Here is a 72,089-nt window from a genome sequence, read left to right as displayed (position 1 = left end):
CAGCTCAGTCATTCAGGGATCTGGAATTCCTGCAGTTTGAGCCCGCTGTAACCCCAGCCCACTTCTGATTGGTCACCTTCTTCTCATAAAGTCAGTGACAGCACATGAGGAGGCCATTCGCCTCATTTAGTCCATGTCGGGTTTCCAATCTGTTCAGTCACCGACTCGATCCCCAAAGCCCTGCATAATCCCTTTGGGTCAAAATGACCGTGGCAAGACTCAAACCTGCAATCTTCTGATAACATCATGGAATATACCAAAGTCAGACGCCTTACCCATTAGGCCACACGGCCATTAGCTCACATGAATGATTCAATTAGAGAACCTCGAAGCACAAAATACAAAAAATCATTGGCTGAACCTGTCAACCTGGCACAATATTTGAATTTGTGAAAGCCGCCAATTTCACTGTGGAAAAGAAGTGATCGACTGGAAAAGTACATAAAAATCTATTTTCCCGTAGCGGTTTAAATAAACTTTTAAAACACAATTTTGCTTTTACCGACTCAAATTGCTGGTGCTATTTTATGAACAGCTTTATTTTGCCAATTTTTGTCAACTTCTCATCCGTAACTGACAGTAAAAGACTCCGTTCAGCAATCTTTCACGTGACAAATAACTCAAACTCGGTGTGGAAGTAATAAATTACAGACTTTTGGTAATTCCACTTCACACAGGCTTCAGGGGGACAGTGAGAAGCCACTGAAATAGTTGCTTCATCCTTTTAAAAGGTTCCCATTCTGTCCTGTTACTGACATGTTGGAATCAGATTTATATTTAACAAGATATTTCTGTGAAAACAAAATCCTCAACGGACCAGCTGGGAATCTGGGAATCACTGTAGTAAAATAAAAGTCTTTTGATTGAGAAGACGGGACCTTCTCACCAGCAGCCGCGTTACATTCCCCTCACATCCTGACACAGTGAGCAGCTCTTTCCCTCGAGAAATAGACAACAGCAGTTGGAAGTTCAGTAAAAGGATCGGTTCATTGAGAGAAGTTTCTGAGTGACAGGTGGTGCTGAATATTAATACAAGAAGGTCCTGGAATGGGAAACAAGTGTCCAGAGTGGGGTCTGAAATCAGGACAGGGAAATGGCCAGCACTGACACAGATCATTTCATTATTACATTGATATCTGACTGTCTATCAGGAGAAGCGAGTTAAACACATGATGGTGAAAGGAATGGAAGATGACGCTGGTTGTTCTAGATGAAGAGGGATAGACAGAGGTGTGGATACAGCAGACTTCAGACAGTAATCAGCCCTTTCAGATACTGTGGGTGGATCTGAAAAGAGCCTTTGGGATAGGGAAAAAAGCTCTTTGTTTAAAAACCCGCAAATAGCTACCTTGTAATTGGTCAGGTTACTAATGTTTTAGTTCGTGTAATTTATGAATAATTACTAATTAGAAAGTGCTGTTTGGACAAAGTGTAAAGCTGTGAGTTGATGTGTGAGGGACCTCACTGACTCGGGGAAGGAGGTGCTCTTTGGTCTCTCTTTTCTGTTCTGCCTTATCAGCCTCCATGGTACAGGGGAAGAAGCTGATCGGTGAGTAACTGGTAAATTATTCTACTTATTACACGAGCAATAATGAGTTTGTAAAGCTACGTAATGGCAGGGCAGCTCTAAAAGTAAAAGTTCGAAATTGGGGGAAGGCAAAGTTTACAAAACTGATAGGTGATTCGGTGGATGTGGACTGGATACAACTATTTGAAGGAACCCCAAAGATGTTTTATCAGTCCATTAAGAGCAAGAGGATAACTAAGGAAAAGGTATGGCCTATCAGAGATGTACAAGGGAACTTCTGTGTGGATCCAGAAGATGTGGGCGGGGTTCTTAATGAGTTTTTTGTCTCTGCCTTCACAAAGGAGAGGGATGATGCAGACATTGTAGTAAAAGAAGAGGAGTGTGAAATATTAGATACGATAAGCATAATGAGAGTGGAAGTACTAGAGAGTCTGACATCCTTGAAAATGAATAAATCACCAGAGCCAGATGGTTTGCATCGAAGGTTGTTAAAGGAAGCCAGGGAGGAAATAGTAGATGCGCTGAGGATCATCTTCAAATCCTCACTGGATTTGGGCGAGGTGCCAGAGGATTGGAGGTCTGTGAACGTTGTACTATTATTTTAAAAGGATGTGAGGGATAGGCCAAATAATTATAGACCGGTCAGTCTGACCTCGGTGGTGGGTAAATTATTCGAATCAATTCTGAGGGACAGGATAAACTACCACTTGGAAAGACATGGATTAATCAGGGATAGTCAGCATGGATTTGTTAAGGGAAGGTCATGTCTCACTAACTTGATTGAGTTTTTTGAGGAAGTAACAAGGAGCATTGATGAGGATAGTGCGGTGGCTGTGGTTCACATGGATTTTAGTAAGGCATTTGATAAGGTCCCACATGGCAGTCTGGTCAATAAAATGAAAGCCCATGGGATACAGGGGAATGTGGCAGGTTGGATCCAAAATTGACTCAGTGGCAGGAAACAAAGGATAGTAGTCAACGGATGTTTTTGCGAATGGAAAGCGGTTTTCATTGGCGTTCCACAGGGCTCAGTGTTGGGTCTCTTGCTGTTTGTGGTGTATATTACCACACGGGCGGCACACTGGTGCAGCGGTTAGCACCGCAGCCTCACAACTCCAGCGACTCGGGTTCAATTCTGGGTACTGCCTGTGTGGAGTATGCAAGTTCTCCCTGTGTCTGCGTGTGTTTCCTCCGGGTGCTCCAGTTTCCTCCCACATGCCAAAGACTTGCTGGTTGATCGGTTAATTGGCCATTATAAATTGTCCCCAGTATAGGTAGGTGGTAGGGAAATTTCGGGACAGGTGGGGATGTGGTCGGAATATGGAATTATTGTAGGATTAGTATAACATGGATGGTTGATGGTCGGCACAGACTCGGTGGGCCGAAGGGCCTGTTTCAGTGCTGTATCTCTTAAAAAAAGTTAATTATTTGGAATGAAATGTGGGAGCTATGATTGGGAAATTTGCTGATGACACAAAAATTGGCCGTGTAATTCATGGTGAGGAGGATAGCTGTAGACTTAAGAATGATATGAATGGATTAGTTGAGTGGGCGGAAAAGTGGCAAATGGAATTCAATCTGGAGAAGTGTGAGGTAATGCATTTGGGCAGGGCAAACAAAGCAAGGGAATACACAATAAACGGGAAGATATTGAGATGTGTAGAAGAAGTGAGAGACTCTGGAGTGCATGTCCACAGGTCCCTGAAAGTGACAGGATAGGTAGATGGAGTGGTGAAGAAGGCATATGGAATGCTTTCCTTTTTTGGTCGATAAAAGCAGAGAACTGTTTAAAACGGTGGTTTGGCCACAGCTGGAGTATTGCGTACAGTTCTGGTCATCACATTACAGAAAGGACATAATTGCTGTGGAGAGAGTACAGAGGAGATTTACAAGAATGATACTGTGGGTGGCTCTGAAAAGAACCTTTGGGTATTTGATAAATTCCTGGCAGATTGCCTTGGTTTTGGTGCACGGAGCGCTGATTTTCTTGGGCAGCAGCATGGCCTAGATATTAGGCAGCACCCAGCTCTGAGTGATGGTCACCCCTCCCAGCAGCTTGGTGAGCTCCTCGTCATTCTGGACAGCCAGCTGTAGGTGTCTGAGGATGTTGCGGGTCTTCTTGTTGCCCTGGGCCGCGTTACTGGCCAGCTCGAGGATTTCAGCGGTCAGATACTCGAGCACAGCAGCCAGATAGACCGGGGCTCCGGCACGCACACGCTCAGCATAGTTGCCCTTTCTCAGGAGCCTGTGAAGACGGCCCACGGGGAACTGCAGTCCAGCCCGGGAGAAGCGAGACTTGGCCTTGGACCGAGCTTTCCCGCCGGTCTTTCCTCTTCCAGACTTTTCTTTTCCAAAAATATACTTGAGGACATTCCGTGCAGACCACTGCCTGATGGATTGGTGGTCAAAGGTGTTTTTCCACACAAACAGTTCCACGAACGCACAGTCCAACTGGATGTAGTGTTCCGTGGCAATGTGACCAGATCCATCCTTCGCAACACCGGGGTCAGATAGAACCTCAGCACGGAGTGACACTTGGTGTTTGAATACTGGGGCTCTACGCACAGCTTGATGCAGCCACATACTAAGGTGGCCATCAGGTTGAGGGCGATGTAGAGTACATTTTTTCGCCTTTATCAAGAGGTTTGAACATCGTGTCCCTCCGGACCCTGTCCATTTTGCGTCTTCAGATAAAGCGGGAAATGGCTCGGGTGATCGCCACAGCAGAGGAGTAGGGTATGGGCCAGACCTGTGCCACTTACAGCAACAACGTGAGCACCTTGCACCTGATGACCAGGTTCTTACCCATAATAGAGAGAGATCGCTGCTCCCACTTGCTCAGTTTATGTTGTACCCTGGCTACTCGCTCCTCCCAGGTTTTGGTGCACGTCCCGGTCCTTACAATCCATATCCCCAGCACCTTCAGGTAGTCTGACCTGACGGTGAAAGGGACAAAGGATCAGTCAGCCCAGTTCCCAAGGAACATGGCCTCGCTCTTGCCATGGTTAACATTGGCTCCCGAATCCAGTTCGAACTGGTCGCAGATGCTCATCAGTCTGGAAAGGACAGCGGATCCGAGCAGAATACAGCAACATCATCCATGTACAGGGAGGCTTTGACCTGAGTGACTCCACTGCCTGGGATTGTCACCCCTCTTATGCCCGCATCCTTCCAAATAGACTCAGCAAAGGGTTCGATACAGCAAGCACACAAGGCAGGGGAAAGAGGACAGCCCTGTCTGACTCCAGATTTGATTGGGAACTTTCTGATTCCCACCCAATTTTTGGACTGTACTACTGATGTTTGTGTAGAGCAGTTTGATCCAATTGCAGATTCCCTCCCCAAACCCCATTTTGGAGAGCATATCCATCATGTATGTGTGCGATATCCTGTCAAAAGCCTTCTCCTGGTCCAGGCTGATGAGGCAGGTGTCCACACTCCTGACCCGTACATAGGCGATGGTATCCCTGAGTCGCACGACACTATCAGAGATCTTCCTGCTGGGTACAGTACAGGTCTGGTCAGGGTGAATCACCAACGTCAGAGCAGACTTGACTCGATTGGCAATGACTTTGGACAGAATCTTGTAGTCTCCATTCAGCAGTGAGGTGGTCCGCCAATTTCTGTTTTCTGCCCTCTCCCCCTTCTGCTTGTAGATGAGGGTGATGATGCCTTTCCTCATGGATTCTGACATGCTGCCGGCCAGGAGCATACTCTCGTACACTTCCAGCAGGTCTGGGCTGACCCAGTACCACAGGGCCGAATGCAACTCAACTGGTAAGCCGTCGCTTCCGGGAGTTTTCTTCGACTCAAAAGACTTGATGGCCTTTGTCAGCTTGTGCAGAGTTAGCGGTTTGTCCAGATTCTCCTGTATGCTGTCATCTAAGACCTCTGTGATAGATGACAGGAAGGACTGGGAGGACATGCTGTCCATAGACTTCACGTCTTACAGCCCAGCATTCAAGGATTTGCTAATCCTTAGTATGTCGGAGTGTGAAGTTGTGACCGAGCCATCCTCTTCCTTCAGGCTGCTGATCACAGAGCTCTCTCTGTGTACCTTTTGGAAGAAGAAACGCGAGCACGTCTCATCCTGCTCAATGGAGCGGACTCTGGACCGGAAGATGATCTTGGATGCCTCCGTGGCAAAGAGCGAGGCCTGCTGGCTCTTCACCTCTTGACGATCCTCCTTGACCTCGACCCCCATCGACTGCAGCCGGAGCAGATTTTGCATTCTTTCTGGAGTTGGGACATTTCCCTCTGTCTCTCTCACCCTCTGAACACCTTTGGAGATAAAGAATCTCTTGATATTCACCTTGATCGCTTCCCACCAGTGCACCGGATACTGAAAGATGGTCTCACTGTTCTCCAACTTTTTCAATCTCTTTTGAGTTGCTCAATGTTCTCTGGGTTTAGCAGTGTAGCATTGAGCTTCCATGTCCCCCTGCTAACCCGCTGGTCATCCTGTAAGTGACAGTCAACCAGTAAGAGGCAGTGGTCGGAGAAGAACACCGGCTTGACGTCGGTGGATCTGACCGTGAAAGCAAGGGGACACATACAGGAAGTCAATCCTGGAACGGGCAGACCCGTCCGATCTTGACCAGGTGTATCTATGCTGCTCTCTGTCTGCAGGTTTGCTGAAGACATTGTGCAGTTTGGCATTTTTTCTGTTTCATTTAAGAATCTGGGCGTAGCGTCCAGTTTTCTGTCGTCACTGCCAGATTGTCCAGCTGCATCAATGATGCAGTTGAAGTCACCTCCAAGAATGACCGGCCTGGATGTCGCCAGCAGCAGTGGGAGCTGCTGGAGGATGGTCAGCCACTCGCTGCATTGGACCGGGGCATACACGTTGCTTAAATGGAGCGGAGCATTGTTGTACATTACATCTGCTATGAGAAGGCGATCGTCCACCAGCATCTTAACTTCAGAGATGGTAAAATTGCTTCCCCGCAGCAGAATCCCCAGGCCGGAGGAACAGGAATCATTTCCCCTGGACCAGATCGATGTCCCATGGGATCACCATCGTGACCATTGCCTGTAAGTGCTGCGGTGCAGGATTCCACACTCCTCACAAAACAGTACGCCGGCTTTGACCTTTGCGAAGTCATCCAAGGTTGAAACACATCACGTGGTGGATTTAACACAATGCATGTTAATCAAAGCATTCTTTATATCCACTATAAAGTTGGGTGTTGCTTACCACACCAGGTGTCCTTGCTAGTCCCAGTCCTTGAGTATGTTCCTGCATACCCATCGTGTACGCAAGCTGTTTCACATTCGTTGAGCCCAGAAACCCCTCATGGTTATTCATGAGGGTTTTGTTCCACTGGGGTGACATCGGCGGGTGGGGGGGCGGGTCTTGAAGGCAGCAAGGCTTGGGTTGTCCTCTGCTGTTGGTGTCTTTCCCCTCGGTCCCTCCTCGAAGACATCACTGTTCCTGACTTCCGGAGCTGGAGCTGGAGTGCGCAGGACACTTTGCTGCTCTCGGTCCACTGGAGCTGGGGTGCACTGAGCATCTCCTTGGGTTCCATACTTTTGGTTTGGGGTGCGCTGGGCGTGTCACAGCTTCCAATGCCCCGGAGCTGGTGGGCTTTATCTTCCAGCTCCTTTGAGTTCTGCTGCTTCTTTTGGAGGTGCCATCGTTCCGGCCCTTCCTCGTCCAGTGAGGAGGAGCTGCTGTAGTCTGTCTCAGACGGTAGCCTCCTCTTGCCATTGGTTTGGGTGGTGACCTGTTCTTTTTTTGGAGCTTTTTTCTTTGTGGTCTTCCTTTGTACCACCTGCCACTGACCTGTTTGTCCATCTGCTGCCTCCCCCTCCATTAATTCTGTCTGTGGAGGAGGAGTTTCCAGGCACAGAGTAGGTGTTGGGTCACTGGTTGCAGCTGCCTCCCCTTTCTTTACTTTCTCAGATAGACTTTCATCGCTGTGGGGAGGATTGCTTGTTTCCCTCCCAGCACCAGACATGTTCACCGTTCCTTAACCCGGTCTTTCCTTGGTCCTTGCTGCCTGAGCATAACTGAGGCAGCGTTTGGGCAGGTTTTGTAGAGGTGACCTGCCCCACCTCACAGATTGCAGCACTTACTCTGTTTACAGTCCATGGTCTGATGGCCTTCCTTCTTGCAGTTCTTGCAGACAACTGTGCTGCAGTTAGCTGCCACATGACCAGATTTGCCGCAGGTACGACAAACTCTGGGCTGCTCCGCATTGACCATGAAGCCTCGACTTCCCCCGAAAGCGAAGCTGGAGGGAGGATGGATGATGGCTCCGTTGGCATCGACCTTCAAGGTCACCTTGACCTGCCGCTAGCTGGTCCAAATCCAAATGGGTCCTTGACATCAATGCTGCCACCGGCCACCTCAACATACCTGGTGAGGAAGGTGAGTTCATCCACGACAGGAACATGGGGGTTCTAGAGGTGGCTTCTCACCACCCGGTCACGTTGCGATGGCAGTGTGAAGAGCGGCTCCATTGTGAGGATTGACAGCGGCGCCTGGTTTCCCTTCTCCTTGAACACCTTCAGGAACTTGATGTATCTGCCACGTTCTTGGACGTCACGTCACAATATTCACAGCTGGGGAACTCCTGCAGGCAGAAGATGTTCGCAGCTTGGAATCCACAGCAATCAATAAGGATTTTCTTAATGAAGAATGTACGATCAACCGGTGCATCTCCTTCCTTAACCTTCACTACCACCCGAACGGTGTTACACACTCCCTGGCCTGAAGTTGCAGAATTGGTTACAGCCATTTTACTCAAAAACTTACCTGAGACAGGATCATGGTCTCTCCCCTGCCCCTCTTCCAGACATTTCCACAATCTCACAAATACTTTCACAAAGAGTGAGGAATTCCTCCTGCACTTCCCTGCTTTACCTTCTGGAGGAATACAGTCCGGCTACTTCTGATTGGTTACTGTCTGCTGAATCTCATTGGCTGGTTCCTGTCACCAATCAGGTAGCTGCTATTTCGCCGATCATCAAAGAGCAATGAGAAAATGGGGCGGAGATTGACAGCGGCAAATTGTCAGAGCTGAAACCCATTCACAAATTTGAAAAGCCCACCAAAATATTTGTGAAGCAAGAAACAGCTGAAATATAATGAATAATATCGTCTAAAGAGTAAAATGTATTTCACTCTCTCCTTATATTGTGTTTCTCCTCATTGTCCGTCACAGATACCAGACTTACTTTCCTTCCGGGAGTGGAGCAGAGAGGAGTGGACCTGTGGGGAGAACGCCAAGAGCAGAACCAATAAATTGAGCACTAGGATCGCGGCCCAGTCACTCACCTTCCGGGAGAGGACTGGACCTGAGGGGAGAACACCGAGAGCGGAGCCGATAAATTGAGCCCGAGAATTGTGGCCCAGTCACTCACATTCCGGGAGAGGAGCAGACCTGTGGGGAGAACACCGAGAGTGGAGCCGATAAATTGAGCCTGAGGATCGCGGCCAGGTCACTCACCTTCCGGGAGAGGAGCGGACCTGTGGGGAGAACACCAAGAGTGGAGCCGATAAATTGAGCCTGAGGATCGCGGCCAAGTCACTCACCTACCGGGAGAGGAACGGAGAGCAGTCCAGGCACGCCGGGGTTTGAAAACAAAGTGAGCAGTGATGTCATAGGAAGGCTGCAAGGTGATTGCTTGGTGACTATCTGCTGTTAGGGAGCTACTCTAAATAGCTGGGTCAGTAACTAAAAGTAAAGGGAAAGGTCAACAGTTTTTTCAATAAAGGAGGTCGTGTTTTTTGGGGGAGAATCAAGGTCCCTAGTGTAATCAATTTAATTTTTGGGTAATTTAAGGGGATAAATTAAGGGTAAATCATGGCAGGGCAGCTCAGCAATGTGGATTGATCCTCCTGTGCAATGTGGGAAGTCAGGGAAACTTACAGTGTCCAGGGCGAACACGTGTGCAGGAAGTGTCTCCAGCTGCAGCTACTCGAAATCCACGTTTCGGATCTGGAGCGGCGGCTGGAGATACTGTGGAGCATCCGCGAGCCTGAGATCATCGTGGATAGCACGTATAGGGAGGTGGTCACACCGCAGGTAAAGACTGCTCAGGTAGAAAGGGAATGGGTGACCACCAGGCAGAGTAGAAGAACTAGGCAGGTAATGAAGGAGTCCCCTGGATCCATCTCGCTTTCTAACAGATTTTCTACTTTGAATACAGTTGGGGGATATAGCTTCTCAGGGGAATGCAGCAAGAACCAAGTCTGTGGCACCACAGGTGGACCAGCTGCACGGGAGGGGAGGAAAAGGAGTAGAAGAGCTATAGTGATAGGGTTTTCTATCGTAAGAGGTACAGATAAGCATTTCTGTGGCTGCAAACGTGACTCCAGGATGGTGTTTTGCCTCCCTGGTGCTAGGGTCAAGGATGTCACAGAGTGGCTGCAGGACAAGGGGGAGAATGAACAGTCAGAGGTCATGGTACACATTGGCACCAATGACATAGGTAGAAAGAGGGATGAGGTCCTGCAACCAGAATTTAGGGAGCTAGATAGCAGATTAAAAAGCAGGACCTCAAAGGTTGTAATCTCTGGATTACTCCCAATGCCACATGCTAAGAACTATAGGAATAAGAGGGTAGAGCAGATGAATGCATGGCTGAGGATATTGTGCATGAGGGAGGGCCTTAGTTTCCTCGAACACTGGGTCTGTTTCTGGCAAAGGTGGGACCTACCTGTGCAAGTTGGACGGGTTGCACCTGAACTCGAACGGGACCAACATACTTGCTGAGAGGTTTGCTAGTGCTATTTTGGGGGGTAGGGGGGGGGGGGTTTAAACTAATTTGACAGGGGGATCGGATACAGAGTGGAGGTACAGTAGGGGGTTAAACACAGTCAGATTTAAAAGAGAAACTGAGTCAGTCTGGAAGGCAGAGCAAATATAGACCTGTTGCGGCACAAGTGAAAAATGCAAAGCTGGATTGCATCTATTTTAATGCAAGGAGTCTTACTAATAAGGCAGATGAATTGAGGGCGATGATTAGCACATGGGATTATGATCTTATTCCAATCACAGAGACATGGTTGAGGGAGGGGCTGGACTGGCAGCTCAGTATTCCAAGGTACAGAATCTACAGGCAAGACAAGTGAGGGGGTAAAAGAGGAGGTGGCATTGCACTGTTGATCAAGGAGTCAATTACTGCAGTAAGGAAGGATGATATCCTCGAAATTCCTCAAATGAGGCCATATGGGTAGAACTTAAAAACAAAAAGAGGACAATCACTTGGCTGTGAGTGTACTACAGGCCTCTAAACAGATGATGTTCTTTTTCTTGAGGCTTATGGTTAGGCCATATTCGTTGCAGGCAGCCGCAAACCTGTCGATGAGTCTCTGCAGCCACTCTTCAGTGTGAGATGTTAAAGCAGCATCGTCAGCAAAGAGGAGTTACCTGATGAGGACTTTCCGTACTTTGGTCTTCGCTCTTAGACGGGCAAGGTTGAACAACCTGCCACCTGATCTTGTGTGGAGGAAAATTCCTTCTTCTGAAGGGTTGAATGAATGTGAGAGCAGCAGCGAGAAGAAGATCCCAAACAATGTAGGTGCGAGAACACAGCCCTGTTTGATGCCACTCAGGATAGGAAAGGGCTCTGATGAGGTGCTGTTATGCTAAATTGTGCCTTTCATATTGTCATGGAATGAGGTGATGATACTTAGTAGCTTTGGTGGACATCCAATCTTTTCTAGTAGTCTGAAGAGACCATGACTGCTGACGAGGTCAAAGGCTTTGGTGAGATCTATGAAAGCAACGTTGAGGGGCATCTGTTGTTCACGGCATTTCTCCTGTAGCTGGTAAAGGGCGAACAGCATGTCAATGTTGGATCTCTCTGCTCGAAAGCGACACTGTGCCTCAGGGTAGACACGCTCAGCCAGCTTCTGGAGCCTGTTTAAAGCGACTCGAGTGAAGACTTTCCCCACTATCCTGAACAGGGAGATTCCACGGTAATTGTTGCAGTCACCGCGGTCACCCTTGATCTTACAGAGGGTGATGATATTGCCATCGCGCATGTCCTGTAGTACTGCTCCCTCGTCCCAGCACAGGCAAAGCAGTTCGTAGAGTGCTGGATGTATAGCAGGCTTGGTACTCTTGATTATTTTAGGGTAATGCTGTGCTTCCCAGGTGCTTTTCTGCTGGCGAGAGAATGAATGGCATCACTGAGTTCCGATTTTGCTGGCTGTACGTCCAGCTCATCCATGACTGGCAGAGACTGGGCTGCATTGAGGGCGGTCTCAGTGACAACATTTTCCCTGGAGTACAGTTCTCGGTAGTGCTCCACCCAGCAGTCCATTTACTTCCGTTGGTCAGTGATTGTGTCCCCTGATTTAGATTTGAGGGGCGCGATCTTCTTGATGGTTGGCCCAAAAGCTCTTTTAATGCCATCATACATTCCTCTGATGTTTCCGGTGTCAGAGGCCAGCTGAATATGACTGCATAGGTGTTGCCAGTAGTCATTTGCACAGTGCCTGGCTGTACTTTGTGCAGCGCTTCTGGCTGCTTTAAGAGCGACGGATGTTAACTCGCTGGGGGCTTTCTTGTAGTTCAACAGTGGAATGCGCTTAGCGGCTATGACAGGTTCCAGCTCTTCAAAGTGTGATTGAAACCAGTCTGCATTCTGCTTCACACGTTTGCCATAGGTGATCATAGCTGAGTCATAGACGGCATCTCTGATGTGGGCCCACTTGGTCTCTGCATCCCCTGCAGGAGTGTTTTGAAGGACTTTATCAAGTGAATTTAGAAACTTACGTAACAGCTGTGGATAAGAAATTCTGCTAGTGTTGATGCGCAGGCGGCCTTTCCGCTTGGAGTGATGCAGCTTCTTTGGTTTGAGTCTAAGCTTGCTGCATACCACACACTGCACACCACACACATCCTTGTCCACTCAACACAGTATTTGACTGGCAGTAAAGTAAGCTTGTCTGCAGCTTGCTGTGAAATGGCATAAGACTGACATCTCTTGGTGTGAAATAGAACTGCAAGAGGGAAATTGATTGATAATAAAAAGGTCGGTGGGAATGTAAGCTGTGAGGGGGATACAAAGGGCCTGATTTTGTTTGGTTCGCTCCCCCGTGATTCTGGCCCTGCTCCAATTCTTGTCTTTTGAGCATCGCTGATTTTTATCGCTCCACCGCTGGCAGCTGTGACATCAGCTGTCCAGGCCCGAAGCCTGAGATTTCCCTCCCTGAACTCTGAGGGCCGGGGGCTGGGGGGTGGTGGTGTGGCATTGTTAATCAAGGAGAGTATTACAGCGACAGAAAGGACGTTTGAGGACTCGTCTACTGAGGTAGTATGGGCCGAGGTTAGAAACGGGAGAGGTGAGGTTACCCTGTTGGGAGTCTTTTATAGACCTCCGAATAGTTCTAGAGATGTAGAGGAAAGGATAGCGAAGATGATTCTCGACAGGGGCGAGAGTAACAGGGTAGTTGTTATGGGGGACTTTAACTTTCCAAATATCGACTGGAAATACTATAGTTCGAGTACTTTAGATGGGTCAGTTTTTGTCCAGTGTGTGCAGGAAGGTTTTCTGACATAGTATGTAGACAGGCCAACCAGGGGCGATGCCATATTGGATTTGGTACTGGGAAATGAACCCGGCCAGGTGTTAGATTTAGATGTAGGTGAGCACTTTGGTGATAGTGATCACAATTCGGTTAGGTTTACCTTTGCGATGGGCAGGGACAGGTATATACCGCAGGGCAAAAATTATAGCTGGGGGAAAGGAAATTATGATGCGATTCGTCAAAATTTAGGATGCGTAGGATGGGGAAGGAAACTGCAGGGGATGGGAACAATCGAAATGTGGAGCTTATTCAAGGAGCAGCTACTGTGTGTCCTTGATAATTATGTACCTGTGAGGCAGGGAGGAAGTAGTCGAGCGAGGGAGCCATGGTTTACCAAAGAAGTTGAAGCGCTTGTCAAGAGGAAGAAGAAGGCTCATGTTAGAATGAGACGTGAAGGCTCAGTAAGGGCGCTTGAGAGCTACAAGCTAGCCAGGAAGGATCTAAAGGGAGAGCTAAGAAGAGCAAGGAGAGGACACGAGAAGTCATTGGCGGATAGGATCAGAGAAAACCCTAAGGCTTTCTATCGGTATATCAGGAATAAAAGAATGACTAGAGTTAGATTCGGGCCAATCAAGGATTGTAGTGGGAAGTTGTGTGTGGAATCAGAGGAGATAGGGGAAGTGTTAAATGAATATTTTGCGTCAGTATTTACAGTAGAGAAAGAAAATGTTGTTGAGGAGAATACTGAGATTCAGGCTACTAGACTAGATGGGATTGAGGTTCACAAGGAGGAGGTGTTATCAATTTTGGAAAGTGTGAAAATAGATAAGTCCCCTGGGCCTGATGGGATTTATCCTAGGATTCTCTGGGAAGCTAGGGAGGAGATTTCAGAGCCTTTGTCCTCGATCTTTATGTCATCATTGTCGACAGGAATAGTGCCGGAAGACTGGAGGATAGCAAATGTTGTCCCCTTGTTCAAGAAGAGGAGTAGAGACAGCCCTGGTAATTATAGACCTGTGAGCCTTACTTCGGTTGTGGGTAAAATGTTGGAAAAGGTTATAAGAGACAGGATTTATAATCATCTTGAAAATAATAAGTTCATTAGAGATAGTCAGCACGGTTTTGTGACGGGTAGGTCGTGCCTCACAAACCTTATTGAGTTTTCCGAGAAGGTGACCAAACAGGTGGATGAGGGTAAAGCAGTGGATGTGGTGTATATGGATTTCAGTAAGGCGTTTGATAAGGTTCCCCACGGTAGGCTATTGCAGAAAATACGGAAATATGGGGTTGAAGGTGATTTAGAGCTTTGGATCAGAAATTGGCTAGCTAAAGAAGACAGAGGGTGGTGGCTGATGGCATATGTTCATCCTGGAGTTTAATTACTAGTGGTGTACCGCAAGGATCTGTTTTGGGGCCACTGCTGTTTGTCGTTTTTATAAATGACCTGGAAGAGGGTGTAGAAGGGCTGGTTAGTAAATTTGCAGATGACACTAAGGTCGGTGGAGTTGTGGATAGTGCCGAAGGATGTTGTAGGGTACAGAGGGACGTAGATAGGCTGCAGAGCTTGGCTGAGAGATGGCAAATGGAGTTTAATGCGGAAAAGTGTGAGGTGATTCACTTTGGAAGGAGTAACAGGAATGCAGAGTACTGGGCTAATGGAAAGATTCTTGGTAGTGTTGATGAACAGAGAGATCTTGGTGTCCAGGTGCATAAATCCCTGAAAGTTGCTACCCAGGTTAATAGGGCTGTTAAGAAGGCATATGGTGTGTTAGCTTTTATTAGTAGGGGGATCGAGTTTCGGAGCCACGAGGTCATGCTGCAGCTGTACAAAACTCTGGTGAGACCGCACCTGGAGTATTGCGTGCAGTTCTGGTCACCGCATTATAGGAAGGATGTGGAAGCTATGGAAAGGGTGCAGAGGAGATTTACTAGGTTGTTGCCTGGTATGGAGGGAAGGTCTTACGAGGAAAGGCTGAGGGACTTGAGGTTGTTTTCGTTGGAGAGAAGGAGGAGGAGAGGTGACTTAATAGAGACATATAAGATAATCAGAGGGTTAGATAGGGTGGATAGTGAGCGTCTTTTTCCTCGGATGGTGATGGTAAACACGAGGGGACATAGCTTCAAGTTGAGGGGTGATAGATATAGGACAGATGTGAGAGGTAGTTTCTTTACTCAGAGAGTAGTAAGGGCGTGGAACGCCCTGCCTGCAGCAGTAGTAGATTCGCCAACTTTAAGGGCATTTAAGTGGTCATTGGATAGACATATGGATGAAAATGGAATAGTGTAGGTCAGATGGTTTCACAGGTCGGCGCAACATCGAGGGCCGAACGGCCTGTACTGCGCTGTAATGTTCTAATTCTAATTCTAATTCTAATTCTCCGCCTCTCGACCTCTCTTCCCTCCTTTAAAACACTCATGGAAGCCTACTTCTGTGACCAAGCTTTTGGCCATCTGCTCTAATACGGTCTTGTGTGGCTTGGGGTCCAATTTTGCTTTCCGACACTCCTGTGAAGTGCCATGGAACGCTGTATTACATTAAAGGTGCTCTATAAATTTACACACAAGTTGTTGTTGTTTTTGGTCTGGAATGTATTGCCTGAGAGAATGGCGGAAGGAGACTCAATCGTAAGGTTGAAAAGGGAATTTCGATAAATAGTTGAAAGGAAATGAAAGAGCTGCCACAGGCACGATGGGCCGCCCTGGTTGTAGATGTCGTCGTCGTCATCCTTCCTTCTCCGTGAGATGATGGACGTGCAGCAAATCCATTGGTGATGGGATAGTTTCCCATGGTGCACTTTGTCCGATAGCTGAAGAGGTCAATCTGTGAGAGGCAGGTTCTTCCACAAGTGTCACATATGAGGTGGGATTATCAGGTGTCGCTGTTTTCCATGTTGGCACCTGCTGTCAAACTGCTGTAGTCACTGATCGTCATGGTGACGCACACACCAGTCCAGTGGTAATATCACCATTTCCCTCTGTTGCTGGCCAGTGTCTCCCATGTGTGAAAATCGATGTTTCGGGCCTTCATGTCCTGCTTGCGGGCATCCTTGAAGTGGGGCTTTGGGCATCCAACTGGTCTTCTGTCTCCGGTGACCTCCCCATACAGAATACCCTTGGGAATGTGTCATCTTCCATCCTGCGCACGTGCCTGAGCCAGCAAAGTCACCTCTGCTTGACGAGTGTGAGCTTACTCGGGAGATTTGCTTTTGAAAGCATTGTTACATTTGTGATTTTGTCCAGTGTTTATTTGCGCAGTGTCTCACTGTCTTTTGCACAACTGCCTTGGCTAATTTCAAGTCATATAATGTTCTGGCTGCTGGTTTCATGTTGTGCATCAGGTCGGTTCTGCTTTTTGCTTCAATAACAGATGTCATCTCTGCTGAGTAGGTGGGGAAGAGACAGTTGCCCACCTCCTTCTGGAATATGCCTTTGCAAAGCAGTTGTGGAAAGAGATGCAGTGGTTTTTGTCGAGGTTCATCCCAAGCAGCTCTGTAATTCAGGAGTCTGTGCTCTACGGGCTGTTCCCAGGGACGCACACCGAGACAAACATCAACTGCTGCTGGAGGACCATCAATTCGGTGAAAGACACTCTTTGGTCTGCCCTAAACTTGCTGGTCTTCCAGCGCAAAAAGTTGTCCACGACCGAGTGTTGCAGACTGGCACATTCCAAGGTCCAGGACTACGTGCTGAGGGATGCACTAAAGCTTGGGGTAGCTGCTGCAAAGGCTTAATGGGGAAAGACCATTGTGTAAGGTCCTTCCGCCATAGTGAACTAAGGAACTTGACACATGGGAAACCCATCGGGCTGGATACACCAAATATGGTTTTGCTGTAAAATGTACATGGCAGGTAAAATGGAATGGAAGGGTTGCGAGGCAACTCACTCCTCTATTAAAGAAAACTGATTTTCTTTCACACTTTTTGGAATGTCATAGTGTCATGGAGAGATACAGCACTAAAACAGGCCCTTCGGCCCAACGAGTCTGTGCTGACCACCAACCACCCATTTACAGTAATCCTACATTAATCCCATATTCCCTACCACATCCCCAGCTTCCCTCAATTCTCCTACCACCTACCTACACTCGGGGCAATTTACAATGGCCAATTTACCTATCAACCGGCAAGTCTTTGGCTGTGGGAGGAAACCAGAGCACCCGGCGGAAACCCACGCGGTCACAGGGAGAACTTGCAAACTCCACACAGGCAGTACCCAGAACCGAACCCGGGTCGCTGGAGCTGTGAGGCTGCAGTGGTTTTTTTCCAGATTTTTATGAATAAAGTATATTTTGGAAAAACAAAATTCTTAATGAAGTAGGCACAGTCGATGGGTGCACCGCCTTCACTATCTTTCACCACCACCCTAACGGTGTTACGCACCCCCTGGCCTGGAGCTCTGGTGTTGGTTGCAGCCATTTTCACTTGACGTTTTCCTGGGACAAGTACTAAATCCTCAACTGACAGGGAAACCACCACCACGGTAGATCTATAATCCCAAAGGTCGGAATGCCCTAAATACGGTGCTGAAACCACCTCCCACCCCCAAAAAATCACAAAAACAGCACCTGCATTATCAAACGCCACTGATCACGGTCTCTCCCCTGCCAGCTAAGTCCACGCATTGAGGTGGAGAAGTGCGTACTTGGAGCTGCGAAGAAACGAGCACGAGTGTTTATAGCAAAAAATATTTGGGAGCAGAAAGACTGTCCAGCAACAGCTAGTAAATTCTATTTTTGATTCATATAACCAGGGGTGAGCGCAAAAGCAGACCCCCAACTATCACAAATTCTGCAGTTGAGTATCCCACATTTGAAGACATCGCAGGCATCAGCAAACCCACAGTACAATAGGTTAGCCTCAACCTGGGAGAACTTTTTTCTTTATTTCCAAAATATACTTTATTCATAAAAATCTGTAAAAATTACATTCCTCCCAAACAGTTTAAAACAGCATCAAGTCAAAAAATACAAACAGTGCAAAGGTGATCAGTTTCCTTCTATACAATCATGAGTTGCCTCACAACTCTTACATTTCATTGTCATGCCATATACATTTTTACATTTACAGCACACAGAATTTTCCCGATACAGTTCGAGGGGTTTCCCATGGATCCAGCCCCCCTGTTCAGCTTGGTGGGGGGACCTTACACTGTGGTCTTTCCCCATTGAGCCTTTGCTGCAGCTGCCCCAAGCTTAAGTGCGCCCCTCAGCACGTAGTCCTGGACCTTGAGCCAGTCTGCAACATTCTGTAACGGAAACAAGAAATGCTGGAATCACTCAGCAGGTCTGGCAGCATCTGTGGAAAGAGAAGCAGAGTTAACATTTCGGGTCAGTGACCCTTCTTCGCAACATTCTGTCACAGACAACTCCTTGCACTGGAAGACCAGCAAGTTTCCAGCAGACCAAAGAAGATCTGTTGCTGAATTAATAGTCCTCTGGAAGCAGTTGATGTTTGTATCAGTGTGCAACCCTTGGAACAGTCCATAGAGCACAGACTCCCGTGTTACTGAGCTGTTTAGAAGGAACCAAAACAAAAACCACTACATTACTTCAAACTTTTTTTTTCTTAATCACAGTTTTTCCCCTACCAAGGAAACATACTATAACCTGCCACACACTGACACCTGACATCACACACCACCTCTTACGGTTTCAATACACAGTTGTATAAATCATCTTGTCACGCTATTCAGAATCTGATGCTACGTTGACATGGTAATTCTTTGCAGCTATTGCACTGTATCATTTATTAGACCTTTCAAGAAAATACTGCATGTATCCAGGGCCTGCAATGCTCATGTGCATATTTCCCTTAAAAGGATATCAACACGCTCCACCCCACCGCTCAGTTGCCTTCCTTCAGGCCACCAGGAAGTCATTGTTTGCCTTCTCTTCCTTTGAAACACCATTCCGAATCTGATACCTTGGAAAAAGCAATGAAGCAGCTCTGTAACACAGGCTCTACGGGCTGTTCCCAGGGACACATACCAGAATAAACATCAACTGCTGCTGGAGGACTATCAATTCGGTGAAAGACGCCCTTTGGTCTGCCCTAAACCTGCTGGTCTTCCAAAGCAAAGAGTTGTCCACGACCGAATGTTGCAGACTGGCACATTCCAAGGTCCAGGACTACGTGCTGAGGGACGCACTAAAGCTTGGGGCAGCTGCAGCAAAGGCTCAATGGGGAAAGACCACTGTGTAAGGTCCCCCCACCAAGCTGAACGGAGGGGCTGGATCCATGGGAAATCCCTCGAACTGTACCGGGAAAATTTTCGTGTGCTGTAAAATGTACATGGCATGAAAAATGAAATGGAAGGGTTGTGAGGCAACTCACTCCTGTATTGAAGGAAACTGACCTCCTTTGCTCTGTTTGTATTTTTTGACTTGGTGCTGTTTGGAACAGTTTTGTCATGTATTTTTTCCAGATTTTTATGAATAAAGTATATTTTGGAAATTAAAAAAAAATCCTCTACATATTGAGCTAAAAAGTTCTCCTGTATACATTTTAAGAACTCCACTCCATCTGAGCCCTTAACACGATGACTATCCCAATTAATGTTGAACATTGAGTTCAATAATTTCAGAGCATGACCGGCCCCCCATTTTACTTTAATTTTTAGTTATTTTTTTCTTTTTTACATTTTTTACATTTTTTTGTATGTTTATTTTTTTTCATCTTAGTTTGTTCAGTTTGCTTACCCACTGTTTTTTTTCATGTTTATACTTGCTGCTGTTCAATTTTCAGTCCGTTAGCACCCTATCTGTACTAATGCTTTGTCTTTCAACACACCATTAACATATTGTTTGCCTTTGCTCCATGACCTTTTGGTCAGCTATTCTGTGACCTTGTCCTATCTACACCTTCTCCTTTGTTATCTCTTGCCCCACCCCACGCTTTACTTGCTTATAATCTTTTACATTTCTAATATTTGCCAGTTCTGAAGAAGGGTCACTGACCTGAAACGTTAACTCTTCTTCTCTCTCCACAGATGCTGCCAGACCTGCTGAGTATTTCCAGCATTTCTTGTTTTTATTTCAGATTTCCAGCATCCGCAGTATTTTGCTTTTATTTTATGTATAACCAGGGTGTAGCTATAACCACGTGAAAGGTTTATTTGGAGCAGAATGATGTTTTTCATCAGAATAAATATTTGAAACCATGAAGTGTAGCCCTTTATCCCCACAATAAAAACATGGCTCTTATTTTCTAGACTTAACGATTTTTAGGTTGGCGACCACAATGAGATGTTGAAGAACCACATTCTGTTCCGGAGCTGAGGGTTGCAGACCCCTGGTCTAAGCAGAATGAAGCAATTTGAGAACTGAACCTGACTTCACAATGGACCACAAGGGGACTAAAGAGATCACGGTCAATATTCCCTCCAATCTATCAGACCATGAAAGTTCCCATGCAGGCTGCACATTTTTATTAAAGTTATTAAGATAAAGGTTCTTTCTCTTCAAAGGTGTTCAGAGGGCGAGAGAGAGACAGAGGGAAATGTCCCGACTCCAGAAAAGAATGCAAAATCTGCTCTGGCTGCAGCCGATGGGGGTCGAAGTCAAGGAGGACTTCAAAGAGGTGAAGAACCAGCAGGCCTCGCTCTTTGCCACGGAGGCCTCCAAGATCATCTTCCGGTCCAGAGTCCTCTCCATTGAGCAGGATGAGACATGCTCACGTTTCTTCTTCCAAAATGAACACACTGAGAGCTCTGTTATCAGCAGTTTGAAGGAACAGGATGGCTCAGTAACGTCTTCGCAATCCGATATAGCGGCGCAGTGGTTAGCACCGCAGCCTCACAGCTCCAGTGATCCGGGTTCAATTCTGGAGACTATCTGTGTGGAGTTTGCAAGTTCTCCCTATGTCTGTGTGGGTTTTCTCTGGGTGCTCCGCTTTCCTCCCACAAGCCGAAAGACTTGCAGATTGGTAGATAAATTAGCCATTATAAATTGCCTCTAGTATATGTAGGTGGTAGGGAAATATATAAACAGGTGAAAATATGGTAGGAATATGGGATTAGTATAGATGGGTGGTTAATGGTCGGCACAGACTCGGTGGGCCAAAGGGCCTGTTTCAGTGCTGTATCTCTTAAAAAAATTAAGGATCAGCAAATCCTTTTATGCTGGGCTGTAAGACGCGAAGCCCACAGACAGCACGGCTTCCCAGTTCTTCCTGTCATCTATCACAAAGGTCTTGGAAGACAGTATGAGGGAGAGACTGGACAAGCCGCGAACTCTGGACGATCTGACAAAGGCCATCAGGTCCATCGAGACGAGTACATCTCCCGGAAGCGACGGCTTACCGGTTGGGTTGTATTCGGCCCTGTGGGGCTGGGTCGGCCCAGACCTGCTGGAAGTATACGAGAGTATGCTCCTGGCCGGCAGCATGTCAGAATCCATGAGGAAAGGCATCATCACCCTCATCTACAAGCGGAAGGGGGTGAGGGCGGAAATCAGAAATTGGCGGCCCATCTCACTGCTTAATGTAGATTACAAGATTCTGTCCAAAGTCATCGCCAGTCGAGTCAAGTCTGCTCTGAAGTTGGTGATTCACCCTGACCAGACCTGCACTGTACTCAGCAGGAATATCTCTGATAGTGTCGTGCTACTCAGGGATATGGACATCTGCCTCATCAGCTTGGACCAGGAGAAGAGTTTTGATGGGATATTGCACACATTCATGATGGACGTGCTCTCCAAAATGGGGTTTGGGGAGGGAATCTGCAATTGGTTCAAACTGCTTTACACAAACATCAGTAGTGCAGTCTCAATCAATGGGTGGGAATCATAAAGTTTCCTGATCCAATCTGGAGTCAGACAGGGCTGTCCTCTCTCCCCTGTCTTGCCTGATTGCTGTATCGAACCTTTTGCAGAGTCCATTAGGAAGGATGCAGGCACAAGAGGGGTGACAATCCCAGTCAGTGGACGCACTCAGGTAAAAGCCTCCCTGTACATGGACAATGTCGCTGTCTTCTGCTCGGATCTACCATCCCCTCGCAGACAGATGAGCATCTGTGACCAGTTCGAACCAAAGTCAACTATGGCAAGAGTGAGTCCATGTTCTTTGGGAACCGGGCCGACCGATCCTTTGTCCCCTTCACCATCAGGTCAGACTACCTGAAGGTGCTGGAGATACGGTTCGGAAGGGACGGGACCTGCTCCAAAACCTGGAAGGAGCGAGTGGCCAGGGTACACAATAAACTGAGTGTGTGCGAGCAGCGCTCTCTCTCCATTGTGGGTAAGAAAATGGTCATCAGCTGCAAGGCACTCACGTTGTTGCTGTACGTGGAGCAGGTCTGGCCCAAACCCCACTCCTGCACTGTGGCAGTCACCCGAGCCATTTTCCGCTTTATCTGGAGATCTAAAATGGACCAGGGTGGGAGGGACACGATGTTCAAACCTCTGGACAAGGGCGGGAAAAATGTACCCAACGTCGCCCTCATCCTGATGACCACCTTCGTGTGCAGCTGCATCAAGTTGTGTGCAGAGCCCCAGTACACAAACACCAAGTGTCACTATGTGCTGAGGTTTTATCTGTCCCTGGTGTTGCGAAGGATGGGTCTGGTCACATTGCCGCGGATTGCTTCATCCAGTTGGACTGTGCCGTACCAGCTATCCTTCGTGGGAATGTTTCTGCGGGAAAACACCTTTGACCACCAATCCATCAGGCAGTGGTCTGCACGGAATGTCCTCAAGGCCCTACGGGAAAAGGAGATGGTGGATCCGGTCGGATGGTTCCCCGAGCAGACTGCCAAAGTCATTTGGCAGAATGCCTCATCACCAGAACTTTCAAACAAGCACCAAGATGTAGCTTGGCTCGTGGTAAGAAGAGCCCTTCCTGTCAGATCCTTCCTGCATGCCCGAAGTCTCGCCCCCTCCACACGCGGCCCTCGAGGTGGCTGTGGTGGGGAAGAGACAGTTGCCCACCTCCTTCTAGAATGTGTCTTTGCAAAGCAGGTGTGGAAAGAGATGCAGTGGTTTTTGTCGAGGTTCATCCTAAGCAGCTCTGTAACACAGGAGTCTGTGCTCTACGGGCTGTTCCCAGGGATGCACACCAAGATAAACATTAACTGCTGCTGGAGGACCATCAATTTGGTGATAGACACTCTTTGGTCTGCCCGAAACCTGCTGGTCTTGCAGCGCAAAGAGTTGTCCACGACCGAGTTTTGCAGACTGGCACATTCCAAGGTCCAGGACTACATGCTGAGGGACGCACTAAAGCTTGGGGTAGCCACTGCAGAGGGAAAGACCACTGTGTAAGGTCCCCCCGCCATAGTGAACTGAGCAGCTGGACCCATGGGAAACCCCTCGTGCTGTATACACCAGATATGGGTTTGCTGTAAAATGTCCATGTCAGGTAAAATGGAATGGAAGGGTTGTGAGGCAACTCACTCCTGTATTGAAGAAAACTGATTTCCTTAGCACTTTTTGGAATGTCAACTTGGTGCTGTTTTGAACGGTTGTATAATGCATTTTTTACAGATTTATATGAATAAAGCATATTTTTAGGAATAAAAACCTGGGGATTCATATGCATAGTTCTTCGAAGGTGGCAGGACACATTGAGAAAGTAGTTAGCAAAGCATATGGGATCTTGGGCTTCATAAATAGAGGTATTGAGGACAAAAGTAGGGAAGCTATGCAGAATCTGTATAAATTTCTAGTTGGGCGACAACCAGAGAATTGCATCCAGTTCTAGTCAACACACGTTTGGAGGGATGTGAGTGTCCTTGAGAGGGTGGAGGAGATTTAACAGAATGATTCCAGACATGAGGGATTTTAACTGTAAGGTTAGGTTGGAGAAGCTGGGGTTGTTCTCCTTGCAGCAAAGGAGATTGAGGGGAGATTTGATAGAGATGTACAAGATTATAATAAATATGACAGGTTTAGATAACTTCCAGGGCTATGGGGATAGAGCGGGGGAATTGGACTGAATGGATTGATTTACATGGGCTTGATGGGCAAAATGAGTTCTTGTACTGTAGCGACTCCATGACTCAATGACTCTCTCTCCTTCTCTCTCTCTGTCTATCGCTTAACCTCTCTCTTCCTCGGTCTCTCTATCTGTCTTTCGCTGGTCCTCTAACTTTCTATCGCACTCTCTTTTTTTTCACTCTCTCTCTCTCCATTGCACACATCTTTGTCAATCACATGTCAAAGAAGGAAGCGTAATGAAGGAATGGCTGCGCCCTTGAAAATGTTTCCAGCAGAATAGTTAAATGTTTAAAGTTGCTGTAGGGAGTTTGACCTGAGATGGTGAGACACAAGGATGTGAGGTTATTAAAGTCTTCACCAAATGTAGTAGGGAATAATTTTCTTCACTGGTGAACCCAAAGGAACAAATATGGCACAAGAATGAGAAAAGTCAGAGGATTGAGAAATATCCAATGGTTCTTCACATCTACAAGTCAGCAGACCCACAGAAAAACAGTAGGTTGAGAGTTCAGATCCAGTGATAGACTGGACAAATATCGAGCCAGTGCTTATTTCTTTATAAACCCAACATCTGTCCACTTGGCTATTGCACCTCATCTCGATGTATCTGATAATACTGATACTATTTGTATTCCACAGTTGCTTTGAAATCACAGGCAATATAAATGGATTGGGAATGTCAATGGACAGGAACCGTTAATGGATTGGGAAAGTCAATGGACTGGAAAATATCAGTGGATTGGGAAATTCTATAGACTGAGTTATATCAATGGATTGGGACAGTTCGATACATTGTGAAACATCAATGGATTAGGAAACAGGAATTAAAGGGACAGATGGAGTTCAACCTGGAAAAGTGTGAAGTGATTCATTTTGGAAGGTCGAATTTGAATGCAGAATACAGGCTTAAAGGCAGGATTCTTGGTAGTGTGGAGGAACAGAGGGATCTTGGGGTCCATGTCCATAGATCGCTCAAAGTTGCCACCCAAGTTGATAGGGTTGTTAAGAAGGCGTATGGTGTGTTGGCTTTCATTAACAGGGGGATTGAGTTTAAGAGCCGCGAGGTTATGCTGCAGCTCTATAAAACCCTGGTTAGGCCACACTTGGAATATTGTGTTCAGTTCTGGTCGCCCCATTACAGGAAGGATGTGGAAGCTTTCGAGATGGTGCAGAGGAGATTTACCAGGATGCTGCCTGGACTGGAGGGTATGTTTTACGAAGAAAGGTTGAGGGTGCTAAGGCTTTTCTCATTGGAACGAAGAAGGATGATAGGTGACTTGATGGAGGGGTATAAGATGATGAGAGGCAGAGATAGAGTGGATAGCCAGAGACTATTTCCCAGGGTGGAAATGGCTATCACCAGGGGGCATAATTTTAAGGTGATGGAGGAAAGTTTCGGGGAGATGTCAGAGGTAGTTTCTTTACACAGAGAGTGGTGGGTGCGTGGAATGCACTGCCAGCGGTGGTAGTAGAAGCAGATACATTAGGGACATTTAAGCGACTCTTGGATAGGTACATGGATGATAGTAGAATGAAGGGTATGTAGGTAGTTTGAACTTGGAGTAGGTCAAAGGTTTGGCACAACATCGTGGGCCGACGGGCCTGTACTGTGCTGTACTGTTCTATGTTCCATATGAAAGGATTGCAAACATCAACGGATTAGAATGTGGAGAGGCAGGAGAAAATGATGCCATTTTAATTAGGGGGCCGGGGTTTAGTGGAAACAAACCAGGGCTATTTTACTCTCTATCTCACTCCTCTCTTCTATCTCGCTCATTATCACATCCTCTCTCTCTCAGAGCGGTGGGAATCACTGGAACCCACACTTGCTGCTCAGATTGTTTGGTTCCGGGAAAATACAAGATCCACATCAGATTGACAGGAAAGATAAATGTGATTCAGAGCCAATCATATTCCTTTTGGTGATGTGTGCTCAGCCTTGTTATATCAGCAAAGGCAGCAGGAAATGCAAATCCTGAAGAGTTTTGATAGAGTAAAGAAGGAGAAAGTGTTGCCAGTGACAGAAGGGTCAGTAACCAGAGGAAACACATTGAAAGTAATTGACAGAAGAATTCGAGTTGTGATGAGGAAGTTGTTTTTTCAGCAGTGTGTTGTTCTGGTCTGGAATGCAATCCTGAAAGGTCAGTGGAAGCAGATTCAATGTTAACTCTAAATGGAATTGGATATATACCTGACATGGAAAATATAACAGGGCAATGAGGGAAAGGACAGGAGTGCGGGATGTGGGATTAAGAGAATAGCTCTGTTAAATATCCAGCAAATGCACAGTAATAAGGTTCTGTGCTTGGACCTCAGATATTTTCACTCTATCAATGGCAGAGAAGGCTCGAGGGACCATGTGGCTACTCCTCATGTTCTTCCCAGTGTCCAGGATGAAGTGCAACATCACACTGATTTCCAGATGGATGAAACAATCAGGAAAACAAATGCAACAGACATCTTTTCTGGAAACATCACATTTAAAGTAAGAAACTAATCATCAGGCACGGACGGGGATTGAGCCCGTGATCTTCAGTTTACGTGACTGACGCCTTACCACTTGGCCACCATGCCTTTTATTAATGGACACCTGAGGCTCCAGAGGAGGATTTGTGATTCTTTTTCAATTTGGTTGAAACAACATCGAGAAACATGCACAGAAATAAAGAGGGATCGTGGAATGGGAAACAGATCAGCCTCATTTCCATCATCAGCATCATGAAATCTTCATTCAGACGTTCAATTCCCATCCTCAGCTTTTCTCACATCTGTACAATAATATAAGAGTGGACATTGGGTTGTTACTGGGCAGATTATATAAATATACTATGTGCATCATCACAGGAAGTGATGTAATATAATCTGAACGGCACCTCATGGAGAGTTGTAGATGGAACCTTCTATGCAAGGTGTGAAAAGTAAACTCAGGTTATTTTAACCGTCAGATTCTTATAAATTGTGGACTAAGCCTTGACAGATATCAGAATATTATATGGGGGCCACAGTAAACCACAGCGAAGATGGAGAAATCTTTGCCTGTACCTTTTAAAAGGTCACTGGACTGAACCAAGCCGAGGCGTGGCCGAGATGGTTCCAGAGGTTTGCAACGTATCGTACTGCATCGGGTCTCGTGCAGAAGCCAGACATGGAACAGGTCAGTACGCTATTGTCTGCAATGGAGGTAGTGTGTATGCAACATCCTCATGAAGAACAGAAGGCGACATGTGAAGAAGTTATTAAGGCACTCAAGACCTATTTTAATTGAGGAAAAAAATGTCATCGTGGAGCCAAATTTAAAACGCTGCATTTGCTGACAACGCAACCACCAGGTGACTCTGTACTAGCAAATGCGCAAATGCAGCCTCTTCCACTGAAACGTCACTGTCTGTGACATTCAGGCAGCTGCCAGGATTAAAGATGGAGCTACTCAATTTATCACAGAAAACAACTTCGACCCAAAAATCCCCTCAAAGGTTGCCATCGCCGCCTCCGTCCCACCCCAAGAGTCCCCCGCTCCCTCTTGTGCATCCGCCAGTTATATAGTACCAAGTCATCTTAATTCACCTAAAGTGAATTACTTTAGGAGCAGTGACTGTCATTTCATAAGCAAATATGGCACATATCTACACAATGGACATGTTTTGGTTGATACTCGGAGAACGTTGCGCTGTTTGAAGTCTCATCAGAAGGACAGCACCTCTGACAGTTCTGCACACCCTCTGTAATTCAGTGAGGTTTCATAGAGTCATAGAGTTATACAGCACAGAAACAGGCCCTTCGGCCATCATGTCCGTGCCGGCCATCAAGTACCTATCTATTCTAATTCCATTTTCCAGCACGTGGCCGTAGCCTTGTATTTTGTGGCGTTTTGAGTACTCATCTAGATACTTCTTAAATGTTGTGAGGGTTCCTGCCTCTACCACTCCTTCAGGCAATGTGTTCCAGATTCCAACCACCCTCGAGGTGAAACATTTTTTCCTCAAATCCCCTCGAAACAGTGCCATCCCATTCTCTGGACGATCATTCCCCGCTTCCCCCCATCCCACTCTCTGACTGCTCACTCCCCGCTTCGCCCACCACCACCCCCATCCTGCTCTCTGGCCGCTCACACTCCAGGCCATGGGCTCTGCCGCTTCCCTCCTCTCGGCCACTCGCTCCAACATTGCCCCATCACCCCTCGAGGCTCGCCTTGCTTTATCGGGTGGTGCGGTGAAGAATGATCGAATGTTGGAGCGAGAGGCCGAGAGGAGGGAAGCAGCATGGCTTAGAGCTAGTGTCTGGAGGGTTGTGGGGGGGAAGCGGGGCATGAGCAGACGGAGAGAGGGCAGTGCGGGGGTGGGGGGGTAGCAAGCGGCCGGAGGGCGGGGGAGCAGGGTAGCGAGGAGCGGGCAGCGAGCGGCCTGGAGTGAGTGGCTGAGAGGGGGTAGAGAGTTTTCCCGCGCATGCGCCACTTCGTCCTGGAAGACGTAGGCTGAGCATGCGCAGCATCTCAGAGCGCAGGAGAGTGTTTGTGCATGTGCGCAGCTTGGAGCGCTCTGATGACATCGGCTGGCCGCTGCATTGTCAGGAATCACTTTGAATTTAATAAGCATACAAAACAGAAAGGGGAGAGTATTCATTCATTTATCAATGCCTTGTACAATCTCATGGAGGATTGTGAATCCCGCAACTTAAGGGAAGAGCTGAATGGAGACAGGATTGTGTTCGGGGTATTAGACAACACCCTTTCAGATCACCTACAGTCCAGGGCTGATCTCACATTAACGAAAGAGTTTCAATTGAGCAGACAAGCAGTGGTTAGAAAGTTTAACCAATCCGTTGTCCGAGGGGACAGGGAGAGTCTGATCTCGAGAGTAGCAGACTCAATTGAATTTGTTGAGAAAACAAAAGGAAAAATTAGTGGGAAAATACAAGAAAGACGGGAAGAGCATCTAGTGGTAGCTGCAACCAATTGCAGTCGGTGTGGCAGGGAGAGACACAAGTGGGAAAACTGACCCGCCAAAGAAGCTGAGTGTTTTTCCTGCAGAAAGATGGGACACTTTCAGTCAGTGTGTCGCAGTAAAATACCAGCGCTGCATATAATTAAAGGGAAATCCCCAGAGAGCAAAAACATTAATGAAGTACAGGATATCCAAACTGTGGAAATACATTTATTAGGTGAAATCCAGGAAATAAAGTGAGAGTTGCTGGACGACAGAAATTCTGAAATATTTTAAGATAGAGGTAGATAGATTCTTGATAAACAAGGGGGTGAAAGGTTATTGGGGGCAGGTGGGAATGTGGAGTTGATGTTACAATCAGATCAGCCATGATCTTATTGAATGATGGAGCAGGCTCGAGGGGCCGAGTGGTCTACTCCTGCTCCTAATTGGTATGTTTGTATGTAAGAAAACATGTTCTAGATACAATGAGAACTATCATTTGTTTGGAAATGGATTTGAACCCCCTTTTATCAAAAGGTTATCGAGCTTTAATTTTTCTACAATTAACAGGCAAATCCTTGTGGAGTTGAGATTGAAAGAAACAATGGGCTGGATTCTATAGAGCCCTCGACGTCGAGATCTGTGGTGGGGGTGGGGTGGGAGCAGCCTGAAGATGGCCCCGGATGAGGCCCGCCACGGACCTCAACGCCGGCAGGGCCTGGCTCGATATTGCCGGCGACGGCGAGGCCTTGTGGGGGACCCCCACCGCTCGGCAACGGGGCCACAAACCTGCATTAATTATTATCCCATCACTTCCTGATATCCCGCTGCGATCTTCAGCCCAGTGGCCGGCACTGCCGTGCCTTCGGAGCCCCATCCGGGCAAATGAGGTGCAACACTGGTGGGGAGGGGGGAGAAGGTAAGTTTCTCAGTGTGAGGGTGGGTGGACGGAGTCAAATTAATGTCATGGGTGTAGGGGATGGTGGGAAGGGTTATAGTTTACAGTTTGTGCATTTTTGGGCGGAAGGTCAGATGGTAAAGGTAGGTTTTGGGAGGGAACGGCAAATAATTAATTTAACTGTTATTGGGGGGATGGGAGAGAGGCAAAAGCAATGTATTTATTTCATTTCATTTCATCTTCCTTTAAATATTATCCAGTAGGACTAACAGCCCTTTAAAAATGGCTGACACTCCAGTACAGTACTCAGGCAGTGCTGCACTATCAGAAATGCTGTTTTTCAGGTGAGACAGAAAACTGAGGATCCCTCTGCCCTCTCAGGTGGATGTTAAAGGTACCATGGCACTATTTCAGAGAATAGAAGGGGAATTATTTCTGGGATGCTGGTCATTGTTTAACCCTGATTCAACATCACTTAAAAACAGATTATCTCGTTTTTATCATATTGTTGTTTCTGGGAGCTTGCTGTGCGCACATTGGCCACCATGTTTCCTACATGACTACACTTGGAAAGTCCTTCATTGGCTGTAAAAGGCTTTGCAACGTCCTGTGGTCGTGAAATGCAAGTCTTGCTTTTTCCATTGTTATCAGTGTCATTGTGATCAAAAGATAGGATTCGTGAGCCCAAAATTTAAATCAATTTTGATTAAAATAATGTAAAAGCATCTATATTCTTGCACTGTACTTAATAATCTCCATCTTCCTATCCTTACAGAGTGCAATGTCATCGACCCTGAAATTGATTCCACAATCTCATGGAATCACAGAGTCAGAGAAAGTTTAAGGCACAGAAAGAGGCCACTTGGCCCATCGTGTCTGTTCCACAAACAATTTCAGCCCTGTTCTGATGTAAGGTCACAGACCAGAAACGTTAACTCTGTTTCTCTCTCCACAGATGCTGCCAGACCTACTGAGTATTTCCAGCATTTTCTGTTTTTATTTCAGATTTTCAGTATCAGCAGTATTTTGCTTCTGTGTTACTTTGAAAGTTAAAACTGACCCACCTGTCTACAATTCACACTGGGGTCTCCCATGAAATGATTCTGTATAATGTTGTTGGAATGAATGCAGACTCCGAGCACAGAGCTTCCTGTGGGGAATTGGGGATCTGAAAACCAGCAGACTGCAGGAATTTCCACTGGGAGCACAAATGCACAAAATCTACCTTTTATATATGGATTCATTTGATTGTCCTTCTGGAAAATTATTTTGAAACAATTTAAACATCAACCCACAGCTCCATGGCTGGGTCAATTATGAGGTCATCCTCTGACAGGTCATGTGACAGCTGGAGCCAAAAGACATCAGAACCAGATTTGTGACTGGATTAAAACCCGGAATCCTGTCATCATGGCTTTTCAAATAAAGCTGTTGCTGTTTGAAAACACAGCAGTTAAACTTTCTGCCTGACCATGAGGGGAGCTGGGGAGAAATTTACAAAACTCAATCCTTCAGCAAAATAGTTCAAAAATCATTAATATCGGAATCATGTGAGGATTCATATGCAGAAGAGAAACAAGCAGAATACAGAAAGTACAGAGGAGAGCTGAAAAAGGAAATGAGATCAGCAAGAGAATGTATGAGAAAAGATTAGCGGGTCACATAACTGGGAACACTGAAGTCTTTTACCAACATATGGACAGACAATGAAAGGGTGGGTCAATTAGGAGATACTGAGGAGGCAGAGGGTGTGGCTGAGGTACTAATTAAGTACATTTCATCTGGCATCACAAAATGAGCGGATGCTACAAATGTCACAGTCAAGGAGGAGGAAGTGAGAAAATTGGACGGAATGAAAATAGATAAAGAGGAGACAATTACAAGGTTGGCAGCTCTCACAGTAGAAAAGTCACCCAGTTTGAATGGGCTGCATCCTGGGTTGCTGAGGGAGGTAAGGTTGGAAATAGCGGAGACTCGAACCACAATCTTTCAATCCTCCTTGAATATGGGAATGATGCCAGAGGACTGGAGGAATCTCCTCAAGATTCCACATGAATCAGTGTCCATAATTCAACTTTACATATTTAAAACATGTTTACAAAGACAGTAGAAGTACTCTCATAACATAAAAGCAAAATACTGCAGATGCTGGAAATCTGAAACAAAAACAAAAAATGCTGGAAATACGCAGCAGGTCTGGCAGCATCTGTGGAGAGAGAAGCAGAGTTAACGTTTCAGGTCAGTGATTAGGCAAGCTACAACCTGCCGGACTGAACATTAAATTCAATCATTTCAGAACATGACGGACCCCACCCCCCACACCCCCGCCCCCCCTCCAACACACTTTTTTATGTTTAGTTTTTTTCTTTTTTCTTTTTTATTTGGTTATTTTATTTCATTTTTTTTTTAGTTTGGTTAGTTTATGTGTCTGTGTGTCTACCCATTGTTTCTGTTTTTAAAAAAATGTTTAATGTTTGTGTTCGGAGTGCTTTGTGCATTACAGTCAATTCACACCTTCTCTGTACTAACGCTTTGTCTTTCAGCACACCATTGAGCACTGTTCAGCACTGTTCGCCTTTGTTCCATGCCCTTCTGGTCAGTTATTCTCTGTGACCTTGTCCAATCAACACCTCTTTTGTTATCTCTTGCCCCACCCCCAGCTTTACTTGCTTAAAACCTTTTCATTTATAATATTTGTCAGCTGTGATGAAGGGTAACTGACTTGAAATGTTAACTCTGCTTCTCTCTCTGCACAGATGCTGCCAGACCTGCTGAGTATTTCCAGCATTTCCTGCTTTTACTCTCATAGCACAGTTAACCTGTTTTTTCTCTCTCTGTTCTTATTCTGTCTCAGAGTTTGGATCTCTCACTGTTTGGATTGAGAATTGAGCTTGTATCAGTCCTGTGATGGACAGATCTGCTGAGTATTACCAGCATTTTATCTTTTTTCTTCATTTCAGATCAGAATTTCTTATTGAAACACGGGGAATGCTGTTTCAACTGCTCCGGGGATACCTTCATGAGTTGCTGAAACATTCTAATTCCCATTCCCACACGGAACGAAGCCAGGCAGGAGGAGATACCTGTGACTCAATGATCAGACATTGCAGCTCATGAAGTGTGTTTTCTGATGGTCGATGGGTTCCTGTGTGAAGTTGACACGGGTTTGGTTTTTCTCCTTTACACTTTGACCCTTCATTTAGTTCTTTGTGTTCAGCTGTTTCAGGTGTTGTTACTGAGTCAGGAATGTTGGTCAGGACAGTGCGAGAATTCCCTGTGATTCTTTCAATAGCGCTGGGGAATCTTTAACATCCACCAACAGGGCCTCATTTAATTGTCACTTCAAAAACCTGCTGCCAATTATTGCTCAGGATTACACTGAACTGGGACACTAAGGATATTCAATTAATGAAATCAGTACATTAAACTGAGAGCAATAATCCCTCCCACATCCTGATACCTTAGGATTTCTGAACTTTAATTACTGCTTCATTCCTTGGTTTGTGGGCTGGTTCACCACCTGCAGACATTTGAGGCACTCACAGGCACTGGTAATCTCTCGGCTTAGAGTCATAGAATCATAGACAGGTTACAGCACAGAAGGAGGCCATTCAGCCCTTTGTGTCCATGCCAGCTCTCTGCAAGAACAAGCCAGCTAGTCACACTCCCCCGCCTTTGCCTGTAACCCTGCATTTTCTTTTCTTCAGATAATTATTAAATTCTCTTTCAAAAGTCATGATTGAATCTGCCTCCACCACACTGTCAGGCAGTGCAATCCAGATCCTAAACAGTCGCTGCATAAAAAAGGTTTTCCTCATGTTGCCTCTGGTTCTTTGGCCTTTCACCATAAATCTGTGCCCTCTGGTTCTTGACACTTCTGCCAATGGGAATAGTTTCTCCCGATCGACTCTGTCCAAACCCTTCATGATTTTGAACACCTTTATCAAATCTCATCTCAACCTTCTCTTCCCAAAGAAGAACAACTCCAGATTTTTCAAAATAGTAGAAGGCTTTCTATTTCTACTGGAAAATGGGCAGAGAGAAAGAGTATGAGACAGAGTTCGCAAGAGAGAGAAAAAATGGGGATGTGTCTGTGAGAGAGAGCAAGACAGAGGGAGGGAGAGTAACTGTCTGTGTGTGAGAGAGAACACAACCCAGTCCCAATATAATTGCTCTTTCTTGATACTATTCGATAAACTCAGACCCTGCCCAGATACCGACAGCTTCTCTCCCTCACTGCTGTTCCCCGCCCTGACTGTACAGAAATCCCCTCTCAAAGCTGCACATTAACACTGGTCTCACTGCTGTTTCATTCCCTGACTGTACAGAAATCCCCTCTCATAGCTGCACATTAACACTGGTCTCACTGCTGTTCCATTCCCTGACTGTACAGAAATCCCCTCTCATAGCTGCACATTAACACTGGTCTCACTGCTTTTCCCTGCTCTGATGGTGCAGAAATCCCCTCTCATAGCTGGAGATTAACACTGGTCTCACTGCTGTTCCCTGCCCTGACTGTACAAAAGTCCCCTCTCATAGCTGCACATTAACACTGGTCTCACTGCTGTTCCCTGCCCTGACTGTACAGAAATCCCCTCTCATAGCTGCACATTAACACTGGTCTCACTGCTGTTCCCTGCCCTGACTGCACAAAAATCCCCTCTCATAGCTGGACATTAACACTGGTCTCACTGCTGTTCCCTGCCCTGACTGCACAAAAATCCCCTCTCATAGCTGGACATTAACACTGGTCTCACTGCTGTTCCCTGCCCTGACTGTACAAAAGTCCCCCCTCATAGCTGCACATTAACACTGGTCTCACTGCTGTTCCCTGCTCTGACTGTACAAAAGTCCCCTCTCATAGCTGCACACTAACACTGGTCTCACTGCTGTTCCCTGCCCTGACTGTACAGAAATCCCCTCTCATAGCTGCACATTAACACTGGTCTCATTGCTGTTCCCTGCCCTGACTGTACAAAAGTCCCCTCTCATAGCTGCACATTAACACTGGTCTCACTGCTGTTCCCTGCTCTGACTGTACAAAAGTCCCCTCTCATAGCTGCACATTTACACTGGTCTCACTGCTGTTCCATTCCCTGACTGTACAGAAATACCCTCTCATAGCTGCACATTAACACTGTTCTCATTGCTGTTCCCTGCCCTGACTGTACAAAAGTCCTCTCTCATAGCTGCACATTAACACTGGTCTCACTGCTGTTCCCTGCCCTGACGGTACTGAAATCCCCTCTCATAGCTGCACATTAACGCTGGTCTCACTGCTGTTCCCTGCTCTGACTGTACAGAAATCCCCTCTCAAAGCTGCACATTGACGCTGGTCTCACTGCTGTTCCCTGCCCTGACTGTACAGAAATCCCCTCTCATAGCTGCACATTAACACTGGTCTCACTGCTGTTCCCTGCTCTGATTGTACATAAATCCCCTCTCATAGCTGCACACTAACACTGGTCTCAGGTGAATTTTGAGTGATCATTAAATGATCCGACAATGGCGTGGCCTCGGTTAATGGCAGTTTGAAGCCGGGTATCAGTTTTAAATTCCATCGGCTCATCCCAAAAACCGACCTTTAAACAAGTCAAAACACTGCAAGCACACGATGGCTCATTCAACGTCCATGGAGAGAACAAAGACGTTTACTGTTGGGGTTTGGACAATGAAGAGAAACATAGGAACTTGACGAGGGCATTCAGCCTTTCGAGTCTGTTCCACCATTCAATTAGATATTTGCTGATCTGTATATAACACCATTTGTCTGCTTGTTTCTGTAACCCTTGGTACCTTACCTAACTCAAATCCATCATTTGTCAGAAATAAATAAGGAAACTGATTCATCGAATTTCTTAAAAGCAAAATACTGCGGATGCTGGCAATCTGAAATAAAAACCGAAAGTGCTGACAAGACTCCGCAGGTCTGGCAGCATCTGTGGAGAGAGAAGCAGAGTTAACGTTTCAGGTCAGTGACCCTTCTTCAGAACTGGCAAATATTAGAAATGTAAAAGATTAAAGCAAGTAAAGCGGGGGTGGGGCAAGAGATGACAAAGGAGAAGGTGTAGATAGGACAAGGCCACAGAATAGTTGACCAAAAAAGGCAAACAATATGTTAATGGTGTGCTGAAAGACAAAGCATTAGTGCAGATAGGGTGTTAATGGACTGAAAACAAAACAGCCACAATCACAAACATGAAAAAAAACAGTGGGTAGGCACAGTAGAAACAAACTGAACAAACTAAAATAAAGTTTTCTTTTTTACTTTGCCGATGTCTTTGTCTATATTGTGGATCCTTCTTCAGAGTGTCTTCTTTCACAATATAGTTCTTACCTCTGGTGATGTTGATCGTAATCAGCTTCAACTTGCTGATAGTTTTGGAACTGAGCAGATTTCCTTTGCTTGATTCTACAACATGGAACTCAGTCTGACATGTGGACCCCTGGGAGGATTTAAAAGTAACTTGGATGATCCCTAGGACTGGTGGAGGAGTATCTGATCCATGGGAGAAGATTTTAGATATCAGCTTGTTCAATTACAGGTTCTGTTTTCTCTGTTACTTGTGGAATGTTGGAGCATCCATTATGTTGATCATTGCTCCGAGTCAATTACTGCAGATATTGTCGAATTGCCTATGAACACATCACACATGGGCACGTGTCGGGACTTGTGGTCGTGAGCAACAAAAATCTTCTCTCGTGCTGCAAATATGTAATCTTCCTTCTGGCAGTTTCTTAAAGGTGAAGTCACCATTACACAACATTGCAAACAATGAGTCAGCCACGGTCGATAGAGTGTCAGGAATGGAGGTCAGAGGAGCAGACCAGGCTGGAAACACATAAAGAACGAGGAGCAGCCAATGTGAAAAACAGAGAATAAACAACATGGCATGGGTGGTGTTTACAATACCTCGAATCTCGGTTTGATTCTCTTCCAGGTCAGAGGGAATTCTAGTAACATGATGTCTATGGAATCACAGAATGACGAACAAAGAGACCATTTGGTCCATCATGCCAGTGTTGTCTCTTTGGTAGAGACAAATTACAATTAGACCTGCTGCTTGGCTTTTTCCTGCAATCCTGTACATTTTCCCTTCCAGCATTTATCCATATCCCTTTTGAAAGTTACGATTGAATCTGCTTTCATCTCCCAATCAGGCAGTGCATTCCAGATCACAACACATTACTGTGTAACAAATGGTTCTTCATGTCACCTCTGGTTCTTTTGCCAATCACCTGATATCTGTGTCCTCTGCTTACTGACCCTTTTGCCACAGGAAACAGTTTCTCCTGATTTCAAGTGTTGAGAACCATCATGATTTTGAACACCTTGGACAAATCTCTTCTGAACTTTCTCTGCTCCAAGAAGAACAACCTCAGCTTCTCCAATCTCTCCACATAACTAAAATCATTCACCCCTGGCATCATTGCAGCAAATGTCTTCTGTTCATTTCTTGCCCCAGAAATAATTGAAATGAAATGTTTCTAAGAAAATGCATGAACTAAATAAAAAGGAGAGAGAAATAAATGCTGAGCAAAAAGGATATCAATGTTTGGAAGGTAAAAAGAGCAAAGAGATCGAAATTTTATTATCGAGGAGTGAGAGGAATATATCACACTTTGGAGATTTTGTCAGTGGATTTACTGATAAATTTGGGAATTGAGAGGACGCTGGTTCATGGAGAAAAAACTGCCAACCCGAGGGTGGAGCCTACAACTGCATCCGTCCAATAAGAGACAGAGTAGAAGTGACAGTTCAGTCAGTGGAACAGGACACTTTTAATCTCAGGATTATGGGTTGGATGATCCACTGTGGGTGCCCGTGAAATTCCACAAGAGATAATACAACACCTTGCAGTCAGTGGTTCCTTGGTCAACGGGTGTAATTCTTGTTTAAGGAGTGTGATTAATGAAAGTGTGAGCGACCCCAGGTTCAAATCACCAATGAGCTCTTGGCATTTTTAGTTTCATGTTACTGATTGGTGTCAGCCTTACGGAGCTGGCTTCAGGATCAGAGAACTGGATTCAAAGAGCTTGTCGACAAAATTGAAATTTACAAAATGTACACATAGCCAAGTGAGAATATAAAGTTGTCGCAGTAATTGAGACCTGACTCCAAAAACAACAGGACTGGGTTCTGGAATGGAATGGAATTCTTCAGTGTTTCTGTTGTTTGGCTTGCATTGACTCATCGATTTTCTTGTTTTTCACTTTGTCGATGCCTTTGAATAATTGTGGATCCTTCTTCAGGGTGTCTTCTTTCACCAGGTAGTTCTGACCTCTGATGATGTTGATCGTAATCAGCTTCAATTCGCTGATAGTTTTGGAACTGAGCAGATTTCCTTTGCTTGAGTCTACAACATGGAACTCAGTATGACATGTGGACCCATGTGAGGATTTGAATGCCACCCCTGCGTTGGAGTTGCATCCATCCAATAAGAGTGCGAGTAGAAGTGACAGTTCTGTCAGTCGAACATGAGACTTTTAATGGCAGGGTTGTGAGTTTGAGTGCCATTCTCTTTTTCCCTTTTTTAAGGCTTCATGAGCAGAGAGTACAGGGAGTGTTTGAAATGAGCAAGTCTCGCTTTGATTCAGGACTCTTACCTCTCTGCAGCATCTCACTATGAAAGATTGAATTTGATCTCATTTCATTCTCAGCTCGGGGTCTGTGCGGCTCAGTGGCACTTCTGGCTGTCTCCCGCTTCACAATCCATCAGTACTGAGAAAGCAATGGGGAATATTACTCACATGTTGTGTTCTTTAATTTTTTGGAAAACTTGAATGTATGTATTTTCTTCCAAAACAAGGACACCAAACCACTGTTAATGTAGGGCTGAAATAGTTCAGTTGGGAGAGTGTTCGACTAAAGATCTAAAAGTCCCTGGTTCAATCCTGGGTTTCAGCAGTTTTGCTTCCTTATGCGTCCTTTGCCTTGGTTCTGATTTTCCAGTTGCACAATTTACTTTGAGATTATTTACCAAGCACCAGTGGATTGAATTTGAGAAACAACACAGAGTCATTTACAGCACAGAAGGTGGTCGTTTGGCCTATCACGTCCATGCTGGCTCTCCCCGGAGCAATCTAGTCAGTTCCACTCACCAGCTCGATCCCTTTCCTCCTGCAAGTTTCGTTCCTTCAAGTATCCATCCAATTTCCTTTTCAAATCATTGATTGTCTCTGCTTCCACCACACTCGTGGGCCAAGTCATTACCACCCACAACATAAAAAAGTTCCGAAGAAGGGTCACTGACCCGAAACGTTAACTCTGCTTCTCTTTCCACAGATGCTGCCAGACCTGCTGAATGATTCCAGCATTTCTTGTTTTTATTTCAGATTTCCAGCATCCGCAGTATTTTGCTTTTATAAAAAAGTTCCACCTCATCAAGGATGGGAAATACTTATATCTTCTATATTTGCATATTCTCTATTTCTATGAGAATAGACTGGCAGTCAGCATGAAAGGGAACCCAAAAATCTTTGAGCAGCATGTAAATGATAAGTGGGTAGTAAGAAGTTTAGTAGGGCCTATTAGGGACAAAAAGGATAATATAAGCTTAGAGGTGCAGGGCAATGTTAATCTACTTAATGAGTACTTTTTGTCAGTGATCACTAAGGAAGTGGAATTTGACAAAATATCAGCAGAAGTGAAGAGAGTAGAGGCAATGGAGAGAGGAACAAATTAGGAGAGGGAGGTACTAAAAAGGCTGGCTGTGCTTAGGGTAGATAAATCACCTGGTCCGGATGGCTCACATCACAGGTTGCGAAAGGAAATGCTGATGCAGATATCGGAAGGGCTTGCTATAATCTTCCAATGTTCCCTGGATACGGGGGAGGTACCAGAGGATTAAACAGTGGCAAATGCGACACACTTATTCAAGAAAGGGTGTAAGGACAGTCTGGGTAACGACAGGCTGGTTAGATTAACAGCAGCGGTGGGTAAGGTTTTAGAAAGAATAATCAGGGTAAAAAAATCAGCAATCACTTGGAGAGGTTTGAGTTAATTAAGGAGAGTGAGCATGGATTTATAAATGGGAGTTCACACTTGACTAATCTAACTGCATTTTTTGATGAACTAACAGAGCAGTTTGATGAAGGGAATGCAGTGGATGTTGTTTATATGGATTTTACGGAAGCGCTTGACAAGGTACCACATAAAAGGGCGGTTTACTAAATTGAGGTTCCTGGTATAGGAGGGTCAGTGTCCAATTGGATAGAAAATTGGTTTAAGGACAGAAAACAGCGAGTCTTATGAAATTATTCTATGTCAGACTGGAGGATAGTCGACAGTGGTGTTCCCCAAGGGTCAGTGCTAGAACCACTGCTTTTTTTGCTAAAGATAAATGACTTGGATCTTGCAATATTGAGTAGAATCTCAAAATATCCCGATGACACCAAACTTGGAGGAGCGGCAAACAGTGAGGATGATATGAACTGCCTGCAACAGGACAGTGATAGGCTAGCAGAATGGGAGACAGGTGGCAGATGGAATTTAATAATGACAAGTGTGAGGTGATGTATTTTGGCATAAGAAATAGGGAGAGGCAATATATACTTAATGGCACAGTTCTAAAGAGTGTGCTGGAATAGAGGGACTTGGGGTTCATGTGCATCAATTTTTGAAGGTGGCAAGACATATTGCGAGAGTGGTTCGCAAAGCATATGGGATCTTGGGCTTTATAAAAAGAGGCATTGAGTACAAAAGCAGGGAAGTTATGCTGAACCATTATAAAACTCTGGTTAGGCCCCAATTGGAGTGTTGCTTTCAGTTCTGCTCAGCAGACTTTAGAAAGCATGTGAGGGTCCTTGAGAGGATGCAGAGGAAATTCACCAGAATGGATCCAGGGATGGAGGATTTTGGTTACAAGGTTAGGTTGGAAAATCTAGGGTTGTTCTGCCTGCATCAAAGGAGAGTGAGGGGAGAATTGATAGATGTGTTTTCGGCTATGACAGTTTTAAATAAGTTGGCAAGGAAACATTGTTCCCGTCAACTATTGGTGCAAGGACTACGGGACACAGATTGAAGGTTTTGGACAGGAGATGCAGGGGGAATGTGCGGAAGAACTTTTTTACACTGATTGGTGATGATCTGTAACTCGCTGCCCATGAGGGCGGTGGAATTGGAGACAATCGAGGATTACAAAAGGAATTTGAATGGGCACTTGAAGGAAATAATTTTACAGGGCAATGGGGATCGAGCAGACAAGTAATAACTCGTCTCCACTCCTAATATTTCTAATTCCCACACATTCACTATAATGTGAACAATTCTTTCCTGTTGTGTCTCTCTCAGATTTGTAAACTTCACTGTATTGGAGTGAAGTGACATCTACTGGCAAGAAACAAGAACTGCCGTGATGAGATCAGCCATGATTGCACTGAATGGCAGAGCAGGCTCGAGGGGATGACTTGCCGACTCCGGCTCCTCGTTCGTATGTTCATAGAATCATACAGCAGAGAAGGAGGCCATTCGGCCCCATTGTGCCTCTGCTGACTCTCTGACAAGAGATGCAATTAGTCCAACCCCCTGTCTATTTCCCCATAATCCTGGAGAATTTCACTTTGAAATATTTGTCCAATTCCTATATAAAAGTTATAATTGAACCTGTTTCCACCACCCTGTCAGACAATTCATTCCAAATCCGAATCAGTTACTGGGTAAAAAGATCTTTCCTCACCTCCCCTTGACATTTTTGCCCAATTATTTTAAATCTGTGTCCTCTGGTTACTGACCCTCAGGACAGTGGAAACAGTTTCTTCCTCTCTACCCTATGAAAATCCTTCAAGATTCTGAACACCTCTATTAAATCTTCCCTTAACCTTCTCTACTTTGGAGAGAACAATCCCAGCTTCACCAGCCTGTCCAGAGAACTGAAACCCCTCATCTCTGGTATAATTCCAGTAAATCTCCTCTGAACTGTCTCAGAAGCTTTGATGTCCTTTCTAAAGCCTGGTGCCCAGAACCGGACACATTACTTGAGCTGGGATCGAGCTAGCGACGCCCACATCCCACGAACGAATAAAAAAACGCTCCCGAACCAGTGCCCAATTCTTAAGCATTTATCGACGCTCCCTGCCCAGTGCCCAAATCTTATTCATTTAGAAACGCTCCCTGCCCAGTCTCCAATTCTTATTCAATTATAGACACTCCCTGCCCAGTCCCCAATTCTTATCCATCTCCAGACGCTCCCTGCCCAGTCCCCAATTCTTATCCATTTTTGACGTGGTTTCGGGAAGCCTCACCGGGAAAAGTTTCACCACCGCTATCCGCAGGGATACAGATGGGATTGTTCCATGTTATTGTGGCCCTGAGGCCCTGCTCCAGCTGTGTGAGCCCACAAAGTCTTCTCGCACTTTGTGAATATCTCGCTCCAACTCCGAACCCGCAGCTCCAGCTGCTGACAGAGCTGTCTCTACTGCACCTGCGCACCCCGCTCCTGTCACAGATAGGGCGGATTCTAGGCCGCTGAGCATTCTGGGTACCACACCTGTCATTAATGCTATTCTTTCAGCTGATAGGTTTTATTGCGTACATTTCATGACCTGGAATCGTCGTGAGTGTTTTATTTTGCACCTGTCAATGCCTGGGAGGATAGAGTCAGCTTCACCTTGTGGCCATGAGTTTCTGGTGTGAGAAAGTGGTGTTTAACTCAGTATATTTCAGTTTTTGGTCTGTGACTGTGGGTATTATTCAGTACCTGTTTGTTTCTGCTATTGCTATGTGAGTTTCACCACATATCTTTCAACAACTTGTATGTGAGCATCAGCTTTTGTCTAGATCTATCAGTTTCTGAGAAGCGAGAAAGGGTTTGATTCTATCCCTATCAGTTTCTGTTACATGCATGTGTCTTTAATCTGCACCTCCTCTGAGTGTGTCTTATTCTCTGTACTTGCAGGTGAGTATGTGTTTTGCTCTGTATCTCTCAGTCTTTGAAGTGTGAGCCTGGGTTTGTACCTAATTTCCTTTGTACCTTGTAGCTGGGATATGAAAGAACGATTTTTACACGTTACCTGCCAACTGCTGCTACGTGACTGTGGGTTTCACACTGTATCTGTCAATTTCTTGTCTGGTAATGCGAAGTTTACAAAGTACCGGTCAGTTTCTAGTCTAGGACTGAGTGGTTTTACTCTGTCCCTAGCATTCGCTGGTATGTTAGTGTGGGGTTTACATTGTACCTGTCCGTTTCTTGTATGTGAGTGTTGATTTAATTCTGAAAAGAATCATAGATCATAGAATAGTTACAGAACAAAAGGAAGCCATTCAGCTCATTGTGCTTGTGCTGCTTCTCTGCACGAGCAACTCAGCTCATGCCACTGACTCATGTATTCCATGAAAACATGTAATTTTTTTCACTTCAGATAATTATATTATACCATTTTGAAAGCCATGGTTGAATCAGCCTCCATCACACTTTCAAGCAGTGCATATCAGATCTTAACCACTCGCTGTGCAAAATAAGTTTTTCCTCATGTTGCCTTTGGTTCTTTTGCCATTCACCTTAAATCAGTGTCCTCTAGTTACAGAGCCGTGAATAATATTCCCCATTGCTTTCTCAGCACTGATGGATTGTGAAGCAGGAGACAGCCAGAAGTCCCACTGAGCCGCACTGACCCCGAGCTGGGAATGAAATGAGATGAAGTTCAATCGTTCACAGCGAGATGCTGCAGAGAGATAAGAGTCCCGAATCAAAGTGAGACTTTCTCATACTTTTGCTGAATTTCATTTCAAACACTCCTTGTACTCTCTGCTAATGAAGCCTTAAAAAAGGGAAACACAAAATGGCACTCAAACTCACCACCCTGTAATTAAAAGTTTAATGTTTGACTGACTGAACTGTCACTTCTACTCGGTCTCTTATTGGATGGATGCAACTGTATTCTTCAACGCAGGGGTGGCATTCAAATCCTCCCATGGGTCCACATTTCAGACTGAGTTCCATGTTGTAGACTCAAGCCAAGGAAATCTGCTCAGTTCCAAAACTATCAGTGAGCTGAAGCTCATTACGATCATCATCATCAGAGGTCAGAACTACCTGGTGAAAGAAGACACTCTGAAGAAGGATCCACAATTATTCAAAGGCATCGACAAAGTGAAAAACAAGAACATCGATGAGTCAATGCAAGCCAAACAACAGAAACACTGAAGAATTCCATTCCATTCCAGTCCAGAACCCAGTCCTGTTGTTTTTGGAGTCAGGTCACAATTACAGCAACAACTTTATATTCCCACTTGGGTCTCTGCACATTTAGTTAATCAAGCTCTTTGAATCCAGCTCTCTGGTCCTCAAGCAGGCTCCAAATGGAAATCAATTCCGCCTTCTGCAAGGCTGAAACCAATCAATGAACTGAAACTAAAAATACCAAAGAAGAAGGGCTTGTCCAGGATTTTAACCCAGGATCTCTCACACATTAATTAATCACTCACCCTAAGCAAGAATCATACCCCTAGATCAACAGGCCACTGATATCAGAACTTCCTTTTAGCTCCTGTGGAATTTCACTGGCAGCCAAAGCCGATCATCCATTTTTTTTTCAGAGCAAAGCAACATCCTGCAAATTCTGAAATAAAAACAGAAGGTGTTGGAAATGTTCAGAAACTCTGGCAGCATCTGTGGAGAGAGAAACAGAGTTAACCTTTTGTTTGAGCCATCCTTTCACACTGCTTCTGTCCACCCAATCACACTTTCTATTCTATCCAGATTCCACCCACTCACTACCTAAATACATTTATCATGAATTCCTCATACCTTTTAATAATGACAATTTTATATTTCTGGCCTTTGCTTTGGACTCCACCACAAGTGGAATCATGTCTCCATCAACCCAATCAAACCCATTCACTATTTCCTCACATTGCAATGTTTTTTTCACCCTGACAGACTATGGAGTTTATGCTGCTTGATTGCAGTTCTTGCTTCCTGCCAGTAGATGTCACCTCACTCCAGTACAGTGAAGGTTACAAATCTGAGAGCCATACAACAAGAAGTAATTGTTCACGTGACAGTGAACAGGTCCCTCTATTCCTGCACACTCTTTAGAACTGTGCCATTAAGTATATATTGCCTCTCGCTATTCATTCTGCTAAAATGCATCACCTCACACTAGTCACTATTAAAATCCATCTGCACCTGTCTGCCCCTTCTGCTGGCCGATCACTGTCTTGTTGCAGGTGGTTCATTTCATCCTCACTGTTTGCCACTTCTCCAAGTTTGGTGTTATCGGCATATTTTGAGATTCTACTCCATATTCCAAGATCCAAGTCATTTATCTGTAGCAAATAAAAAGCAGTGGTTCCAGCAGTGACCCTTGGGGAACAGCACTGTCGACAACCTTCCAGTCTGAGAATGAACTATTTATTACGACTTGCTGTTTTCTGTCCTTAAGCCAATTTTCTATCCAATTGGACACTGACCCTCCTATTCCATGAACCTCAATCACCCTTTTATGTGTCGTTTCTTAAAATCCACACAAACAACATCCACTGCATGCCCTTCATAAACCTTCTCTGTTAGTTCATCAAAACATGCAGTTAGATTAGTCAAGCATGAACTCCCATTTATAAATCCATGCTCACTCTCCTTAATTAACTCAAACCTCTCCAAGTGACTGTTGATTTTTTCCCTGATTGTTCTTTCTGAAACCTTACCCACCACTGCTGTTAATCTAACTGGCCTGTAGTTAGCCGGACTGTCCTTACACCCTTTCTTGAATAAGGGTGTCACATTTGCAACTGTTTAATCCTCTGACACCTCCCCCGTATCCAGGGAAGATTGGAAGATTATAGCAAGCCTTTCTGTTATCTGCATCCGTATTTCCTTTCGCAATCTGGGATGAAAGCCATCCGGACCAGGTAATTTCTCTTCCTGAAGCATAACCAGCCTTTTCAGTACCTCCCTCTCTCAATTTGTACCCTCTCCATTGCCTCTACACTCTCCACTTCTACTGATATTTTGTCAAATTCCACTTCCTTAGTGATCATTGATACAAGGTACTCATTAACTAGATTAACATTGCCCTGCAGCTCTAAGTATATATTACCCTCTTAGTCCCTAATGGGGCCCACTCCAACGCTTACTACCTGCTTATTATTTATATACTGCTCGAAGATTTTTGGGTTCCCTTTCATGTTGACTGCCATTCTATTCTCGTAGAGATAGAGAATAAGCTAAATATAGAAGATATAAATATTTCCCATCCTTGGGTGAGGTGGAATTTTTTTATGCTGTGAGTGGTAATGTCCTGACCCACGAGTGTGGTGGAAGTAGAGACAATCAATGATTTGAAAAGGAAATTGGATGGATACTTGAAGCAAAGGAACTTGCAGGATGAAAGGGATCAAGCAGGTGAGTGAAACTGAGTAGCTGGCTCCGATAATTGCTGCAGTCACTGCGATCCCCCTTAATTTTGTACAAGGTGACAATGTTTGCATCACGCATGTTTTGAGCCCTTGTTGAGCTCGACTATGGAGGGCTCACTGTCCAGTTCCTCCATGACAGGGAAGTCTGGAATGGCACTGAGAGCTACTTCAATGACAATGTTCTCCGTTCAAGGTAATGCTCCACTCACATTTCCATCTGCTTGTTAGGTTCAGTGATGATCACCCCTGTATTTGTCTTCAAAAGGTGCTGACTTAGTTACTACTGGGCCCATTGCTTTCTTAATTCCTTCATACATCCCTCTAGCATCCCCGGATTCAGCAGCAGAGTTTTGGTGCAGTGCTGAGCAGTCTACAGAGACTTGTTTCTGGCAGCTCTGAGAGCATCTAGATGTTGTTTGCCGGAGACTTGTTGTAGTTCATGTGGGCTCTCCTCTTAGTTACAGTAACTGACTCCATTTCAGTCCAATAAGCCTCAAACCAGTCAGCATTCCTCCCATCTCTTTTCCTCTACACAGTGAGTGCAGAGTTAGAGATGGTGGTGTGCAGATGATTCCACTTTGACACTGCACTGAGGCCTTGAGCATTGTTGTCTGAAAGAGCCTGATTGGGGATGTTGAGGAACTCCTGGGTCCTTTCCGGGCCACTGGTTTGGCAAGTGTTGATCAGAGGACGACCTTTCTTCATGGATGGGTGAAGCTTCCTTGGCTGAAGCCTGACCTTGTTACACACCAGGGAGTGATCAGTGTCACAGTCAGCGCTGTGATAGCTGCGAGTGATGAGGACACTGCTGAGCGTGGTATGTCTGGTGATGATAAGGTCTAGCTGGTGCCAGTGTCGTGATGTCGGATGTCTCCAGGACACCTTGTGGCAAGCTTGACCTGGAAGTAGCTGTTCATCATACAGAATCCATGGTGACAGCATAGCTCCAGCAACCTCTGTACATTTTCGTTCATCTTGCAAATCCCCTGGTGCTCAATGCACATTGGCAAAGCTGTGTAGTCAGTACCCAAGCTTGTGTTAAAGTCTCCTCGAAGGTACAGTCCCTCAGTGCTGGGAATTCTACTGATGGCAGTGTCAAGTGTCACATAGAATTGATCCTTGACATCTGGGGTGGAGGTGAGTGTCGGGACATAGATGCACATGAGATTAACTGGGCCCACGCTTGTTGACAAGTGAAAAGTAAGAAGTCTGTCTGAGCCTACTGTGGGTGGTTCACTCATCTCAAGTAGCGTGTATTTTACTGTGAAACCCACTCCATGCTCACGAGTTGCCTCTTGGGCTTTCCCCTGCCAGAAGAAGGTGTAGTGTTTCTCTTTGAGGGATCCACTTTGAACGAATCTAGTTTCTTGTAGCACAGCAATGTCCACATTGAGTCTTGTGAGTTCCTTGTCGATCACAGCTGTCTTGTGTGTGCCATCAACCTGCAGAAGGTTGTCGGTAAGGCTTGGACACATGGTCCTTACATTCCAGCTTGTGATGCGAAGGACTGGTGTCTTCTTTGTTGAGCTTGTTTTTCTTGGTGCATAGATTATCAATCCGCCTGTTGAGAGATGACTCTCCAAGCTCCAAGCACCCATTGAAGCAAGCAGGTCGTGGCTTCACAGCACCTAACTGACTGGGGGCTGCCCAGCTTGGAGTGAATGGTAGCTATCCAATGAGACACTAAGAGCTCTCCCACTGTCCGAAGTAACCCCTGGCGCTCATACTCTGCACCAATTCAAAGAGAGCTTATAATCAGTAACTGTTTATTCCCGGGTTGTGCTAATGTTTAACCACGAAGCTGGAGTGTCCTCTCCAGGGCACAGGCCTGGGCAAACATTATGGAGACCCGGAGCATCAGGACCCCCTCTCAGCATTGCTCGTCTTGTCCAAAGGAAGGGAAAAACCAGTACTGTTTGTTACCAGCTCTGCTGTTGGAGTTGCTGGAAAACTGCCTGATGAGAAACAGGTAACCGCCTCCAGGACTCCACTCCGGATTTACTGTCCAGGTTTACTCCCTCAGCCTTCTTATTTATTTATTTAGGGATACAGTACTGAAACAGGCCCTTCCAGCCCACCGAGTCTGTACCGACCATCAACCACCCATTTCTACTAATCCTACATTCATCCCATATTCCTACCACATCCCCTCAATTCCCATACAACCTACCTACACTAGGGGCAATTTACAATGGCCAATTTACCTATCAACCTGCAAGTCTTTGGCTGTGGGAAGAAACCGGAGCACCCGGCAGAAACCCACGTGGTCACAGGGAGAACTTGTAAACTCTGCACAGGCAGTACCCAGAATCGAACGCGGGTCACTGGAGGTGTGAGGCTGCGGTGCTAACCACTGCGCCACTGTGTCTTCTCCAGACACCCATCGAGAAGTGCGACTTTTTGCACAGAGATGGGGCTCTGTTTCTTGGCATCAGGATGGAACCACACACCAGTGGGCCTGTATGACATGCACAAGGATATCACACACTGCCCCATCCCTGGGACAGCTCAGAGTCAGACACTGAACAGATTGCAACCCACAAGGACATCACAACCTTCCCGCTCTCTGGGACAGGTCAGTGTGATATACCAAACAAACAGCACCCCACAGGGACCTCATAAATGCCACGTCCCTGTGACAGATCAAGGTCAGACACTGCAAATATTGCAACCACAGGAACATCACAAATTGCCCCATCCCTAGGACAGCTCGGGGTCTGACATTGAACATATTGCAACAACAAGGACATTACTGTATAACTCCCTCCATTCTGAAAAACAAGCATTCTCCCTACTCTTTACCCCGCAGCCAATTTTGGATCCACACTGCCACTGCCCCTTTGACCCCATCTGCTTGAATTTTGTTAGCAAGTCATAGAGAGATGCAAAACTGAAACAGGCCATCCGGCCCACTGAGTCTGTGCTGACCAACCACCGCCCATTTATAGCAATCCTACACCAATCCCATATTCCCTACCACATCCCCACCATTCTCTTACCTACACTCGGGGCAATTTGCAACAGCCAATTTACCTATCAACCTGCAGTCTTTGCTTGTGGGAGGAAACCGGAGCACCCAGCAGAAACACACCCAGTCACAGGGAGAACTAGCAAACTCTGCACAGGCAGTACCCAGAACTGAACCTGGGTTGCGAGAGCTGTGAGGTTGCAGTGCCAACCACTGTGCCATTGTGCTGCCCCAAGTCGAGTTTATGGTACATTTTCAAACACAATTTTGATGTCCAGACACGTACCATCAACCTCACCACCCTGGTCAACTCTCTGTGAAACTTCATCAAAGAAATTAATTCATTAATTATTTCAGACACAATCTTCTGTTTACCAATCTGTACTGGCTGTCGTTTATTAGCCCATGTTCTACCAAGTGACAGTTAATTTCCTCCTGGATAATTGTCTCTCAAAGTTTCCCCACCACCGACATTCGATGAATTGGTCTGTAGTTCCTAGGTTTATCTCTCTTTTTAAACAGGGCTGTAATATTCGCAACCCTTGCAGACTTATCTTTTAATTCTGGGAAGTCTATTGCAGACAATCACTTTGGGCATGACTTTAACCAATTAAAGCAACAGGATACTTGATTAATAAGTGCAGAACTTTTATTGAGAGTAAAATAGTACTTAATAATTGAAAGTAAAATTATACTTAACCAACTTGGGGAATATAACTTTGCAGCTCTGGGGACTGGTCGAGCTTGGTCTCAGAGCATCACGGTCCTCTTTGTCCAGTCTAGATCCCTCATCAGGTGGAGAACTTGGTTGATGATCTGAGCCTTTACCCCTGAGGCCTTCTGGTGTTCCTGCACACTGAAACCTTACAAGCTCCCTACTTTTAACCCCTGTATGGCCATCACACCACCATGTAAAATAATAATTGGTCCTAGCTGTTGCTAGGTACATTTAATTAGTTCTTAATAATGTCTTCCACTAACAGTCACCTGTCCTCAGAATCTCAGACATGAGTACAATGGAGTGGTTTCACACTGTCTCCCAATCTGATCCGAAACAAGTTTCCTGCTCATTAAATCTAGACTCTTGAAGGTCACGATGGACCATACCATGGGTTTTATCAGGGGTCCGAGAAAGGTCCATTGTTTGAATAAATTTAGCTGAAACTGCCCTTTACCACACAGACACAGAAACTCACAGTAATTGGATTGAACAAACTTTAAATGAAAACCCATTCTCTCTAAAATGTTTATTGATTCATTGATTATAACTCAATCAAGGTTCATTACTTTTACAATCATCTGTTTCAGGATGGGTAGCTACTCATTAATTATACAGGATATAAACGTTAGTACTGAACACAAAATGGTTCCTTTGGTCATGTGTTCATTATAAAATGGCTTTCTTAACGTTGCTACTTATGACAATGGATACATGATAAAAATGGTCAAGTTAAACTGAGATCGAACTACCCAAGCTTACCTCCATCCTCCAGTCCTCTGGCATCATTCCCATATTCAAGGAGGATTGAAAGATTGTGGTTCGAGTCTCTGCTATTTCCACCCTGACTTCCCTCAGCAACCCAGGATGCAGCCCATCCAGACCGGGTGACCTTTCTACTGTGAGCACTGCTAACCTTGTAATTGTCTCCTCTTTATCTATTTTCATCCCCTCCAAATTCTCCACTTCCTCCTCCTTTACTGTGACATTTGCAACACCCGTTTGTTTTGTGATGACAGATGAAATGTACTTAATTAGTACCTCAGCCACACCCTCTGCCTCCACAGGATCTCCTAATTGACCCACCCTTTCATTGCCTGTACATATGTTGGTAAAAGACTTCAGTGTTCCCAGTTATGTGACCTGCTAATCTTTTCTCATCCATTCTCTTGCTGATCTCATTGCCTTTTTCAGCTCTCCTCTGTACTTTCTGTATTCTGCTTGTTTCTCTACTGCATATGAATCCTCACATGATTTCTCAGTGAATAGTTTTTGAACTATTTTGTTGAAGGATTGAGTTTTGTAAATTTCTCCCTAGCTCCCCTCATGGTCAGGCAGAAAGTTTAACTGCTGTGTTTTCAAACAGCAACAGCTTTATTTGAAAAGCCATTGGGACAGGATTCCGGGTTTTAATCCAGTCACAAATCTGGTTCGGATGTCTTGTGGCTCCAGCTGTCACATGACCTGTCAGAGGATGACCTCATAATTGACGCAGTCATGGAGCTGTGGGTTGATGTTTAAATTGTTTCAAAATAATTTTCCAGAAGGACAATCAAAATGAATCGATATATAAAAGGTAGATTTTGTGAATTTGTGCTCCCAGTGGAAATTCCTGCAGAGTCTGCTGGTTTTTATATCCCCAATTCCCCACAGGAAGCTCTGTGCTCGGAGTCTGTATTCATTACATCAACATTATACAGAATCATTTCATGGGAGACCCCAGTGTGAATTGTAGACAGGTGGGTGAGTTTTAACTTTCAAAGTAACACAGAAGCAAAATACTGCTGATACTGGAAATCTGATATAAAAACAGAAAATGCTGGAAATACTCAGCAGGTCTGGCATCATCTGTGGAGAGAGAAACAGAGTTAACGTTTCAGATCTGTGACCTTTCATCAGAACTGAGCTGAAATTCTCTGAGGGACTGCGATTGTGGAATCAATTTCAGGGTCAAAGACATTGTACTTGGTGAAGATAGGAAGATGGAGATTATTAAGTATAGTGCAAAAATATAGATGCTTTTACATTATTTTAATCAAAATTGATTTAAACCTTGTGCTCATGAATCCTATCTTTTGATCACAATGACACTGATAACAATGGAAAAAGCAAGACTTGCATTTCACGACCACAGGACATTGCAAAGCCTTTTCCGCCAATGAAGGAAGGACTTTTCAAGTGTAGTCACTCAACAGTACAATAGAGTACTCTACAATAAAGATGTATAAGATTCTCACCACACAACTGCCAGACAATGACCATCCCAAACAAGAGAGAATCTAACCATCTCCCTTTGACATTCAATGACATTACCATCGCTGAATCCCCCACTCTCAACAACCTGGGGGTTACCATTGAGCAGAAACTGAACTGCAGTAGCCATATAAATATTATGGCTACAAGAGCAGGTCAGAGACTAGGAATCCTGCGGCAAGTAACTCACCTCCTGACTCCCCAAAGCCTGTACATTAGTCAGGGATATGATGAAATACTCTCCACTTGTATGGCTGGGTGCAGTTCCAACAATACTCAAGAAACTCAACAGGACAAAGCAGCCCGATTAATTGGCACCCCATTTGCAACATTCATGCCCTCCATCACTGGCACACAGTGGCAGCAGTGTGTACCATCCACAAGATGCACTGCAGCAATGCGCCAAGGCTCCTGTGACAGCACCTTCCAAACCCGCGACCTTTATCACCTAGCAGGACAAGGGCAGCAGATGCATGGGAACACCACAACCTGCAAGTTCCCCTCCAAGCCACACACCATCCTGAATTGTAACTGTATCACCGTTCCTTCACTGTTGCTGGGTCAAAATCCTGGAACTCTCTTCATAACAGCAGCACATGGACTGCAGTGGTTCAAGAAGGCAGCTCAGCACCACCTTCTCAAGGCAATTAGGGATGGATAATAAATGCTGGCCTAGCCAGCGACACCCACCTCCCATGAATGAATTAAAAAAATGATAATATCCTGTAATCCTCCAAAGTAGAAAATACAGATGGAAATGAAATATAATAAAACACAGTCAGCATGGATTTCACAAAGAAAGACTTGATTAACCTTATCTTTGAAAAATCAACAGCAAGAGTAATATAGCAGATGTTGAAGAGTTTAAGTTAATAAATCCTCATCCATTTATGTGCTTCAACCATCAAATTGTGGGTGAACAAACAAGCACACTAACTGACAGAGCTGCATGTTGTGCTTTCTAAATTACCCTAAAGCAGGGTGTCAATGAGTTAAAGCTTCAGGTTGCTGCAACCAGAGTAGCCATTGTCCACTATCAGTTTTACTGTTACAAATAAAGGGTGGAACATTCATTGTGAATCTTTAGAAACAGTCTGGTCCTGCACACTGCTGACACATCCACGTCATCACCAACCAGCTCTCCGATAATTGGTGCAGTTATTTGACTTTTCCCCATTCGCTCCATGGAATTACTTTTAAAAGATTTTAAATTACAAGCAGTTTTGTTAATGTTCAGCGTTTGAGGAGAAGTCATTCCCTGGCCACAGTGGAGAGAGCATTGAATATAAAACAGTAGACTACCAGGTAACACAGTGAAAGCTGATCAGCTAATCTATAATTGCTTACATTTCTTACTTTTGCTCTTGTTATTCGGTTTTTCATCATTTTCAGCTCCTGACTGTGGATATTATTGTGATTAAATGTGAAAAGATGCACTGTGTCTCAGCCCCGGTATATTGGCTCTTTCTCTGTACAGTGCTGTATACACTCAGATACTGACAGTGTCTCTCCCTCACTCAACTTTCCAGCCCTGACGGTGCAGAAAGTGCTGTTCAAAGTTACACATTCTGACTGTTTGCAGTTGATTAGTGAGAGATTATTAACGTATCCTTCTGCAGCGCTGCCTCGGTTAATAACAGCAGATCGAAGTCACATTTCAGATACAGAAACAGACGCATCAATTATTCACTCTTTCCCAGAGTGAGTGAGGCCGGGACACGCAGCAACATTCCGGCCCCACACTCTGCAATTCCCCAGCACCAGCGGAAAGCAGTGAATACAGATTCAATCAGTGGGTTAATGTCCATTACAGGGATGCAAGATTCCACAGCCCAGGACAAACATCCCCATACACCGAGAACAAGCTCAGGAAAACCCGGGGGAGTTAATATCCCAGTGACTGAGCATTCCAGTAACATTGAACAAGTTCCTGAACTTAGTGAACCTTTCAAAGTACAGAAGTGAGGACGAGGTCAAAAAGGTCTGAACAGTTGAGGTGACTGAGCGGTTTCAGCTTCTCTGTTCAGGTTGCAGCTTTCACTGGAGGCATGTGTTTAAATCCCACTTCTGACAACTTGATTTTCAGTTACTTTGCAGAGCTTCCTTGAATGTTTGAGGTAGAGTAAATACTGAGGAACTGTTTCTAACTGCTGAACGGTCAGTAACCGAAGGTTATAGATTTAAGGTGACTCACAAAACCAGAAAGAACATGAGGAAAAATTCCTTTCTGCAACATGTGGTTAGGATTTCAGTTGTGTGGATAGATGGGAGAAGCTGGGGTTGTTCTCTTTCGAGAGGAGATTTGACAGAGGTGTTCACAATCATGAGGGGTCGTGACAGATCCGATAGAAATTGTTGGTAGAAGGATTGAGACTCAGGTAAAAGCTGTGGCTCAGTTGGTCACACTCACCTCGAAATCACAAGCTTCTGGGTTCAGATTTCACAGCTGACACTCCAGTGCAGCACTGAGGGTGTTGAAGGTGCTGCCTTTCAGGTGTGATGTTAAACCAAGACCTGGTCTGCATGTTTGGGTGAATGTAAAAGATCCCATGCTGCAATTTCAAACAAGTGAAGAGCAATTCTCCCTGGTGTTGTCATCAATATTTGCCCCTCAATCAGATCAGTTGGTCATTATCACATTGCTGTTTGTGGGTATTAGCTGCTGCATTTCTGACATTCCAACAGTGATTGCACTTCAAAAGTATTTCATTGTCTACAAAGTGCTTTGATATGTCCAGTGGTCTTGAAAGGTGCTATATAAATGCAAGTCTTTTCTTTCTTTATCACAACACATTGCTGTGTCAAAAATAGATCTTCATGTCACCTCTGGTTCTTCTGCCAATCACCTGATATCTGTGTCCTCTGCTTACTGACCCTTTTACCACTGGAAACAGTTTCTCCTTATTTAAACTATTGAAAACCTCCATGATTTTGAACAAATGTGTCAAATCTCTTCTGAATTTTCTCTGCTGCAAGGAGAACAACCCCAGCTTCTCCAATCTATCCACATAACTGAAATCCCTCACCCTGCTACCATTGTGGTAAATCTCTTTTTTATTCCTTCATGGGATGTGGGCACTGCTGACACAATGTGATTCCTGTCAACGCAGCGGCCCGCTGACATCATCGGACTGTGCCAAGCTGTGCATCGGCACAGCTACATCTTGCCAGGATTAAGTGGCACATGCGTAGGATGATGTCATTGCGCAGCGCCAACATCATCGCAAATCCGCGCCTGGTCCATCTTTGCACATGTGCGCTAAAGCGTCATCGGGTATCCAGCCCCTCACTCAGCTGGATGAAGCGGCTGAATAGGGAACTTTGAGGCTGGAGCTCTCCCCCCTCGGCAACTCGCTCCAGGCCTCGACGCTTCCTCCCCTCAGCCGCTCGCTCTACACCTCGTTGCTCCCCCTGACAATTGTACCCCACTCGCGTCATCCAGCTCTATGGCCGCTTGCTCTCTGCCCCCCAACCCCCGCTCCAGCCGCTAGCTCTAGGCTGTGCCACATCCCTCCTCTAGGCCACTCACTACTCACTCCTACGTCACACTTTGCAGCTTGCTTCTTCGGGCGGCGCGTGGAGACTGGAAAAACGTGGGAGCAAGTGGCCGAGAGAAGGGCAGCAGCGCAGCCTAGAGCTAGCGGTTGGAGGGTATGTGGGGTGGGGAGTGAGCGAACGACTGGAGAATGGGGTGACATGATCGGGAGACAATCGGCCAGGGAAGTAGGGGGGGGGGTGAGCGGCGTGGTCTGGAGCGACCGACTGTGGAGGGTGGAAGCGGCCGGTGCAAAGCAGGGGGAGAAAGCGAGTTGTGCCACCTAGTTCTTGCGTTGTCAGCAAACGCAGCCTTTATTGTCCATCCTTAATTGCCCTTGAGAAGGTGGTGGTGAGCTGCCTTTTTGGAGCTGCTGCAGTCCATGTGCTGTACGTAAACCCACAGTGCTGTTAGGAAGGGAGTTCCAAGATTTTGATCCAGTGACAGTGAAGGAATGGTGATATAGTTCCCAGTCAGGACAGTGTGTAACTTGGAGGGGAGCTTGCAGATGGTGGTGTTCCCATTCATCCAATGTCCTTCTAGGTGGTCGAGGTTGGGGGTTTGGAAGGTGCTGTCGAAGGAGGCTTGGTGAGTTGCTGCAGTGCATCTTGTAGATGGTACACACTGCTGCCACTGTTCTCTGGCGGTGCAGGAAGTGAATATTTAAAGCAATGGATGGAGTGCTGATCAAGTGATCTGCTTTGTCCTGGATGGTGTTGAGTTTCTTTGGTGTTGTTGGAGCTCCCCTCATCCGGGCAAGTGGGGAGTATTACATCACACTCCCGACTTGTGCCTTGTAGATGATGGACAGGAGGTGAGTTACTTGGAGCAGAATTCCCAGCCTCTGACCTGCTCTTGTCGCTACGGTATTTATATGACTGATCCAATTCAGTTTCTGCTCATTGGTAACCCCCCAGATGTTGATTGTGAAGGATTTAGCAATGGTAATGTCATTGACTGTCAAGGGGAGATGGTTAGATTCACTCTTGTTGGAAATGGTCATTGCCTGGCATTTTTGTGGCGTGCATGTTACTTGCCACTTATCAGTCCAAGCCCAATCTTGCCCAGGTCTCTCTACATGTGGACACGGACTGCTTCAGTATCTGAGGAGTTACTAATGCAACTGAACATTTTGCAATCATCAGTGAACATTTCCACTTCTGAATTTATGATGGAAGGAAGTTTATTGATGAAGCAACTGAAGGCTTTTGGGGCCTAGGACACTACCCTGAGGAACTCCTGAGCGATGTCTGGTACTGAGATGATGGCCACCAACAACCAGCACCATATTCCTTTGCGCAAGGTATGTCTCCAACCAGTGGAGATTTTTCTCCTTGATTGCCATTGACTTCAATTTTGCAAGGGCTCCTTGATGCCCTTAGCGAGAGCAGTCACTGTCACCTCACCTCACCTCCGGAATTCAGCTCTTCTGTCCATATTTGGGCCAAGGCCATAATGAGGTCAGGAACTAAGTGGCCCTGGCGGAACCCAAAATGAGCATTGGTGAGTAGGTTATGGCTGTGTAAGTGCTGCTTGATAGCACTGTCAACGACACCTTTCATCACTTTACTGATGATCAAGAGGAGGCCGATCGGGCAGGAATTGACCGGGTTGGATTTGTCCTGCCTTTTGTATACAGAACATACCTGGGCAATTTTCCACATTGCTGGGTCGATGCCAGTGTTGTAGCTTGGCGGGCGGCGTGGCTAGTTCTGGAGCACAAGTCTTCAGCACTGCAGCCAGGATGTTGTCAGTATCCAGAGCCTTCAGCCATTTCTTGAGATCATGTGGAGTGAAGTGGATTTAGCTGAAGATTGGCACCTGTGATGCTGGGGACCTCAGGAGGAGGCCGAGATTGATCATCTACTTGGCACTTCTGGCTGAAGATGGTTGCAAATGATTCAACCTTGTATTTTGAACTGATATACTGGTCTCCCTTATCATTCAGGATGGGGATATTTGTGGAACCTCGTCCTCCTGTTAATTGTTTAATTATCCACCACCATTCAGGACTGGATGTGGCAGGACTGCAGAGCTTTGATCTGATCTGTTGGTTGTGAGATCACTCAGCTTTGTCTATTGCATGCTGCTTCCGCTATATGACATGCAAGTAATCCTGTGTTGTAGCTTCACTCATTTTTAGGTCTGCTTGGTGCTGCTCCTGACATGCCCTCCTGCACACTTCATTGAACCACTATTGCTCCCTTGGCTTGATGGTAATGGTAGAGTGAGGGATATGTCAGGCCATGAGGTAACATATTGTGTTTAAATACAATTCTGTTGCTGCTGATGGCCCACAGTGCCTCATGGATGCCCCGTTTTGAGCTGCCAGATCTGTTCATTTCTTCCCTCAGATATAATTGAAAGAAAAATTCTGAAGAAATGCATGAACTAAATAAAAAGGAGAGAGAAATAAATACTGACAAAATGGATGGCAGCATTTGGAAGGTAAAAAGATTTCAGTTTTATTATTGATGAGTGAGAGGAATATCTCACACTTTGCGGCTTCTGGAAGTGGATTTATTGATAATCTGGGAATTGATAGGAAACTGCTTCATAGTTGGTGGAACAAATTCCCGCCCTTGGGGTGGAGCGAACAGCTGCATCCGTCCAATAACAGACAGAGTAGAAGTACTGTATCAGGCCTTGTTAACTCAGTTGGTAGAGCACGAGACTTTTAATCGCAGGGTCTTGAATTTGAGACCCTTGTTGTGTGGTTGTTCTTCCCTTTTTCAGTCTTCATCAGCAGAGAGTTCAAGGAGTATTTGAAATTAAATTCAACAACATCACCAGATTTCAACTACTCCCACCCCGCCCCCTCCCAGTGTAGTTGACAGGACTCTCAACCTCTGCCTTCCCCCTTCCCCTCCATCCCAGAGATGCGACAGGGGTCCCCTTGTCCTCACTTTCCACCCCACCTGCCTCCACATCCAGAGGATCATCCTCCACCATTTCTGCCACCTCCAGCGTGATGCCACCACCAAACGCATTCTCCCCTCCCCTGTCAGTATTCCGAAGGGATTGTTCCCTGCGCGTCACCCTGGTCCACTCCTCCATTACCCCAATACCTCGTCCCCTTCCCAAGGCACCTTCCCATGCAATCGCAGGAGATATAATACCTGCCCTTTTCCCTCCTCTCTGCTCATTATCTAAAGCCCCATACACTCCTTTTAGGTGAAGCAGCGATTTACTTGTACTTCTTTCAATTATGTATACTGTATTCACTGCTCACAATGCGGTCTCCTCTAAACTGGGGAGACCAAACGCAGATTATATGGAACACCACTGCTCAGGCCGAAAGCATGATCCTGAGCTTCTGGTTGCTTGCCATTTCAACACTCCCCCCTGCTCTCATGTCAACATTTCTGTCTTTGGCTTGTTCCAGTGTTCCAGTGAAAATCAACCCAAGCTCGAGGAGCAGCACCCGACCTTTTGATTCGGCACTCTACAGCCTTGTGGATTGAACATTGTGTTCAATAACATCAGAGCATGACTGGTGTCAGGCAACCACAAGCATTAACACACTCTTTGCCTTTGTCCCAGGACAGCTTTGTTATTTAATCTCTCCTGCCCTCTGCCCTATCAAACACCTTCCCCTTTGTTCTCTCCCACATGCCCCTCCCCTTCACTTGTTTAAAACCTAATTATTTTGTAACCTGTGTCAGTTCTGATGAAAGGTCACAGACCAGAAACGTTAACTCTGTTTCTCTCACCACAGATGCTGCCAGAGCTATTGAGTATTTCCAGCACTTTTTGTTTTTATTTCAGATTTCCAGCATCTGCAGTATTTTGCTTTTATTGTGTCAGAAAGTCTTTCCTTGATTCAGGACTCTTACCTCTCTCCAGAATCTCTCTGCAAAAGATTGAACTTTATCTCGTTTCACTCACAGCTCAGGGTCAGTGTGGCACAGTGGGACTTCTGGCTGTCTCCCACTTCACAGTCCATCAGTACTGAGAAAACAATGGGGAATATTACTCACATGTTGTGTTCTGTAACTTTTTACAAACACTTTATTGTCTTCCAAAGCAGTGACAGAATGGTGGCTTTAGTGTGTTGTTGAAATAGCTTTGTTGAGTTCGTGCTGTTCTAACAGTTAAACAGTTCTTGATTCAATCCCAGGTTTTGGCACTTTCAACCTCTCCTGTGTCTTTTTCTTTGGCTCCAACTGTCAAGCTGCATGATTTACTCTGAAATTAGCACCAGAGAACCAAGGCACTAGCGAGCATGAGGAGCTGAAATTAGCACAGATCAAATCCACTTAATATTTCTGACTGAAGATGGTTGCAAATGCTTCAGCTTCATCTTTTGCACTGACGTGCTCAGCACCACCATCATTGAGGATGTGAATGTTTTTGGAGCCTCCTCATCTTGTTAGTTATTTAATTATCCACCACCATTCACGACTGGATGTGGCAGGACTGTGGAGCTGTGATCTGATCCTGAGGAAGATATCCGTGTGTGGAGTGGCGGGATGTATGGAGAGTGATCCTGTAGAGGGTGTCCGAGCCTGGAGTGGAAGCTTTCCGTGGAGGTACAGGAGGAGGCCATTCAGCCCCAGTGTTTTATAAAGGTTTAGCATAACTTATTTGCTTTTACTCTATGCCTCTATTAATAAAGCCAAGTGTCCTGTTTGCTCTTAGCAACCTTTTCAAACCTTGATCAAAAAAGATTGGTGTACATTGTCTCATTCTTCCTCCCAAACTATATCACTTCACAATTCTCTGTGTAAAATGTTATCTGTTGTGTGAAAGCCCATTTTACCAGTGTGTTTAAGTTCCTCTGAAGTGTGTTACTGTCACTGGCATAGGACGAAATTCACGAGCATTCTTTGATGCTATCTCCGTGTAAAGAGCAATCTTACACACTGGCTCAAATTGGGATTTTGTGTGTTTGGTATCTTTCCTCATCCACCAATATAAGCACAAATCTGTCTCATAATGTGCGGTCTAAGAATGTGCCAATGTTGCAATGTGGTGATAAATTCTTCAGTGTCACAATGTACTCACCAACTGTTTCACTACTTTTCTGATTTCTGGATCCAAGTTTGTAGCTTTCCGCGATCTCCAGTGGCTCAGGGTTGAGCCTCACTTCAACGAAGAAACGGAAAATTATGATTTAAAGATTACACATCTCTGTCTTCTCCTGAACTTCGAGTTCAAATTTGTTTGTGACGTTGAGTTACACGTTCAGACAGCACAGTCTTTGTCTTTGTGAAGGCATTGATTTGGGAATGGCTGTTTGAAACTGTCCCTTCTTGCACAGAAATTCAGTGCAAATACTTGATCACTCACAATTTCCTTGAGAGAAATTTGTTCACAATCGCATTCGACACGGAAACTGCCTCAGCATTAAACTCACTGAAGCAGAATGTGACCGTGTTGTATGTTTCAGAATGCTGGTGCCGTTATTTGTCGCTTTTAACCGAGACTGGGACACAGGGCAAGTTTGATCCGAGGTTGGAATATATTATCATTCAGGAGCAAGAAAAATCAAAAGGAACAAAATAAGAAAACCCAGTCCCCAGATTTGAGAATCTGTAGATCCGCTTTGGGAAAGTGAATCAGAGCAGAATTAAGGGTAAACAGTTCAACTGCCCAGAAGAGATGAAGACACAGCTCAGTCAACACGTTGCCCTGGTTTATGATGCTGGAACATTCCTCACACAGAAATGATTCAACCCAATGACAAACATTCTTGCAGCTGATAATTTATGCTACTGATTTAAGGACTGTCTCATGTGGTTACGGAGTGACGACGAGAAGATATTAAACTTTGTTCTATTCAATCTAGCTGTGATGAAGGTTGAATTTTTCCACCTTTGATAAACAGTATTTGAAGGGTCTCGGTAACAATGTTCAGTTTTGATGAGAGTGGGGTCTGGGTGAGAAGCTGCTGAGTGTGACAGGGTCAGGACTGGATGCAGGAAGTTCTCTGACAGTCTCCCTCTATCTCTCTAATGGGTTTGAGTTGATTTACGACTGGTAGCTTTTATTTTACTTTTCTTATTTAGAGATACAGCCCCTTCGGCCCACCGAGTCTGTGCCAACCAGCAACCACCCATTTATACTAATCCTACATTAATCCCATATTCTCGACCAAATCCCCACCATTCTCCTACCACGTACCTACACAAGGGACAATTTACAATGGCCAATTTACATATCAACCTGCAAGTCTTTTGGAGGTGGAAAGAAACCAGAGCACCCGGCGGAAACCCACACAGACACAGGGAGAACTTGCAAACTCCACACCGGCAGTACCCAGAACTGAATCCTGGTCGCTGGAGCTGTGAGGCTGCGGTGCTAACCATTGCGCCACTGTGCTGCTGTTGGTGTTTTGATAAATGAAGGAAGTTCCCTCCACCCATTTTTTTTGGACAGTCAGTGTGGTATAAGGATGTAAAGGGTTAATGCTGAAGATAGTGGGATCAACCCCTCCCACTGTCAGAGTGATGATGGAACAGTCACATTAGATGAAGTTTGGGAGAGGAGAGAGCAGCACCAAGGATGCTAGCTTAGCAGGCTTGATGAGTGTGTTGAGTATTGTGCAAATTAGAAAAGAGTTCTTAGTTCTTTCAGCAGGAACTGTGTCCAGAAAATATCGAGAAACTCACAATTTTATTATTCAGGAGTCGGAACACAGATATTAATTCCAAGTGACAGTTCTGGGACCAATTAACAAAAAAAGTAGAGAATAATATTGCTGACTGATTGAAATCCCCCAGTGAGGAGACAGTGAAATAGGTCATCTGTTGGGGCATCCTTCGATCCAAGGTTTCAGCAATATTTAATCTCCCTTTTTGGTGAAATTCTCTGTTATTTGCAACTTTTTTTTATCAGCTTTGATGGGAGAGTGAAAAAACTGAAAAAATTGAACAGTTCCATCCTTTCTTTTCTTCCTTCTTCTCTTCTTTCCATCAGTTTCTCTTTTCTGTCCCAGATCAATATAATGATGAGAATCCCACCTTAATCTGCTGTTTCTGGTGTTTTATCCATTCCAATCAAAATTTCAACATTCCAATCAAATCTATTTGTTTTTCCACGGTGTCTCTCCATGTGTTTTATTCTGTTGTATTCTCTCACAGTCTGTTTGATGATCAATGTTACATCTCACTCTCTGTTCTGGTGAAGATCAGAAGCAGTGATATCTGTTTACACCACCCGACAAGTCGTCCTGAGGCTGTGCCTCGCTGATCATGTGGAGTTTAAGCAATTCATCCAGTCAGTTGGTTCAGTTGTCATTTCATGTGAAATTCGGTCATCATGACTTCGTCAGTGACCTAATGGTTCAGGTGTCTGAGTGATGTTAATCATGATGTGTTGAAATGATTGTATGCTCCAGTCTTTCCGTGGTGGCTTTTCACACTGAGTAGAAACGTGTTGGACATGGTCTGGAAATGTTTCACACCGCTCCATTCCCAACTTCATTTACTGACAGAAGATATATTTCCATCATTGCTTAGCTGGCTGCACAGCCAGAAGCTGTGCTGAAGGTGACAGCTGGGCTGCTGCAACTGGCAAGGTGGCTGAGAGGTTAAGGCGATGGATTGTTAATCTGTTGTGCTCTGCACACGTGGGTTCGAATCCCCTCTTTGTCGTTAGTTTATGAACTGTTTAGTGTATTGTTTATGTTAGGTGAGTTTATTTGTGAAGTCAGCCTGGAAACCTGTTCTTGTCGATGTCCAGACAGTGATTCCAGAATTGGTTATACTTTATTAAAATTGAGACAGACAATTGGAATTCTTCACCCAAACTGCACTGGAATGAAGATCAAATAGGGATCACGAAACGGAGCAGGATTTTTCCTCCCGTCCTTCCTTCCATCTTTACTTTCTCTCGATTTGCACCAAGTGAAAGACAAATGGGAAAAGCAAATGGCGAGGGAGCAGATGCAGCAAATTATCCTTTGGCAAGAAATTTATTTTCAAATCTTCTTGATAGATTCAGTGAGTGAGCAATGCATTGGCAGAGGGAGTTTAAAATGAGGGGTCATCTACTACCTACGATAGATCAGAGTGTTTTTTTGTAAGAGGTGAGATGTTAGAAATGGCGGAGGAGCAGAGACCCGAATACTGAATTAATAAAAGCAAGTGGACTGGTCGAAAATAATGTGAAAAGAGAACAGAATATGAAGATTGGAACTCATGTTGCAGTGATAAAAAGCTCTGTGCTCCTGAAGTAAATGTCCAACCCAAGATTGTGGGGAATCTGTGGAGAGTGATTTGGTTGTTATACATTCTTGGGTGTGAGTATCGCTGATCCGGCTAGCATTTATTACCCATTCCTATTGCCGTTGAGAAGGTGGTGGAGAACTGCCTTCTTGAACTGATGCAGTCCATATGGTGTAGGAACACCCACAGTGCTATTGGGGAGGGAGTTCCAGGATTGTGACCCAACAACAGTGAAGAAATGGCGATATCGTTCCAAGTCATGATGGTGAGTGTCTTGGAGGGGAACCTGCAGGTAGTGAGTTCCCATGCATCTGCTGCCCTTGTCCTTCGAGGTGGTAGTGGTCACGAGTTTGGAAGGTGCTGTTGAAGGATATTTGGCGAGTTGCTGCAGTGCATATGGAGATGGTACACACTGCAGCCACTGTTTACTGGTTGTGGAGGGATTGAATGTTTAAGGTGGTGGGTTCGGTGCCGATCAAGTGCGCTGCTTTGTCCTGGATGGTGTTGAGCTTCTTGAGTGTTGTTGAGTGGGATGTATTCCATCCCACTCCTGACTTGTGCCTTGTAGATGGTGGACAGGATTTGGGGTGTCAGGAGGTGAGATACTTGCTGCAGAATTCGTAATCTCTGACCTGCACTTATAGCCACAGCATAGATGTGACTGGTCCAGTTACGTTTCTGGTCAAGATGTTGATGGTGGGGGATTTGACGATGATAATGCTTCTGAATATCAAAAGGTAGATTTTTTTCCTCTCTCATTGGGGATGTTCACTGGTTGGCACTTGTGTGGCCAGAAGGTTGCTTGGCACTTATCAGCTCAAGCCTGAATGTTGTTCAGGTCTTGCTGCTTGCAGGCACAGACTGCTTCAGTATCTGAAGAGTTGTGAGTCATCATCTAACATTCCCACTTCTGACTTATGTTGAAGAGAAAGTCGTCAATGATACAGCTGGGATGTTTGGGTCTAGGACACTACCCTGAGAAATTCCTGAGGCAGTGTCCTGGACTGAGATGATTGGCCTCCACGAACCACAACATCTTGTTTTGTGCGAGGTACAACTCCAGCAAGTGGAGAGTTTTCCCCGTGATTCCCAGTGACTACAATTTTGCTAGGGATCCTTGATGCCACACTCACTCAAGGGCAATCACTCTCACCTCTCCACTGGAATTCCACTCTTTTGTCTCTGTTTGGACCAAGCTGCAATGAGATCATACAAACATAAGATCAGAAGAACTAGTAGCAGGAGTAGGCCATTTGGCCCCTCGAGCTTGCTCCGCCATTCAATCGGATCATGGCTGACCTGATCATGACCTCAAACCCACTTTCTTGCCTGCCCACATAACCCTTGGCTCTCTTGTAGATAAAAATCTTGAAGACATTCAATGACCCAGCCTCCACTACTCTCTGAAGTAGAGAATTCCAAAGATTAATGACCCTCTGAGAGAAGAAATTCCTTCTTAAATGAAAAACCCCTAAATCTGAAACTGTGTCCCCCAGTTTTAGATTCCACCACGAGAGGAAACATCCTCTCAGCATCAACCCTGTCAAGCTCCCTCAGAATCTTATATGTCTCAATACGTTCACCTTTCATTTTTCTCAACTCCAATGAGTATCGGTCCAACCTGCTCAACTTTCCTCATAAGACAACACCTTCATCACATGAATCCAATGAACCTTCTCTCAACTGCCTCCTATGCAAGTATATCCCTCCTTAAATAAGGAGACCAAAACTGCACACAGTACTCTAGGTGTGGTTTCACCAGCACCATGTACATTTGTAGCAAGACTTCTCTACTTTTATACTCCATCCCCCTTGCAATAAAGGGTAACATTCCACTTGCCTTCCTAATTATTTGCTGTACATGCATGGTAACTTTTTGTGATTCATGTCCAAGGACACCCAGATCCTTCTACACCGCAGCATTCTGTGATCTCTCACAATTTAAATAATATTTTCCTTTTCTATTCTTCCTACCAAAGTCGATAACCTCACATTTTCCCACATTCTACCCTATCTGCCAAATTATTTCCTGGAGCTGAGAGACCCTGGCAGAACCTAAATTGAGCATCGATGATCAGATTATTGCTAAGTGTGTGGTGCTTGATAGCACTGTTGGTGACATCTTCCATCACTTTGCTGATGATTGACAGTAGACTGATGGGGCGGTAATTGGTCAGATTGGATTTGTCCTGCATTTTTTTTATGGAGAGGGCACACTTGGGCAATTTTCCACATTGTCAAGCAGATGCCCGTGTTGTAGCTCTACTGGAACAGCTTGGCTGAGGGCGCAGCTAGTTCTGGAGCACAAGTCTTCAGGACTAGAGCCGGAATGTTGTTCGGGCCCATAGTCTTTGCTGTATCGAGTGTCTTCAGCTGCTTCTTGCCATGATGTGGATTGAAGCGAATTGGCTGAAAACTGGAAGCTGTGATGCTGGGGACCTCAAGAGGCCGAGATGAATCATCCACTGAGCAATTTCTGACTGAAGATGGTTTCAAATGCTCCAGCTTCACCTTTTGCACTGACGTGCTCGGCTCCTCCAACATTGAGGATAGGGATGCTTTTGGACCCTCCTCATCTGGTTCGTTATTTAATTGTCCACCACCATTCATGACTGGTGACTGAGTTTCTCAGGGCAGTGTCCTAGGCCCAACCATCCTCAGCTGTTTCATTGATGGCTTTCTCTTCAACATAAGTCAGAAGTGGGAATGTTCGCTGATGATTCACAACTCATCAGATACTGAAGCAATCTGTACCTGCAGGCAGCAAGACCTGAACAACATTCAGGCTTGAGCTGATATGTGACAAGCAACATTCTTTGATCTGAACCTGAGGGAGATATCCGTGCGTGGAGTGGCGGGATGTATGGAGAGTGATTCTGAAGAGGGTGTCTGAACCTGGAGGGCAGAATCTGTGGAGAGTGGTCCTCAAAGGATGTCCATGTCTGGAGATTTAGGAATTCTGAAGAGGGTCTCCGAGCCCATAGTGGTGGGATGTATGGAGGGTGATCCTGAAGTGGGTGTCCGAGCCTGGAGCGGCAGGATCTGTGGAGAGTGATCCTGAAGTGGGTGTCCGAGCCTGGAGTGGCAGGATCTATGGAGAGTGATCCTGATGAGTGTGTGTAAACCTGGAATGGAAGCTTTCTGTGGAGGTACAGGAAGAGGCCAGTCATTCCCATTATTTTATAAAGGTTTAGCATAATTTATATGCGTTTACTCTATGCCTCTATTAATAAAGCCAAGTGTCCTGTTTGCTCTTAGCTACCTTCTCAATCCTTCTAACATTGGTGTACATTGTCTCTCTGCTCCTGCACCCAGTTTAGAATTGTAACGTTTCATTTATATGGCATTCTTCCTTCCAAATTGTATCACTTCACACTTCTCTGTGTAAAATTTCATCTGTTATGTGAAAGCCCATTTTACCATTTTTTTTTAAGTTCCCCTGAAGTGTGTTACGATCACTGGCATAGGACAAAATTCCTGAGCATTCTTTGATGCTATCTCCATAGACAGAGCAATCTTTTACGCGAGCTCAAATGTAGGATTTTGTGTGTTTAGTATCTTATTTCACCCACCAATAGAAGCACAAATATGTCACGTAAATCTTGTTCACTGCAGTCCCTGCTGCTGTTTGCTGCCTATATTTACAGACTTTTATCTCAACCTCGTCACCATGTTCTCTAATATATTCAGGGGGCATCAGCAGAGAAAATCTTCACCAAGCGTGGCAAATGCAAGGAAATGCTTATTTATGTCATTATGTCATGAACATAATATACAAATTTTTACATGTGTGAATCATCAAGATGTGTCCTCATAAATGGAGCCCCGTCACAATTAACACTGTCACCTTTCAATGTTTAGCAGACATGTTTGACGGCCTGATGTGTGTGATTCCCATATTAATGTGTTTGTGCAAAGTTCGGGGAAAGATGGAGATATGAATAATTTGTAGGGAAATCTTTTAAACATATTACCACATCTCTCATTCACAAAGATCTGCAAACACATGGATTCCGAAAGAACCTGAGTACAAAATCACCTAAAATAAACACAGCCAGAGAGACCTGCAATAACCTGCAGCTCAGGGAAAGTACATGATGTTATGGAAGGAATTCTGTTTCTTTTGTTAAAATATTTTTTGAAGAAGTCATAATCAAACTGAATAAATGTAGGACCAGTTCTTTTTCAAGAGGGCACCAAAAGAACCAATTTGGAAATGATGTTTACTGGTTGTCACATGATTCAAGTTAAATATAGAACAGAAACCCTGGTAACAGGGAGAAATGTGGACAGAGAAGTCAGTCATGCCCCTTGATTGGACAAGCTTGGCAGCAGCAGCGCAAACCTGAGACGGCAGAAAACTCACAACCTTTGGTTGTAGCAGTCAGTGTGTTTTACCTGCTGGAGTGAGCAGCTCATAAAGTTAGCCTGAAGAATCGTCAAGGAAGGAGAGAAGACCACAACCCAGTTTGTTTTCCAGAAAATCTTTAAAAGACCCTGAGAAGTCCACTGAGTTAATTCATTTTGTCGCATGTCTTTGAAGAAGGCCTGCTAAAATTAATTCTCAATGCCTTCTGAAAAGAACTGTTCTAAAATACCCTAGTGACCTGTCCACGTATCCTCGGAAGTTAGACTGTATTCCAGTTTTGGAGCAACATATCTCATCTGATGATTTCTTCAAAAATCAGCAAATAAACAGCCCAAGAGGTTGTTTTTGTCTGTAACAGAGCGCTGAATTTAAAAAAAAATCCCTTTTATTTTTTCAGCTATCCGGTGTGTGTGTGTGTGCATGTGGCTCGAAGATAAAAAAAAGGACTTTAAAAGTTGGTAAAGGTGAAAAAGGAACTTTTAAAATTTCCACCTGTGTGTTTATGCTTTACTTCATGACTAGTTAAAACTTGTTCGACAATAAATGGATAATTTTGTTGTTCATTAAAGAAGCCTGGTCAGTGTCTTCCATTCTGGGAAAAATAGAGTACATGATTGACTGTATCAGTCAGTGGGAAAGGTTCACATAGATGTTGTGACCTGTGGAGAAGTGGGAAGAGAACAAAGAGTGCCCTCCTCTGCCCTTAGTTGTCACAGCACTTGTGATCTGGCTCAGTAGCTTAATTGGTTCGAGTGTTTGTCTAATAATCAGAAAATCTTGGATTCATATCCTTGCTTCAAAAGTTAAGCTATCAATCATTTACATCAATTTTCTTGTGAACTTTAACTTTTCTTATGAATTTCATTCACAAAAGAAAACAGCTCAGTTGTTGCCTTTGTGAAGGATGTGAGTTTGAAATGGCTGTTCCTGCTCGTACAGATGTTCAGTGCTAATATTTCAACGGCAACTCAATCCCCTACAATTTCTTTGAGAGCAATGTGTTTGCAGTTGCATTTAACCTGGAAAACAGCTCAACATTAATCTCACTGAAGGAAAGTGTGACTGTGTTGTATGTTTCAGAGTGTTTGTGCCGTTTTGTGTCTCTTTTAACCAAGACTATAACACGACGCAAAGGGGAGGTTTGATCCGAGGTTTAGAATATATTATCATTCAGGAGCAAGAAAAATCAAAAGGAACAAAATAAGAAAACGAGTCTCCAGATTTGAGAATCTGTAGATCCGCTTTGGGAAAGTGAATCAGATCAGAATGCAGGGTGAACTGTCTGACTGCCCAGAAGAGATGAAGACACAGCTCAGTCAGCACGTTCCCCTGGTTTATGATGCTGGAACATTCCTCACACAGAAATTATTCAATCAATATTCATCTGCCAAGTCGGACTGAGGCTGTGCCTCTCTGATCATGTGGAATTAAAGCAATTCTTCCAGTCAGTTAGTTCAGTTGTCATTTCATGAGAAATTCGAAGTCATCATGACTTCAGCAGTGACCTAATGGGTCAGGTGTCTGAGTGATGTTAATCATGATGTGATCAAATGATTGTATGTTCCAGTCTTTCCGTGGTGGGTTTTCACACTGAGTAGAAACGTGTTGGACATGGTCTGGAAATGTTTCACACCGCTCCATTCGCAACAGGCCATGACCTGATGTGATGGAAATGTCATTTACTTACGGAAGCTACATTTCCATCATTGCACATCTGGATGCACAGTCAGGATCTGAGCTGAAGGTGACCATCCTGCCCAAATTTTCATAGAGGCAACAAAGACATGTGATGGGTTGCTGGCACAAAGTTGGGTGATGAGGTGTCTGAGAGGTTAAGGTGATGGATTATTAATTCATTCTGTTTTACATGTATGTGTTTGAATCCCATCTGCAGCAACAGTTTATAAAATGTTCAATGCATTGTTTCTTTGTAATTCACCAGCTTTTGCAGAAAGTAGGACTTAAGCTGTTGTAGTACCTTTTAGAAAGATAGTCTAAGTTATTCTGAAGCCATCTTCCAATGTCATCTACATGTAAGCCAAATTTTAAAGGATAAGATGTAGTTTTTAAAAGTCATTTCAATCTTACTCGAGTCTTTACAAAGAAGTCAGGTAAATCTTGATAAAAAGTCATATATATTTAGAGATCTTTTAAAAGCACTTCAATCTTGTTAATAAAAAGTCAGATGTAAATTTAAGAACTCTGATCAGGCCATGCTAAAAACTTACATACAATTAAGAAATAAAATACAACATTTAAAATGTCTGAACTCCTTTCTGAATGTTGAACCCTGCTGCTGCCGGTGTCTTCCTGGAATAGTGGAGCTGTTGTCTCAACAGAAAAGTCCTGAGCACCCCTGAGCCTGTTGGTACCGGCTCTAATCCAACCCAGGTAAAATTCAGGGTACGTTGTGGGCAATGAGCCCAAATTGCTGAACTACAGGTCCCTGTCACTTTAAAGAGTGGGCTGGTGCGATTATAATCAGAGGCTCCTTCTAAGCACATTTCTCACCACCACAACTTCCAGATGCTGGTGTCAGTGTGTGCATGTACTGGCAGTTGCAGTGCTGTTCAGACCCTCAATAGCAGTGAAAGTCTCAGAGTTCACCACTATTGGGCTGCAAAATCCAGGCCAATATCTCACAGCCCTGTTAGATTTGCTCTCCCTTTGTACAAAATCAAACTCCACGCATTGTCTTTCACTCACTCCTGTTTCCAGCCCTGACGGTGCAGAATTCCCCACTCAAAGGGACACAATCCAGTTGATTTCTGATCAAATACCTCCTTCCTCATTCAATAGAGGAAACAGAGACATGAACAGGACTCAGGTGCAAGAAAGTTTCATCAACAGAGCAAAGAAAGGCACCAACAAAAGTCACACCTACTTTCCAAATCATTTCACTGTAATATTCTTTCACTTGTTTTGTAAGATGACTGCAATAAATCTGAAAATGAGCACCATGAGCTTTGTGTTCACTAATCACTTGTTCTCCTGTGTTTGTCTGTAAGGTTTGCAATTCAATTTGTGTTGGATATTGAAGAGAATCTCTTTTCAAGATGATTGCACATCGTACTGTGTTTAAAGCAACCGACTTGTAAAATGGAAGATAATGAATGTTTCAATACCTGTGTGACCAGATTCTTCCAATGCTTTTCAACAGCTAGATTGACGATGCTTGTAATCTGTATCCTGTGGAGAATGGGAGAGGAGAATAAAAACATGGTGCATGAACAGGACAGACTGTGTAAAATGGGAGCACAGAAATACTGCCACCTCATTGAAAGTTAATGAGATTTATTCTAAGTCAGACACCTGTCCACAATGAACAAGTGAATACATTACTTGTCCACTTTCAATCTAAATGGGACTGAGGTTCCAACAGAGAAGTTTTCTGGAAAACCTGCTGCAGTTTTAACATTGATGAACTGGAACATCTTATACTAACTTTCAAATAACTGTAGTGATTGTATAGTTCTCATAGTGGAGAGAAGGAGTTGTTTATAAATATAAGCAGAAAGACACATTTGTGGATTGGTGAATGAGCTTTATCTTTCTGAAATGTATTTGTCCATTGGTTGCAGGTCACTGGAAATTCTTTTTTACATTTCAATTGTAGCAGCAGCAGTTAACAGCAAAATGTCTGATTAATCAGAGTAGTGGGTCTAGGAAACACTTAAACAGCCGAGACCCTGTAAAACAGAACTCCAAGTAATAGTTTAAATAAGGCACTGAACTGACAGAGCGGTAAAGGCCTGCTCAGGTAAGGAAAAAAAATCCCGACCCGAACCACACAGAACCACTTTGGACCCGAGCCCGACCCGGCCCGAGTATCTCCATTTATTCCCACGCCCGAACCGAACCGAGCCTTACCCGACCACTGGAATGTTCACTTTACCTACCTCCCGATTCCGATTCGACAGGAAGCTGCAGCATGAGCGCAATGACATCATC

The 72,089-nt window shown here is 45.0% G+C and overlaps 4 non-coding genes and 1 pseudogene across 4 annotated transcripts; 2 read left to right on the top strand and 3 right to left on the bottom strand.

Annotated features, from left to right (window-relative positions):
• Positions 1-204: 204 nt before the first annotated feature.
• On the bottom strand, positions 205-293 carry trnaq-uug (transfer RNA glutamine (anticodon UUG)). The gene is given in 2 exon segments: positions 205-240; positions 257-293. It is a non-coding gene; the product is annotated as a tRNA-Gln (tRNA).
• Positions 294-17,763: 17,470 nt separating this feature from the next.
• On the bottom strand, positions 17,764-17,911 carry LOC137364280 (U1 spliceosomal RNA; annotated as a pseudogene).
• Positions 17,912-26,449: 8,538 nt separating this feature from the next.
• On the bottom strand, positions 26,450-26,521 carry trnat-cgu (transfer RNA threonine (anticodon CGU)). Its single transcript has one exon. It is a non-coding gene; the product is annotated as a tRNA-Thr (tRNA).
• Positions 26,522-38,602: 12,081 nt separating this feature from the next.
• On the top strand, positions 38,603-38,675 carry trnaf-aaa (transfer RNA phenylalanine (anticodon AAA)). Its single transcript has one exon. It is a non-coding gene; the product is annotated as a tRNA-Phe (tRNA).
• Positions 38,676-63,114: 24,439 nt separating this feature from the next.
• Positions 63,115-63,196, top strand: trnan-guu (transfer RNA asparagine (anticodon GUU)). The gene has a single exon. It is a non-coding gene; the product is annotated as a tRNA-Asn (tRNA).
• Positions 63,197-72,089: the final 8,893 nt, after the last annotated feature.

Source organism: Heterodontus francisci, unplaced genomic scaffold, assembly GCF_036365525.1.
Source record: "Heterodontus francisci isolate sHetFra1 unplaced genomic scaffold, sHetFra1.hap1 HAP1_SCAFFOLD_201, whole genome shotgun sequence".
NCBI classification, from domain to species: Eukaryota; Metazoa; Chordata; class Chondrichthyes; order Heterodontiformes; family Heterodontidae; genus Heterodontus; species Heterodontus francisci.
Note: the sequence above shows the minus strand (reverse complement) of the source record. Positions and strands in the feature narration are given on the sequence as shown.